We start from the raw sequence: 72,089 nt of genomic DNA on the forward strand, positions 1-72,089 counted from the left end.
TCGAATGCCTTGGAGTAGTCGATAAGAATTGATAGTGTAATTTCACTTTTATTCATAGCTTTGATTATATCATCACGTAGTTTTAAGAGTAGCGTTGTTGTGGTGTGCCCTTTCCGAAATCCAGATTGATTTGGACGGTAAAGTGAATTCCTTTCAATGAAATCGCATAATTGTGTTAAAATAACACGTTCGTAGACTTTCGATAAAACCGGTAGGATTGATATTGGTCTGTAGTCTTTTAATTTCGTTGGATGGTCAATTTTTGGGACTGGGCTGACTCGAGCAATCTTCCACTTATCTGGGAATAAATGCTTATCGATTGAATTGTTAATAATGTTAACAAGAGGAGATACAAGATACTCATTGACTGGCTTCAGGTATCGTACCGGTATATTGTCATACCCGCTTGAGCAATCATTTTTCAGTTTTTTAAGTATACTCAAGACCTCTTCATAATTCGTATGCTTGATTGTAAAAACATTCTCATCATTTTCGATGGATGGGTTACCCAGTAAATTATCATAATTTGCAGGTTTATTAGGTTTTTTTGTGAGGTTAGAAGCAAGATTACAATAGTAATTGTTCATGTCGGAAGGTTCGTGGTTTATTTTAGTGTTCTGCTTGGTTAGAATTCGGTCAATTGTTCTCCAGACTATCGATGGATTTTTCGAAGATAGAGCTTTCCGAAGAAATTCGTTTTTTAAGCTCTTTACAGTTTTTTTGTATGATTTAAGAATCTCTTTATAGCGTGCATGATGATCATTGTTAACGTTTTTGTTCGCACGTGCATCTTCGAGTAATTGACGTTCTTGAATAATTTTTGGATCTTTCATCCACGGTGCAACCGGTCTGGTTATCCGTACTCTTTTATTCTATTGTTATTGACGACACTATAATGAACAGGATAAATTTGTGACTAAATAACTAACAGTAATTCATTAAAAACAGTTAATCAAAATTGTAACTAGAAGTTAGCTGAAGCTATAAATGCCCCGAAACCGTCGGAGTTAAACATTTATTGCCAGCCATTATAATTTGATAAGTAACATTTAGTTACGACGATAAAAGCCTTTTAAAACAACATTATGTTCTAAAGTTGAAATTAGATGTAAAGTCCTTTTCTTGGCTGTCATCCTTAAAAGTCCGGCAGTAGGACGTGACAACTGAGGAGTATATTCTGACTCAACCTCAAGATTACTTTGGAATAATTAGGTTTGGAGAAGAACGTTTCACAATATACGCAATCAGGGTAAACTTTAGGTAGGATTTGTAGGACAAATTTTTCTGGAAAATAAACATTTCTTTTTTGTTGTTTTAAGACTGAGTGTAATAGAAGAGTGGAAAATTAGAAGGAATTTCAAGATCAAGTGAGGGTGTAGCCTTGAGGCGCTTTCAAAGACATAGCTGTCAACTCTCCCGCATTCCGCGGGAGACTCCCGCATTTCTCGACGCGCGTTTAAACCCTTTATCTAAATCGGAATATTACGGAATTATTTGAAAAGTCATTGTCTAAATTCGCCCGATTTTTCGATCCCGATTTCCCAATAATAATATCCTGATTTCCCGAATTAGAAAGAATCGAATATCGCATTTTTATTCCTAATTTCCCGATTCCCTGATTTTTTTCCTGACTGTTTTTTGAATCTGTTTCTACCGCATTCTAGACGCTTCAGGTTGACAGCTATGCACACTGCATATATTAAGTTATTTGATATAATAGAGGCCACTAGTGCGTCTACTCAAATCTATTGTAGTTTGTTGTTTCGGACGTTATTTAATGAGAGAATGATAGTCATAGGTGAAATTTTGCAGTGAATATTAGGCTTTAGCCAAAGTTCAGAGCACTTTAATTAAAAGAGTTGTTAGCTTTAAGTGAAAATAAAGGAGTTTTAAAAATGCCAAAATTAACAAGAAAGAAATGTTAAAGAAAACCATCCACCCGTTTGAATCTCATAAAGTTGATGCAAGCTTTCATAGCGAAAAGTTGTTTCATTTAAATCATCAATATAGATCCATTCGTTATTATCTAATACAGCACATGAAAAGTGGTTTCCTTTATGTCTAACAAGACCTCTCAAGGCATAGTTTTGATCATTTAAGACCAAATTCTTATCATATTTTATCTCATTATCACCTCCAAATTCTACAAGGTAGATTTTAGGAGTAACAAATGACACTAATGCTGTATCTCTAGAAATATTTTCACACCTGCACATTATTGATTTATCAATCGTAATTGGGCTTAAAAGGTTTTGCCATTTATTAAAGTCATCTAAAAGACGCAAGTTTAATTCTGAAACGTAATTTAAAAATGTACTACATTGACGTACCAATTCTTCACCACAGTTAGAGCATGATATCCCTCTAATCTGTAACGTGTCTCAAATAAATCTTTTTCCTGGACTGAAAGATTACAAACAGTCTGTCCTGAAAAAATTTGAGAAAACTCTGCATTGGCATCACGATTTTCAAAAGATGTACAGTTTGTAATTAAGAAATCCCAAACAGGTTGGCGAATGACAGATAAATTTTCCTCATTTTCTCTATCGTCTGTAATGTCTGAATTTAAAATGATACTGTAAGACCTCAAAGAATCTGTTAACAAATCAAAAAATAAGCTCTGTGTCTCAATTTTGGCAACATAAGAGCAAAACGTAGAATATGCTACTTCCAAAAACGAATCTACTGCACACGTATACACTGATTCTTGCCGTCTACATGAATTCATAAAATGTAGGTCTCTATTATACCTCTATTATTATTGTACATGTAATCATTCTGATCTATGTGTCCTTCTACTAAACCTTCGACTATATTTTTCTGAGAAATTCCTTCATAAGAAGGCTGATCAATATTTTCCTGAGAATTTCCTTCATAAGAAGGCTGAACATTTTTCAAAGCATTGTTACTATCAGAAATCTTTGACATTTTCAAGGATATTTTAAGATTATACCTCTGTTTTCTTGATTCTTGACTGTGAACTTGTCCAAATGATTCGGGATAGCTCGGAAACCTACCTTCTCTGTAGGGTGTACGTATATATAGCTAGTTTATTTTATTCGGACGCAGCAAAAGTAAAGTAAGTACGCACGCGTGAACATTTTTAGAACCTCGGCGGCCCGCCTGAGAAACGAAACAACATCAACATCATGAATATTTTTTTGGCGAGCAAGTCCGCTACGTGAAGCAACAAAAGCCCCTTCGGGGCAATAAAGAATCGACACTGTTGTCAAAATGGAAATTTTTAAGCATTAAATTTGGGTATTGTTTTATGTTTTTTTGCAATCCTAAAAATACTATCTCGTTTTACACCCCTGTGTCACATACCCGCTGGGACCCCAGCCCCACTGAGAAATTTGGCCGAAATTTTGTCCCCGGTAATAGAAATACACCAAAATTTCAGTACCACTGGGAAATTGACTCTGATTACATCCCCATTAAAAACACTGTACAAAATTGCACTTCAAAACCATCCCACTCGATTTTTTTAAGTTCGGAACTATAGAATCTTTATCCCCATTGGGATTACGTTGAAAAATTTATCCCCGCTGTAGGAAAAAGTTTTACCGATGCTGTGAGACAGGTGTGTTTTTAAAAAGGATCTAGATAAGGCGCGCAAAAAGGAGCTAATGGCATCAAAGTATCGATAATATTGATATGTTGGCATTTTTATGGATCTCTTAAGGTGGTAGTCTACCGCCAGATTTCAAAAGTCAAAAAATCACATTTTTTGCAATAACTCAAGAACTTCTTTACATTTCGTAATGAAATTTTCAGGAAATGTATATCAACTATTAACATTTCTAAAAATAAAAAAAAATTCTAAAAATAACCAAAGACGGGGGTAAAATCAGCCAGGGGGTAAAATACTTTATTTTGCTTGTGTCAGGTTTTCTGAATAGTCGGCTTGACCTATGAAGTTAGTTTTTTTTTTAAATGACTAATATTTAGAAAAGGTCTGGAATGAGTGAAAAAAGAAATTAAATTTTTTTTCCAGGGGGTAAGAAACTGAAAAAAACGCTTTTTTGAGATTAAAAATCAGGAAACCAATTTTAAAACTTTTTAATCCATTCATTCAATGCACAATCATGTAAGGAAACTTCCCTGAAAATTTTAAGTCTGTAGCTACTCTCAATCCTAAGATATTTCTGACAAGGTGTTTGCAAACCCCCGGAAACGCGTTTTTGAGAAAATCAAAGAAAAAGACAAAAATGGGTATCATTTTAAGCTGGAAAGCTCTTTTCAAAAAATTTCTTCACTGAATACTCATTAAACCAGTCAGGTTTCATAAGTTAAAGTAAAACATTTCACAAAAATTGATAAATTATCCAAAAATCAACAAAAACATGTTGCGCTAAAGTTACGTAAATATAGCAAACTTTGCGGTAATCTTGCGATAACATCAAATTTGGGTGAAAACAGCCACATAAGTGTGACAAAATGTTCATTGAAATTCCAGCATGACTCTCTGTAGACATGGAAACTTTTCTAGTGCATATTTTTATTCACATAGACTTGAATTGACAATGAGCTGGCTTGATCGAAGGCGGCGCCTTCGCTTCGGTTACCGCCTAGGCGGTTATGAATGGCTGGTGTCAGATGAGAATGAATGTCTCCAGAAGTTAGGTCCAGTTCATTATAATGCACATTTCTATCTCTGTTACATCATGTTGTGCTTGGAAATATCTCAGTTACATTTAAATCCACTACAAAACATTATGTGAGCCACCAAAAGCACACTGTCTATGCTCAAAACAAAATGCCGACAACTTAAATGTTTTTCGCAGAAATCCAGCAACACAACCAATGTAGAGCAACTTTATAGATTCTGTAGAGTCCATTCTTCATTTAAATAATTCATTTCAATCAAAGAGATTAAGTTTTGATCTAAAACTTGCCAAGAAATCTGCAGAATCATGCTTACAGCTTGCTTTTCAGCTGGTTTTGATGTGTTACACTACTGCAGCTACCATCTTTAATTTCAAGGATTACGTAATGCCACGGAAAATTATATTTTGACGCCCGAAAAGGGCGTAAAAAGAGCTTTCTTTTGGCGTATCACATTGCTATGTTTCGGCCGAGATTGAAGAAATAAGTCCTTAGCAACGGGATTTTTTCTGTTGCTAGGGCGATTTTTCAAGCACCCAACAGGATAAAAATGCTCACTGCGGCCTGAATGATAAAGATATAGCTCTGAAATTTTCAGGAGATGTTCAGAAAGACCTAAGGATCTCAAAACACCCAAAAACCAGAATTCGACAATTTTTTCGATGATTTTTTATTTTTGGGTAGACTACCACCTTAAATTTTAGCCAATCTTGTGCCCAAGGCCACTTGCATCACTTTTTTAACTTTACTGATGGACGTAATACAATTTATGGGCGCTATCAGAATCATAAAAAAGCGACCTATGAAGGGACTGGGTTGAGCCTTGAAATTTTGGGTGGTTTGTTTAAAGCCATTGACCTTTTATACATAGTTATAATGTATGTTGATTCAGCAGATAAGATTGAAGGCAATATGCCTTTCGGTAATTAGTTTTTTCAAAGTAAACAAAGGATTGCGAAAAGGATGAGCATTTTTATTTTTATTATAATAAGTGTCTACTTTATAAGAATTAAATCAATTTCAGAATTTTTGGCGTTTTCACTGTGATAACATGTGAGCGACTGTCTATCCCGCCCATGTCATCTCAAAAGTAAATTGAAACCAAGCTTTCTTCCTCCGACTTAAATTTTATCGATAAAACGAATTTAAAATCCACACATGCGTTATTTTGCTTACTTAGGGATATTTCGAAAAGAAGCTCTGCGGGGCATTTTTAGCGACAGCTACTTGGTAGTATATGTCAATAATGAAGTTCATTTTTAAGGAAATATTTAGTCGCAATTTTGCGATTCTTGTTCTTTTCCTCTTTCTGGCCAATCTTGCTCCACATCCGTGTCAATCCAATGTGAAAAAGCTTGTGTTGTGAATTAAAAGTGATGAGTAAAACCACTGACCTTTATATATCCCTGGACCAAGCTATATCCGCCATCTTTGATCGAAATTTTCTATTGGAATTGGTACCCGAGAAGAAGCCATTGCAATGTTAAAAACTAACGTTTAACGGCTCTACATCATCAAAAGTATTCGAACGAAAGTAGATCTAGCGCTCTCGATGCTTTGGCATCCACGCCGCCAGCATTTTCCACCATTAGACCACCCTGTTAATTTTGCTATGCGGAAACTCTATGGAATGTAGAAACCACTAAAATATTCATGGTGTGATCAAATTAAATAGAGCTATTGATGCGTTAAATAAACATGATCGTCTGATACTTTTTCTTTCTTTTTCTCTCTGTCTTTTAAACGCGTATGGCTTGAGCTCTTTTCACACTTGCCACTTTTGTCACATGAACTTTTCTGCTTTTCTGTTTTCGATGTTTTTATAAAAAAACGTGTACTTTATCCATCTAATTCGAGTCCGAATGATTCTTAGTATCTATGCTCTCTCTCTAATTCGAATGAAAGTTTCTGCGTTACAAAATAGTATACCAAGATTTAAAATGAAAGTCTCCGCAATACAGAATAGCATACAAGCACTTGGAAAGAGGGTTTCCGCATTACAGAATAGCGTACGAACACGACGCAAAATAGATTACATCCTTCTGATATCAATAAATTATACCTTGGTTAATGTATTACATCGAAAAAGGAGAATAAATATACGTGTAGATAGGCCTTTATATTTCGTGATCAATCGAGGCTTTAATTTACTTTTCAAAATAAAAGGAAGAAAAATCTTGTGTAAACATAATTGATCTTTTACTTTGGTTTCCCCATTCCATAGAGTTTCCGCGTAGCGTTATTAACACACCCTCTAGTGTGTGAAAACTAGAAGTGCGTGTTTTTGCTGGGAACGCCAAAATAACTCGAGAATCTACAGGAAAGAAAATAACTCGCGAAGATTTAAAAGAACGAAAATAAACCGAGTTAAAAAAACGAGGAATAACTCGAAAATTCAAAGGGAGGAAAAATACTCGAGTTAAATGAATTACCAGAAATAAATAACTCGAAATTTTAAAGTCAAGGAAAAAAACAGAGTTACAAAATTGAGAATGACGTCATAGAAGGTACAAAATGACGTCAATATTTCCGAAAATAACGTCATACTCATAACTCGTTTTTTTTGTAGCTCGGTTTTTTTGACTCGAGAAAAATAACTCGGGATTTCCGAGCCTCTTCGCTATATTATCATCAACTCATTTATTAAAACTCGGTATCTATTTTGCTGACCAGAACGGCTATCTTTCGAGGGGGACTTTTGCGTCTCTAAAATATTTTAAGAAGTGCACAGTGTCGTCACAAAAAAAACTCGGAAGTGCGAAGTGCGCAGTGTATATATCAAATCATATCAGAGGGGATGCGTGCAGCCTAGTCTGTCTCGTGAGCCTTCTGGGCCATGACCCTAGACAATTCTAGTTCACAAATTTTATAAGAACTGGAAGTGCGTACCCTGAGTATCAGAGGTCAAGTTTTCAAAGAGAAAATATTAACTCGAATTTATTTCGCGCTGTGATACTCACGGTATGAAGTGCGTGGTGAGCCTTAGGGGCCATCGTACTAAAGCTCTGAAGGTCGGGAAAATTGGCCCACTCCTTTAGAGCTTTAGCGTGGGCGGCCGCCAATACGCCATCAGAATATCAGATAAATCAAAGATTTTGCTTGGGCTGGGATTTACAAAATTTTTGCCCACAAAGAATCTCAGGTTTGTGCTAGAGTTCCATAACTTTATTCTAATCATTTAGGTTACTGTCTTCATCAGCTCTTATAAGTTATGTTTATGTTATGCCTTAGTCAAGGAGGAATTAAAGTTAATTCACCAATCTAGATATTAAGTTGGTGCAGTCAGCCTAGACAAATGTTAAATTTTCTTTCAGAAAAAAGACTATAACTGTATAATTTGTTTACCTTCATCCTTGCAGCTTCCCAACATCCAAGCTCTCAAACATCACAAGCCAAATGAAATTACTTTCGATTTCCCGTAGAAATTATGCGATGAAAAATCCGGGGGTCAATAAATGAAGACTTTCTTTTCCGGTTCCGCACAAGTTATCTTTCCTTATAACGAATTATTACTTTTCAATATAATTGTTAAATATAATTTTTGATTACAAAAATATTTTACATTGTATTTTAAGTTTGAAAAAGTCGATTCTACTTAGTTCTTTGTTTTCATGTCTAACCCCCGTCTCAAAAAAAGAAGTCCCAGAATCCCGAGATTTTGGCAGTAGGGCGTTCAAAACGAAGGTGTTTTTATTTTCCGCCCACTTACGAAATTTTCTTTAAAATACCGTAGGTCGGGGAAACTTCGGACAGATTTTCAAGTTTTTTCTTTATTTCTCCTGGAATATGAAAAAAAGATCAACCAAACTTACTGTACATAACATTTGTGTTATTGTCTTTCAGAAAACAAACGTTACAAGTAAATCAGCCAGGTCATTATGAAAGAAACACCATCTCAATTTCAGAAAGGTCAACTTCGTAAAATGTTAAACTTCGGAATGATTTGCCGTCACTCCAACGATCTACCATCATGACTGGATGCTGCGCCATTTCAAAACAAAAACATTGAATTTGAAGTGCTATTTGTTAAAAAATACCAAGAGACAAATTTGTGCGAGCCGAGAAATTAACGACATAAAGATACGGATTGCGCTTAATTGGTCAATTAATTTTCTGGGCGTGCGATGGAAGTGTGAATAATAAAACTCATCAACCAATCATTAGTTTTTGCACGTAATTTTTTGTGGACGCTAAACACATGATTAGAGGGTCTTCCTCAGAGTGAATTGGTGAAACAAACACGTTTTATAAGAACTTTTTCGATTAGACTGTCTCGTTTCCTTATGGTTACTATCATATCGTTATATTTCATTAGATATTTTCCTTATTTTTCGCAGGACTTTCGGATGCTAAGTTCTAAGTATTATTTTTTTCGGAAGCCCATAAACTTTTCCGACTTTCAAATAAAGTAACAACGGTCTTTTTAAAACACCCCTGTGTCGACTCCCGCTCGACTTGAAAAATTGGGCCGAGATTTCGTATCCGGTGGGGAAACATCTTTTCAATTTCAACCTCATTAGGAAATTGAAGCACTTCAAAACGACCCCAACAGATATTTTGATAAAAATTCCAACCCTATTTTTTATGTGTTGTTTTGAGTGAAGTTCCACCGGGGCTTTGTGAAACATGGGTGTTATAGAAATATAAGCAAGAGAGCTAAATGTTCATAGACCTTTTTTCAAAGAGGACGTCCTGTTGAATAATTATGTAGTCCAGCCATAAAAACAATGATAGAGCCATGCATAATTACTGTATCATGCATATTGTAATAATTATGTATGGTTTTATCATTGTTTTTCTGCTGGACTACATAATTATTCAACAGGGTGGCCTCTTTGAAAAAAGGTCTATTGTGAAAAAACTATTTCAAGTTTTATTTTTCGCAATATAAGAATTTAGTTTTGATTCCCGTATTACATTATACATTCCCGTATTACGTATACATGCACTTTAGTAGTTTCAATGAAATCAGGATCAAATCAGCAAAAAGCCATCGGCTGTGGACAAATGGGTGTTTTATACAAGTCAAGTGAAATTTAATGTTTGCTAAAATAGCGCTTTAAATAACTTAAGTTACTGTTGACTTTCATATTCAAATTGACTATACTAGGAGGCCACAACTTTTTTCTACACAGCCAGCGGAATAAATAAAACCCGGTCTTTGATGAGGTTTCCAATTTATCAAGAGATAAAGAATTGACTTTCTATTCAACAGTAGACTACAATTTTGATTTAGATAATTGTTCGACGATGGACCAGGTGGACGTGCGAGGAAGTTAGCGCGATCAAGATCGTGGTTAAAAGTAACCCAATATACTACACAAGGCTTGCCTATGTTTTAGTGGTGAAAGAAATCGGAACGAAACGCCGTACTCTAAATCACGAATTAAATACTAATTTAATGTTTTGTTACCAGTGGGACTACGGGCGGTTCACAAGTTCGTCGATGCAGGTTTTATAGATTAGATTAAAAAGAGATGAAAAGAAATAAATACAAAATACCTACCGAGTAAGTAAGAACTTCAATGGTAGACTAGAAACATAATACTGTATCTAATTCTGCTTCATTGCCGCTGTATAGTCATCTGGGGTAATTACGGGACGATTTTAACTTATTTGGGCATCACTCTGAAAGTATTAATCCTAGAGATCCGATATTTTGATATTTTATTTGTCAAAGTATGACCTTTACATAAGATGTATTACTTTTCCTTGAAATTTAGTAGATGTTCCTAAAATTTATTTTAAAGGTGTCCTGTAATTACCCCGCATTTTGGGGTAATTATGGGACACCCTCGGGGTAAATATGGGACAGGTATAAAATGTTATTGAAAAATCCAGATATCTTTCCAAAAGTTCATGATATTTGAGGTTTTGCATTCACTTGATGACTTCAAATCCAAGTGCTATCATTTAAAGGACTTTCAACAAAATTAGTGACAGTGTCCCGTTTTTACCCCAGCTTTTTTCCCATTTTGGGGTAATAACGGGACACTTTAAACAGTAATATTTGTATAGAGCAATCTAGACCAACTGAAGTAAATTTAGATGCAAACCTTTGCAGGTTTTGAAAGACTTAGAGTGTAGTTATGATTCCATTAAACTAGGAAATCAAGTTTGTACTTTTCTTATAAAAAATAAACACTTGAAACTCAAACTTTAGTGTCCCATAATTACCCCAAAATTGAGATTTGACTATGGGGTAAATATGGGACACACTTTTTAGAGATAAGGTGCTTTGTTTGACAATGAGACTATTATAATCTCAAACCATAGTATCTTGATGCCAGAATTCAGTCAAAATATAATCAAAGTGATTGCAGCTCTTCCTGACACTAAAGCTTGAAAAGTTCCTTCTAAAACTACGAAAATTGATTTTTATGGTGACATATGAAACTTTTGTTGAAACATCAAAAGTATATGTTAGAATAATCTAACTAGACATTTTTCTAGCAGCTAGAATGACTATCTCCAAAATCCTCCCCATCTGAAACCAAATTTATAACAATAACACCATCTTTAGGGGTGTCCCGTATTTACCCCTTAATTTTAACTGTCCCGTAATTACCCCAGATGACTATATATGTCTTACCTTACTTTAAATAAGACACCCTTATCTCACAGTGGCCCCGGTGGAATTTTTTCCAACAGAGGGGATAAAAATTCCCACTGATATTTTTGCCGAATTTTCCAGTGCGGCTGGATGATCTGTGACACAGAGGTGTAATAAGCACATACCATTTGACGGGTTTGAAATTTTTGAACTTATCGTCTTTTGATTTGAGTTAAAGGTTAAATGTTACGATAACGAAATTTAGTTTGTTAATACAGCCGACAATGTATAATGTATCGACTATATACACCCACATACGGACTTAAGACGATAGAGCAAGTATGTCGGAAGCATACGAAGGAGTGCAACGCTTGTTAAAAGACAATGAATTTACAATTACAAATATCTTCCTCTGATAAGCTCGACATGGTCTAAAACCGCCTATAACCCTCCAGTAACATAGTGATACAGAGGTTTCTTGAGTCAAAATGATTTGTAAGCCAGCTGTAAGAACCATCGGCTGTCATATCACCAAAGTGGCCCTTTTGCTAATGATATTTCGATTGTCAATTTGCAGTATTTTTTTCACCGGGGACACATTCATTAACATTAGTAAAAAAAGGAACAGGTAAACAGGTTCTATCACAACCATTCAATACAAAATGTTTAAGTGGAAACACCCCTGTCTTGACTACCGAGATGATAAAAATGTTTAACCTATTTCAGTGGTTTCTGCTCGCGAAAGTTTGTACGCCTAAAATACATACACTACGTGTCACACCAACATGGAAAGAGCATGACAAACGCCTCTTCAAGTGTACCGGAGGCTCTTTAATTAGTTACCATAATCTTAGATTTAAATCATTAGAATTTGCATCCAACATATTATGTGGATCAGATGGTGACTTACAAGCAAGCATTTTCCAAGAATTGTTTGACATATTCTAATGTTCTAAAGAAGAAAATCCACCATCATCGACTTCTAATAAAAAAAGGGTTTTCCCTTTACCTTACTTTATACTAATAAAGCACCAAATTATCTGCACGTTTATCATCAATATCAATGTCTGGCGTCAATGACGTCAGAACAAAGTTCTTATAATTGCTTCGAAATCACATTATGTTTCTCTTGGGATTCGTTTAGAGAAGATCTTTCTCGGCTGACGGTAAAGCTATTCTCGCAGTGACTTTCTCGGCGAATTTATGGAGCAACTTTGAAGAGCTATTGAAGATTGAGGAATGCATATTTTTTAGCCCAAATAACTTTTAACGTGACATTCAATGTCTCCTCTTTTCATCACGTAAATAAAATTATGAGGTCGCCGCTTTAGATATCCAACAAATCTCTTTACAATGGAAGATGTTAAAATATCGTGGTTTTCTTCAATTTCTTCTTCGTTTTTCTTTCGGCGTTCCGTCGCTTGATATGTATCGTCGAGTGTACTTCATTTCTGAACTGTGAAAGAAAAAAGTACGATAAAATGTTAAATCCTCGCGAAGTAATCACTTGTTAAAAATTTTAGTCCGAAGTTTCCTTCATTCCGAAGTTTCCCCGACCTACGGTAGGCATTTAAAATATCAAATTTAAAAATAATAGTATAAAACCTTATTTTCTACCGTATAGTCCTTCTTCTAAAACGAAAAAACAAAATACACTAGAAAAATAAAGAAATAACGAGTATTATCAAGCCACCCAAAATTAACTTTCATTCGTCGCGCGTCATTGGATTGTTATACGTCACGATCTATTGTCAACCATTGTCCAATCCCGTAAGCGATTGAAATGCCGTCAGTAATAATCTGAGAAAGAGAACAATAACATTATGACATCACACAAATAAATTACGCTGGGGAAGTCCGCGAAGACAACACGCGGTCTTAACTTTTTTCCCTCGTTAGTTTGGGGGGAAAACGAAAGTACTCTATATTTTACGTATGGGGAAGTGTAAGAAAGATTTACAAAATAGAAAAGTTTCGTTTTGGGGTAAAGAATCAGTATTGTGAATTTAAGCGAGTTTCTATTTTGCAATTTTTCTACAGTGCCAAATAAAGATTGTTCGATTGCCTCTAAGGATAAGTTCCGTAGGTATGAGGCTATCGAGACAAAATGTGACGAATTTGCGCAGAAACAAAATTTAACATTTGTCTAGGCTGGCAGTGGTGCAGTTTTTTGAAAGTTTCTTTGTTTTGGCTTACTTGTTTATCCAGGCGTACCCAATCGATGAAATCGATACGGGAAATCAATCGATATTGATCGATTTTAATCGATAATAATCGATAGTGATCGATAACTAATCGATAAACAATCAAAAAAAAAAATAAAAAAAATCGATAGCCAATCGATACTAAAGATAGGGTGGACAGGCCAAAATTTTCCCCTCAATTTTAAGAAACCAAACTAATTTTATTTGAAAGTCCTTACCTTTGTGATGAAAATGAGGGGTCATTTATCAAAATTGGCTAAGTAGTTCCAAAGTTATTCCATTTTCAAACCACAAAAAAACCACCTTTTCAAAGAATCTCCTAACACCACGCCAGCAAGAAATAATTTTCGGAAGCACCAAAATCGCGCCAAAAATGGCGGATGAAATCTAGTCTTCTGTGTGGCGGGGTGTGAGGAGTTTTGCTGGCGCGGTCTGAAAATCGGCCCGATGACTGTTAAACTTTGGCCTATCGCTAATGAGCTGGAAATGATAGCTAAAAAAAAATTTACCAATGAAAAGCTGAAACCCTTAGCTTTCCAACGATATATAGTAGTCCTGATAAAAATTTCAGGAAAGTGCCTAAAAATCAAAATTTCTTCTTTTTTCTCTATTTAAAGACGGCCCGTAGATTATCGAAAAGGCTACCACGTGACAAACTAAAGTACTATCTTTCCCGCGTTTTATAAAAAAAACTGCGATTCTATAACTAATCCAGCTCATTTAGCGATAGCCATTTGAAAAATGGTGGTCAAGGTAGACAGTGGTGCCACGAATTCCGAGTCGCCATTTTTTCACCTTGATGTCTAATAAATGGTATATCTTTTTATTGAAGGTAGGTAATGGGATGGGGTTTTTTTCTTTGTTTTCTCTGATAAATTCTGAGTATTTAAAAAAAAAGAATGAACAAGTTTGGAGTTGTTAAGGATAAGTTGGATGGATGGAATGTTCTAATTTTGATTTTCGACTTGTCCCACACAAAAAATCGCGACGAGTGCGCACCCTAACAAAGACTTTACGTTCTTATCGATTGGATTCGATTGTTATCGATTAATCACTGATTGCTTTCGATTGTTATCGATTAATATCGATTTCTTTATATTCGCTAAAAACGCAACCCTACCGTGGTTTTTCTAATTTAACGTGTGGCAATAAATAATTATTTTCAACGGTACGCGTGAAAAGCTAGAGAACAATTAATTACGATATTCAAGTGTTTTAAGTACGCGTTAAAGGCATGTGTAATATATATTACATATAGATCGTATAATGTATAAACTAAATACTTAAGTGCACTTTCGCTAATTCGCTAATTCTTTTATTTGAATCCTTCTTTAATTTGAATCAAATTTCAGTCGGAGAAGAGATATAAATACCGTAAAGAGATATCTTCGTAGAATGCTTTCGATAATTCGAATCTCTCCGTATTCGGACCAATCAGTCCGGACCGATGAGATTAGCACCCGTTTGAATAGACCTTTTTTTAAAGAGGCAGCCATGCTGAATAATTATTTACTCCAGCATAAAAATAATGATACAGCTATGCATAATTACTGTATCATGCATGTTTTAAAAATTATGCATGGCTGTATCATTGTTTTTATGCTGTACATAATTATTCAACATGGCTGCCTCTTTAAAAAAAGGTCTATGCAAATTGGCAAGAATCAACTTTTGTTATTTTGTTAGCTGCATAGATACTTTTTGATGGTTTAAATCGATTTAGATTTTAACGTTTTCACTACACTGTTTCTAATCCTGTAAATTTTGTTTAAAAGAAAACTTAAATGAACTCTAACCAAATAGTTGAAAATACTGAATATTCACTTTATTTTTCGAGTCCTCATTTTATCCCCTCTATTCTAATGTCCCACCACCCCGCTTCTTAATTTCGGAATTTATGTTTGTGACCCCTAAGGCCGATGGTTGTCGAATAATGCTGAGTGGGTGACCTTTATAATCCCCGTATTGTTTTTTTGAAAAAAAACTATGTCCAATCGGGAAAATCCCTCATTTTACTCTAGCCTTTATTTTAGCCTTAATTCACATTATCAGGGGCTTTCATCGAGTTTCAAGCCCGAAGGGCTAGAGGCGAATCTTTAACCCTTCTCAGGCAACATAAATTGAACCACTTATTATTTCCCATCCAAAACTCATCATTAAGAAGACGGATTATATCTAGTGGTTCCTTTGTTTTAGAGGACTACGCTTGTTGAAATCTAGCGATAGATTTTAGTTTTAATCCGGCGTTTGTATGAAAACCACGCGCGGGCGTTTTGGATGGGAAATAAGTGGTTTCATTTCCCATCCAAGATTCTCGACTCTCCCTTTGGGCTAGAACTCAATGAATACCCAGCCTTCTAATTTGTTGAAAAAATTGGTACCCCTTTTATACATTTGTATACCTCTTCGGGTAGCTTATTCTCACATTCCGGGATTCACTGAGGAAACAAGACGCTAATTATAACCTCGAATAAGGACAAAACGATGATTTTTGGCACTGCAAGCGATCATATAGTCTGTACACAAACCCGATTTCTATGGATAATTTCAAAATTCATTGTCGTACTACCTTAAGGGAAGAAATTTTCACGGAACAAATTTTCGCGGTTTTTCGGCAAATCCGCGAAATTAAATTCCGCGAAACACGACTATTTTCAGGATTTAAAAAAATCACCCGAAAATTGGTATTTTTAGGGCAAAATAGGCCATGAACAGAAAATTCTCTCAACCGCGAAATTAAATTCCCGCTAAACTTCAGAATTTTGAGCTGTGAACCGCAAAATTAAATTCCACGAAAATTTCTTCCCGCGAAAATTTCTTCTCTTAAAGTACGCTACGATATTATCGTGAGATACACTCTTGTACACAGAGTAGCGATCAGACATACAGAAAATTAGCGCAATCAATCGCAATCGATCTTAATCGATAACAATCGAATTCAATCGATGGATAATCAATAATAATCAAATTTAATCGATGAAAATCGATACCAATCGATAATAAAATTTTACGTTCCTATCGATTGGCCATCGATTAGTAATCGATCGATCATCGATTACGAACGACTTTTATCGATTGACATTGATTAAATCGACAATCGATGTTATCGATTGGGTACGCCTGGGTTTATCATCTGTAGTCAAAATTTCAAACTCATTATCAAAGCCAAGAAATTCAAAATTGTCAATTACCCTGACAAAAATCTTTCTAAACAAACGTTCTGAAATCATGGCGAAATGTCACCATATTCGTAAATTCGATCTTGAATTATTTGACAGTTAGTCACACTAGGCGGTCATCGAAAAAATGCTCTGTTCGCGTCGCAACGGGTGTTAAAAGTGCATGCGGGCGGACGGGCGGTCAAAAACATTCCCGGGTTTTTTTTAATCACACCAGTAACTCAGGGGCGGGTGGTAACGCGAGCAAAACAATTTTTCGATGGTCGTCAGAGCAATTGAGAAAAAAAGCTATACTTTAAAAGAACAAATTGCTTTTCCCAGATTTTTTTCTGCATCTCCGCACCGGAAAATCAGCGGAAAATTTGATGCGGGCGGGTGATGCGAATAGAACAATTTTTCGATGACCGCCCTAGGAAACCTAGCTTTCAGAAAAAACAACATCAGTCATCTACAGGATGTATTTGCACAACAAGGATGAGAGTTACCTGAATCAAGTTTGCAAGACAATTAATTAAAACTTGAAAGTTTGAAACAAAATAAAACGTGCAGCAGCCAAAATCAACCAACCAAAATTTGTCATTCAATTCCCAAGACAGCGCTTCTATTTTTAAGGCCTTGTTTATACGCTAAAGTAAAAATAATTCCGCACATGTAAATGGGTCATTGTTTGAGGTCTGGCAAAATTTCTGGGAAACAGCCTATCCGGTGGTGCGCGGATCTAGGTGGGTTCCGCCTCCCCCGTAGATCTTTTTCTTGGGAAGTTGATCTTCAAATTAGTTTTCAAGGTTGGCTTGGCTCGAATTTTTTTATCTATGGCTCAAATTTTAGGCAATTTCTCAAAGTTTTTGAAAATGTAAATTTCATTAAAAAGCGCCGGGTTATTTTTTCATGAATCCCTTTAAAAGTTTTGCGGCGCATTTTTTTGCTTGAGAGTCAAGTAAACAATATAGCGCTTTCGCAGCATTAATTTTTGATACACATTTTGGCGGGACGCTAGTGTGACTGTTTGACGGAAATATATTGACGTCATCATATAAAAAGAAGCTATTGAATTGTTTTTTCAAAATAGATAATGTAACGTCTATTTTTTATTTTTAGTTGCCTGAAGATTGTCACAAAGTGGCATGAAACTACCAGTAGCAGAATAAAAAAGTGCCTTTTCTTCCTGACAAACTCATTTGCAATAAAATGTCTAATAAAAAGCCCTTTTGTATGAAATTCCTTCTTTAGTTTTTCCTGATTTAAACCGGTCTTGGTAGGGTATTACAAGCAGTCTAGTAGCGATCATATTTTTGTTTTGAATCAGCCTTCAGACCTTCTAGAAAATCTGATTTCAAACAGTCCTGGCCACTTATAGACGCTAGTGGCCGCTTGTTAGCCGGTCTCGGCCGTTCTTAAGACCGGTTCTGGCCTCTAGTTAGTGTTCTTTAGCAAAGATTTCATAAAAAAATTATCAAAAAATATGTTGACTGCTCAATCGAGGCTGGTCTGGCCCGATTTTCAGGTAAAATCGCTTGGGGAGTCACATTTATAGAAGGATATTAATTTTTCCAATTTTAAGAGCTTAGACAGTGTGTGTTCTTGCAATTGTTTCACCTGATATGAATTTGGTAAAATTTTGGAGATTTGAGGTAATTTTGAACGGATGAGGAACCTAGGGTAAGGGATTGGGCTCATCTAAAAAGGCTGAGTGTAGCAAGCCCTTTGGAACTGTTCTAATTCCTGAATCCTCAAGAAGTTCTGGTTTATCACTTCACATTCATTTTTCATGATTTTTATGCAGGGTAAGCAAAAATGATGTCGCTTTTGGTACAACACCTAGTGAGATTTTCTCATCAAAAATATTTGGAAGTGTTGCTTATTTCAGTTTCAACTTTCCTGGCATTATTTACAAGAATCTGTGCTGTGGATGGCAAGTGGAATTTGCAATCAGAAAATGTAAGTTTGGTGAACAAACTCAGCAAAGTTAAAATTTATCCTTTACATCTTTGCGTTTTTTATTACAGTAAATCAAATTAACTACACTGTTCTGGTTATAAAATTTTATATATTTTGTTGTGTGAAAAAGTGACGATGTTTCAGTATTGAATGTAAGTTTCTTAAAATTATTGTAATATTTGTGAATGAAAAATAAAAAAGTTTTTCAGTGTGTCCATAGATATTAAAAATGATTACTGGAAATCTCTGTAAGTACTTTTGAATTCTTTTTAGAAATTGGTATGGCTTGTTGCTTATGATATAGTTGTTTTTAATGTATCAATAATGCATGCCTTCATTCAAGTATCATGTGTAGTACATAAAACATTGGCCAGTGGAAAACATATTATACTGTGTAAGTACAAAGCTGTTATTTTTCGTTCATAATTTCTCTTCAATTTTAGTCGTCATATTTTAATTTTTGGACCTACCTCCGGGTACCCTGGTGGAGGTTCTATAAATAACCCATGTCCGTTCGTTTGTCCGTTCGTTTGTCCGTCCGTCTGTCTGTTACCAGCTTTTCTCAGGATTGGCTCATTAGTTTTTTCTGATTTTTTGCACAATGATGCAAAATGGCAATGCCCAGAACGTGACGAAGCCCGATTTTTGAGAAAATATTTATTTGGGCAAATTTTCGGCCAAAAACTATCTAAAAATAGGGTTTTTTGGACTTTGTGCAAAATCCTGTTATTACTTTTTTCTGATTTTTTGTACAAAGATGGAGGGCAAGATTCTCTAAAGAATGGCTGAAGTGGTTTTTCCCGGAAAATTCTTATTCGCCTTAAAAAACGGATTTTCGTATTTTGGGGAAATTCCCTTTAACCAAATAAGAAAATATAGCTTTTCTCAAAGTTGACTCAATTTTTTTTTCTAATTTTTTGCACAATGATGCAAAATGGCAATGCCCAAAATGTGACAGAGCGAAATTTTTAAGGAAAATTTTTTTTTGGGCAAATTTGGGCCAAAAACTGCTTAAAAATAGGGTTTTTTGGGCCTGAATGGTATAAGGGATTTTCGTATTTGGGGAAATTCCTTTTTACCATTTTACATTATTCAACACACAAGCTTTATTTTTCCATTCTGAATTTTGTACAGTTATTGTCACTTTTTTCTTATTTTCATCTGATGTTAATCATTAGGTAGGTCCATTCAGCATGTTGCTTGTTTTAATTGTTGTTCTTATTAAGAATTATAGTGTTCTGAATTATCATCAGCAGTATAATATGCTAGAAGTTGAAGCATTAGTTGAAAATTGTAAGCAAAACAAAGACTAGTGCACACTTTGTTTGAATGGACTGTATACATAAAAATATAATAAAAATTCACTTATATAACAAACTTCTCGCTAACATTTTTATCAACAATGACAGCAATCAAAACATAATTATGTGCAGCATTTTAATGTTAGAATTGCGTATTTTTCTTCTCTTTCAGTAAACTTGCTCTTCTACTGTATTGCAAATTTAGTTTGCTTCTTTTGTATTGGGCTTGCTTTGTTTGAAGATAGCTCCTGTATGTTTAGGTAAGTAGGTCTAAGGTGCTCTAGTTTTTCAAAAATTTGAAACTCGCAATATATTCTCCAATCCTATCATAAGAACATTTTCATCTTACTTCAAGTGGATCATTGTTACTATTTCACCTCATATTTTATGTACTCTCAAAATATTATTTTCATTTAATCGCAAAAACCTTTTATAAAAACACAAAGCATGTATGTATCAGATTGTGGTATTTGGTTTCAGATTGTGCTAATAAAATAAGATAATGCTAATAAAAGTGGTGTCAATTATTCATGGCTGTATTGAATTTTGTGCTGCATAGTATTAATCAGGTTTTTTTAACTTTAGATTTGGATTATCTACAATGCTATTTGTATTTGATTGGGATCTGTGGGGAAAGTTCTCCCGTAATCTTCTTTTAGTTCTTTCCAAGGTATCTACAAATGAAATTATATTATCATTAAAATGCAGTTAATTTTATAATCAACACTGTTTTACTTGGCTTGAAGAAATATCTAGAAATATGGTAGATGGTAGGTTTACCACTTTTTTTTAGAAACTTAAACAAAAAGTCAGTTCTGAATTCCTTGTTTTAGGTTTCTACAAGTGAAGAGCTAATCAAGAAAGAATGTATTTTAGCAGAAGAAATTTTATTCAAATCTTTCACTAAAATGGTCATAATAACTGTCCCATACTGTTTAGGTAATATTTTTTACTGTTGATTATTTAATTGGTAATTATTTCGCAGGGACTTGATTCTCTTTCTTTTGACCTGGAAGTATGAACAAGGCATGATTCATTAGTTGAGAGACATGTCTCCAGACTGGAAGGTTAAGTCCTGCGATAATCAACCATCACCTGTCTTTAGATGTTTGATTGCATGATCTTGCAAAATCACCCCTCATTCAATCACTCTGCGCCTGACAGATTGTATGTGTTCAGAAGAACCAACCCTTATGATGATGAGCTTAGACCCTAAAAATGCATTGTTAACTAATAAACTATACAAAATGTTGTTCTCATATCAGTCCAATCAGAACTAATCTAAAAAAATTTCTTTTCTAATTATAGGAGTAGCAGAATTTTCAGTCTTGTGTCAAATCACATGCTTAGCAATATTGGTCAATAGCTTAACCTTCATCACTATGTTACCTGCAATTATCAATATGCAAATTCATGTAAGTAGCCTTTATACCGAATATATTTGTCATATATTTGAGTTTAAAGCCCAAAGGCTAGAGTATAATCTCTCCCAGGCAAGAAAAAGTGAAGCCACTTATTTCCCACCCAGAATGTGCCTAAAATGCACCGCAATCATGACTACATATTTATCTACAGCGGTTCCTTTGTTTTTGAGGACTGTATTTTTTAAACCAATCTGTTGTTTGTGTAAAAACCATGCGTGGGCGTTCTAGATAGGAAATAAGTGGCTTCATTTCCCATTTAGAGGTCCTTATTTAGAGTTTAGCCCTTCGGGCTTGGAAGTCAATGATATTTGTCCTTCTAGCCAGACAAAGTAACATTAATCTAGATTCGAAATTGAATTTTGTATTGCTTTCTTACTTCTATAAAAATGCTTTCTCTTGAGATGGACCACTCCCACTCCTCTCGCTGATACAAGTTTTATAGTTATATTCTCGATATTACCTTCAAACTAGTCTCTGATGCCATCCCACACCACCTAGAGCACGAGTCTAGGGAAATATAATTTTTCTCTGTCTTTAATGAAGTAGAAAAATTAATTAATTAATTTTAAAAGTAAACTCTTCTCCAATTTTAATTAATTTTGAGGATCAACCTCATTTTTATTTTTCCAGCTTTACGAGAAATATTCTTCAGTCAATGGAAGAGAAACCCAAATATATGCAGAAACATTTTTACGTGAAATTGATGAACTACAGTCTGCTAAAGGACAATTTTTAAGCCCACTGGTATGTTTCAGTTATATTAATATTATTATTTATTTTATCTTAAGGAAACAATTTGACATATATTATATAAGGGGTTGGAGAGTAGAAACTACAGTCAACAAAATATTGTATTACTTTATAACTCTTTTCTTTCAGTTTTTATCATCCATTAGCATCCATGTTTTCAATCTGGTGATGACTGTCGTTGACAGTGATATCCAAGAATTTGTCAAGAAAAATATCATTGCTGTTTTACCAGAGTATGGCTTTTCCTTTGTAGTTTTTAAACTCCGAGACCCTATACCAGCAATAACAGGAAAAAGGAAAAAATTCTTTAAAAACCATTCTTCTATTTTACACAATCTTTCCGTCCAGATTCTGTTTAGATTCTGTTTATTACCTGGTTGCAATATGATACATTACGTTTTAACAAAAACATGAAGCTTATGTCATTTCTAATCCCGGGTGTAATATGATTCATAATATCACTTATCTAATTTTATTTTAGCACTTCAAGTTTGATTCCAGAACAGGTAGGCAACATAATTAATTACAAAGAAAATCAGATTTTTTAAAAATCGAGACGAGACAGGACGCTTGGATTTTTAAAGCTTTTTAATTTCCCTGATGTATGACAGTATCTTATTGTCAATACTGTAAGCTGGTCTATACTAATAACGACAACCCCAATCTAATTTTTTGCACTTTATCATCGCCTGACTTTAAAAAAGTCATCAAAACTTTTAATAAAGTCATGATGAAATATTTAGCATACCAATAAAGATGTTTAAACGCCATTGAATTCAAGATGGCCTAATTGCTGTTAAATTTAAGATATTAGGGAGCCAAAAACATTGAGATTTGGATTCTTGAATTTAAAATTAATTTGAGAGTTTTTTGAAAAGGAAAAAAATCTATTTAACAATCATTGAGTTTTTCAAAAATATTTTCAGTGTCTTGTCCATTCGAGTTGTTCACTAATCGCTTCGTCTAACTCTTCTTCTTCGAAAACGTTTTCCTCGTCCTAGAGAAATAAGCAATGAGGGGAAGTCGTCAGACAGCTTGGTGAGTGGATTTCTAGTAAGGGGAGCTACAGTAGTTGCCATATTAAACACTTTGTCTTTATAAAATCTTGCTCCTTAGTTACAAAACAGGCGAACGTTTTCCTCAAAACTCAAGTGGTCAGAAGTTATGACCTAATTTAAGGAAAATGAGTTTCTCAGTATTTGTGTACACGTCAAATCAAATTGATGCATTAAAATTTGGCATAGTTAATGATAGTTTAAAGCCAAGTTACATTTGTGTTGTTACAATCAACTCCATGACAATCGCCACACGATGAAACACAAGGTAGGTTATACTTCTTACACGTGCAAATCTTCGTTCCACATGGGTTTTTGGTAGTTGTTTTGCACTTGCATCTGATTACCTTCAGGAGAAAATCCGGAGCAAAAGGTTGATCGGTCTTAACTGGAATAAGTACACCCGCCTTGTGTGTTTTCCATCCCCATTTACATACGTCGAAGACAAAGAAATCCTTTTCATCATCTTTAATGAGAGACCAGCACATTATTTGATAGTGTGCCCGCAATCCATGAAAGTAAGCGGCTCGTTCTGTTGGAGGCATGTTCGCCGGCTCAATCACTCCCTTGCACGCCATATCCACATATCTGTCATGTCTAAAAAGGACAGTAAGGATTTATTGAGGACGAGTCGTAAATTATAAGAAATGGAATAGAAAAATGAAGACTCATTTCAAAACAAACCTTATTTGAGATAATGTCGAATTCAGTTTGCCACCATATAGGATTTTGAAAGCTTTGCCGACTTCCTCTTGCGTGCTCCAAATATTACTCATTGTTCGCGATATCTCTCTTAGACGAGCCATTTTTCTCAACTTCGAAACCAACGATGATTTGCCTTTATTGAATATATTTGATGTTGTATCACATCCTGTCCACACTTGGAGGAACAGAAGGTGTTCTTTGATGTCAGCGATTACTGAAAATAAGAGTAGATTTTAAATTCTAGGTTTTCCTGGAGTCGATTTTTAATTGGTTTGATATATCTAAATTTGATATTACTTACATGGATTTGCTTGTTTAATGCTCCACGCTCTATTGTCTCGCTCTTGCACGAAGAATATGTCACCATGTTGTTCTGGTTTCCAATGGTGAAGAAGCATGACAATGATGTCAGTATCGTCTGCAATCACGTTTACGTTACCAGATTGCTTTGAAGCATGTTCCAAAGCTTTAGCAACGATAGAGCTATCAGCATCTCCGGTACAGTTGTGAACTTCTATGTTTCATTCCTTTAGAAGGCTAGTTACATATCTTATGAATTCAGCTTTGTTTTCGATGCAACTAAAGTAGCGTTCTTGTGTGTATGGTACAGGGTTTTCAGGAACGATTTGAACAAGTTTGCTTTGGGGTACAGCATTCCGCCGCAAATGCTCATGGCTTTTGGTGCTTTCGTTTTCGTAACCATCAAATACGACAATGGGATGTTTGTAATGATTTTTTACAAAGTTTACATACGATCTTCCAACATCTGAAAATTTGATTCCCTTTTTCCAACTCACGCGATGAAGAAGGGCACCACCATCGATAATTGAAGTTGCTTTCTTTTCGATCTTGTCCAATGATACTGAAGTACTGTCCGGTATAAGGGCTCTCCTGAGGGAAGGTTTATCTGGCTTTCTCATCATCCCTTCTTTGAATAACGACATAGGCTCGGTGGTTAGCTCATATTCAAAAAATGGCGCAATACTGTCTTCTCTCTCAGCTACAACAATCATTCTGGTGAACATCACAGTGGGGTCAATACCAGTAGTCTCATCTTTTGATTTGCTATCTTCTTCTATCAGTGATTGTAATGGCTTGATCATGCCCTTACGTTTGATAGAAGCTGTTGATATATTTGAGCCATCCAAGCCCTTCTGAATTTTGATACCGATTTCTTCAGCAATCTCGCAATTGACGCTATCTTTCTCAGCGATGGATACAAGCCCTGTTGAAAGTGACACCGGATTAGAACCTGGTACCATGAATGGATTTTTCGAGGAAAGCCAAGATACCAACTTCTCAATATCTGTGTGATCTCGATTCCTTCTTGTGACACCTAAAACATAGATGAAAACTATCAAATTAATTTTTCAATTTAGAAATTCAATTAAAAAGCACTTCCTCCACGAATTAAACCATTATATATTCTTCTTCTTTCTGTTCCATTTTCTCGTTATTGTTACTGTTACCGTTTTTTCACCCCCTTCCCCAAAGTTCTTGTTATTATTACCTGATTCAATATGTTGAGCACTTGATGTAGTTTGCGCTTTGCTAAGCTGCATCATAGCATCATGAATTGTTGCCATTTGATTAAGAGACAGCACCCATTGATGTCGTACACTTTCTGTCATCCCCCTCCCTCGTGTCAAACCACTACGTGATTTGATTGTGCGCATTAGAGTTTGCTCGATGGTGAGGTCTGTCCACAAGCCGGTGAAGTTTTTGTCAGTCTGGCGGTTCTTTGATGGATGAACTGTTTTTTGATGAAAAGTTAAGTGCGTTTTCTGCCCAAAACATTTAGCACATTCTTGACATTCAAATGCCTTAATACCTTGATGGACAGTTCTTTGATGGGAAGTTAAGTTCGTTTTCAGTCCAAAAGATTTACCACATTCCTGACATTTAAAGGCCGTTATACCATGATGGACAGTTCTTTGATGGGAAGTTAAGTTCGTTTTCTGTCCAAAAGTTTTACCACATTCTTGACATTCAAATGCCTTTATATCTTGATGGACTGTTCTTTGGTGTGTCACCAAACAACTCTTTGTAGCAAAAGATTTACCACATTCTCGACATTTAAAAAGCTTTATACCTTGATAAACAGTTCTTTGGTGAGAAGTTAATTTCTTTTTATCTGCGAAACATGCTGGTATAACCAAGGATGTGTCTCTGGAAGTTTTCTCATCTCCTGAACGTAAAGTCTGGCGCTCTTTGCATAATGGATGTGTCCAGTCGCAGCAAACAGATTCAGTATATTGGTGACGGCCAAAAGATGTAGTTGCCAATCAGAGGTTCGTTCGGCGAATATGAACATTTTGATAACATCCACATAATCCATGAAAGCGATCCAAAGCTTTGCTGTCCTTGATTCCTCTGTAAGCTTCGATTTTTCTTTTCTTATCATTTCAGTGAATTTGCGGTACTCTTCAGTGGACGTCAAACTTTCAAATTTGTCTTGAGAGTGTGTGCCATCCATAATGGTGTCGTGAAATTCTTGTAACGATTTCAGCTCAGGTAGCTCGGGATTTCTGTCGGAGACGTTTTCAATGATGAGTGTCATCAAGGCTGATTGGGTGGACATAAAAGCTCTCAAAGCCCTTGCGATTTCTTTTCCAGATATGAGTTGGGATACACTATTTTCGGCATACATCTCTTCCAATAGCAGTTCTAGACCTGAGCCTTTCATCATGGTCCCGATACTTCCCACAAAACTCATTAAAGTGTGGAAACCTCCAAGCCGACATACAATATCCAGTGATTCTTCCTTTATTATCCCCATGGCCTTTAACCAAAGCGGTTGATCGAAGGTAACACTTGGTGTTGTGATTCCAGCTTTCTTAGCTTCGTTGATGATAAACTGTAGCGTTGAGTAGATACATGTCGGACTTGATGGTGTCAGATCGATAATAGGTAGAAATGTAACGGTAGACTTGGATTTGGGATCGGGTGTAGTGCCAGTTGCTAATTGCATATAGCCGTTCCAATTAGGTCTTGTTTTTGAATGACTGAACCAACCACAATGCCATATGATGTCGTAATTGATTGAAGATGGAGTTGTAGATACAGATTGAAGTTCATTGTAAGGCTTCAATAATAGCTGATTCAGTCCGGTTTTCGGGTTATTGAAGTAATCAACAATTTCGACTCCTCTTTTCTCGGTTAACCTTTCGACTTTGAGGCGTTTTGTCAATCGTGGAACACGTCCGAAATATCCTTGAGGTGGTTTGTCACTGGTACAAATGATGCCCATACCGTGAAATGTACCTTTTCCTGATAGGGTGACAGTGTTATGGTCAGCATTATCTGCAATCCACTGAGCGAACAGTTGAGTCAGCGTTTCTGAGTTGATTAGAGACAACTGATCGGCATCTAGATTTGCGATGACTGATTGTTTGAATCTTGTAACTTCATCGGGTGTTATTGCTAATCCAAGTTTTGACAAATGATTAACAAGCCATTTCGAGCCAAATGTTTTGTCTAACTGAACACCAAGACCGAACAAGATAGGCGTAATGATAGTTCTTGGACGAGCTGCTTGGACGATGCACTGTGATAAACATTGCTGCTTAACTTTGGATCCGACAAGTTGGCCAATGAGTATTGAAAGCGACTCTGGAACCCACTTTCCACCTTTGATCTCGTCGATGATGTCCTCTGCATTAGGATAGTGCTCCTTGGACATCTAGATCTCGAATATCAGCTTTTATGATTTGCGCAGCTGCTCTTAAGACGCCTTCCTTTGTCATTAATGATTTAAGTCTTCGGAGGTGAAAATCAGCAAGGTTTCTGAACATTACTAAGTCACTTTGGCGACCTTTTCCTTTAACAAAGTAGAGGTGCCCTTCGTATTTGGCACTTAGTTTATCACGAAATCTACGAAGAGTGTATCCGTTCTCGTTGAATTCAAGGAGCTTTTCGTGAAGTTCTTGTATTGTGTAGCTTTCACAATCCATCATGTTTTCGAAGTGATGACAAAACATCTCGAACGCTTCAGACATTTCTATATTTTCAGGTCTGCCTTTTTTAAGCTTCGGGGCTTCGTGTAAGCAGAAATCCATCATACAATAGCAGTGGTATCTTGCCTCTTCTGCTGGCAAATCTATGCATGTTTGCAATCTTCCATTAACTTCTTCTCCCCAGTCGTCCTTCCGGTTTAATGCAGCCTCCAAAACAATTTTGCGCTTCTCGATTATCTCGACTTCCTTGTAATCATCATTTTTACTATCACATGGTTTGGCACATAAAAAGCAATCTTTCTTCCAATTGAAAACTCTATCCAACGAAGATCGTAGTCGTTTTGGAGGAAGGGTTTTGATTGGAATCGTTCTTTTGTCAGTTAGGCGTTTACGACACTTTTCATGCACGAAAATTTTGGACTCTTTAGCTGACAGATTTTTGATCTCTTGTAACAGCCCACTCTCTCCTTTCTTGCCGCATGCATATTGCATAGTCCGTAGTCCTTTCTCACCAACTGGATTGGTAGGGTCATCGCCTTTTGTGCCACAAATAACGCAGTTTTCTGGATCCATTGTTCTAAAAGGATTATAATTATGATTTATTAGAATTTTTAAATTTTAGCGTCCGGCGACGCATTTTTACGAAAAAATGCTGTTCTAGAAATTTTTCATGAACAGCAGGTCAAAACTTTTGAGATAGTGGGGTGGGACAGGGTTATAAGGCAATGAGACACGGGTACATACAACTAAGATCAGTAGATGAATTCTTGAGACAATGAGGCAGGGGTAATTTCTAAGACAGTAAGGCAAGGTACAAACAAAAGAACAGAATTTTGACAGCTATATTTATGTACTGGCGGTCTTGTCATGGATTTTCAAGCAAATGTGCAAATCGAACGATTATAAAACTAACCTTTAGTATGAAATCTGAGTACTCCTGCGTTCGTACAAGTTTCTTGGTTCATACCAGTAAAGTTACCAATCAATATTACTAAGTTTTATTATTGTTTACCACTAGAACATAAGCAAGAAAATTCATAAACATTTTAAATCAAAAAAATGCAAGTGACATAGAAACTCACACCGACCCGTATTTTAGATAAGAATGCAAGTCTCAAATATTATAGTACGTTCACTCTACTTTGGATAATCGTTAACGACTTTCAAGTAGAATTTGTTTTTCAAAGTAGTGTTTGTTAAAAAGACATTATCCAAAGTAGAGTGAACGCACTATACACGCAAATGCAATGATATTTTACGATCAATTAATTAACAATAATCAATGAAGTACATGCTGATCCCTTGGGGAATCCATTAAAAAGTTCAAACATTTTACTCGGGAAGCTAGAATACTTTATTAAGAGTTTGAATGACTCTTTTAAAGTAAGGCGATGATAAAGTGCAAAAAAATAGTCAAAAATAGGCAAAAATTGCTAATTTGAGCTATTTTGACCCAACCAAACCCCCTGAAAAATAAAATTTTGTCATTTTTTACATTTTCATCTTAATTACCATCATAAAACACAAAAGTCTAAAAGTCTGAAAATGACGATATTTTGAATTTCCTGTTATGACGTCATCACTAAAATGGCCTAAAAAAGGGTGTTCCACCAATGGGAATTTAGGGGAATTTTTTTTGTGGTTTAAGGATACTATAATGAAGGTATGTGCAAAATTTCAGCCGGATCAAATTTTTTTCCTACAAATAATGTCAGGCGACCACACTAAAAGAAGGTTGACGGAATTAAATGGGGTGTAACGATATTTTTTGAAAATCCACCATATACTGGGACATATCTTCAGAAACAAATATTCAGATGGGTATTTGATTCGCTTCACTTGAAGCAAAGCTGTCTATGAAAATCGTGGGAGCGAGAACAAGGTTCAAATTTCCACAAACAAGAAATTCAGTTACTAAAGCTGATTTAGACCATTACCCGGCAAACACATGACATAAATTTGAACAAAATACTTTTTACCATTTTTCAGGTGTACATGAGTGTGGTGATTTTCATGCTTGCATACAAATACTTATTACACGAAATGAAAAAGTCCATTCAGCACAAACCAAAATTCAACAACATGGCAAACTGCAATGTGCAAGTTCCACCCCCTACAACTCAACACCGAATCAAAGAGACAGAGGTTTGAAATTTATTCAAATAATTAATCTAAAAATCTTTAAACATGCTACTTTTGTTTTATTGATTTTGGTGTCTTCAGCCGCGGAACTTTGCCAAAGTTGCTAACAATCATAGGAATACTAACAATTTCTACTAACAATAAGAGCTTTCCCTAGGATTGTCTCCTTGCTTATTTTGCTTCGGTTTGAAAATGCAAGTGGATGATTAAAAAAATATCGAAAATCAAGGCCTCGTTGAGAATAGTGCTAATTTGAAAAGACAATAATTATAATTGAGGGTCCGGTTCGGGGGTCTTCATAAAATCTGAGTGCAAATAGATAGAGTCGATATTTTACGTGGATAGCCCAGACAGTCTTTCAATTGTTTTCACGTGGTCTACGGACAGCTGAACGGATCATTGGAAATAGGATTCGAACCTTTAGTTTGTACCACTGACGCCGTTGATCACTTAAAATATGAATGATTTTTTTCTAAGATTTAGTAAATCTGTCAAACGAAGAAATCTTACAGCTTTGTAAAGAGAAGAAACTTGCTTTGCATAGCTTGGAAGCCACGCTCAACGATCACAAGAGAGCTGTCGAAATAAGGTGCGTATATATTCAGGGATTTTTCTAAGCACTTTGAGCTGGGGTTTTTTTTGTAAACTTAGATTGAGTTTGTAATATGCCTGAAAGGGAATTTTCGGAACAAAGTTGTACCATAATGTCGACATCCCCCTTCTAATTTCGACACCCTTCTTTAGAGATATGAATGATTGGAAGGTCGGAATTGCTGGTGGAAACTATTTTTCTTTGCTTATCGATGAGAGGGTGGCCGGTATACGGACATAAAAAGTGCTTAGAAAAATCCCTGATATTTGGTTGTCAGTTTCTCATTGAAGATTTTCAAAAGACTCGATAAATTGCACAATGTAACGAAGTTATCTGACTTTTCAGATTTACGTAGCCGATTTGTCCATTCTGTCTGTGTATTTTGGAAGCAATTAAAGTCCATTAGAATTAGTCTGCATCCTCTTTTGCTACCGTGTGGAAACCATGTAGCGCACTTAATTAATCTAATCCCCTTGATTTTGGCTTCAAGAAGTTTGCAGTGGGAGGTCTGGTAACCCAGCCCTCGTTTTTGGGGAATGGCGGGTCCAACCGAAATATTTTTAGCTTTACGCGCAGGGGTAGTTGAACCCGACTTGGGATGTGGCAAAGGACGACTATCATAACTCTCCGATGGGAAATTGGCCTGCTCCTTTAGAGCTATAGCGTGGGCGACCACCGATCCACCATTGGAATATCAGATAGATTGATTTTTCACTTTGACTTTTCAGACGATCATTTGTGACAGCTGAGATTGGAAAAGAAGCGGACGCACTGGATGATCTACCGTACGAAAATTACAATTATGAAAAGGTCAGGATTACTAAGCTGCTAATTTACAGAACTTACTCTACTTGCACTATTTTAGCTTTTCTCGAGAATGTTAACATCGCTCTCTAGCCCTCATTCCCAAAAAATGCAGTATAAATCGACATCGAGCGCTTCCATAAAGCGAACCTGTTTTTCCCTTCCCCCTTTCAGACATTTTTGTCTCTATTATTTGAACGGAGATTATTGATGTTCAAGTTGTGAATGTTCAACACTCCGATGTCTCCAACTGACTTTAACCTTTATTTTGTCTCTGGTTCTTTTAGCCCCATCGCGTACGACCTTAAAAACTCCTGATCTTGAATACAAGTTTTTTTTATTTTTGAAGCCTTGGGATGTATTTTACTTTTTTAGTTTTACGCCTAAAAGTAAAAATGTTCTTAACATATTCTTATTTTCATCATTTTGTGAATGTGTTTGTGCAATTTTCTTATAAGAAATCGGGTGTTTTGGAGTTTGCAAAGCCTTAAAATGCTCTTAACTTGTTCTTAATATTGTAGCCATCGAAGCCTTTTGTTCTTATATAGTTTGTTCTTATAAAAAACGTTTTTTTTATAGTTTTATAGTTTGTTCTTATAATTAAAACGTGTATTGTCAAATCATTTTTCAGGTTTATGGTGTCTGTTGTGAAAATGTCATTGGTTACTGCACTATTCCTTTGGGCGTCGCGGGGCCTCTGTTGCTAGACAACAACAAATTCTATGTTCCCATGGCAACAACTGAAGGTTGTTTGGTTGCGAGTACTAACCGTGGTTGTTCAGCATTGAGGGTACGTTTCTTCGAATTTTATGCTTTCCATCCAAAATGATCATCTTTGACCTCTGGTGGTAATGATTCATAATCGTGTGGATAATTGTTTTTTTATAACCACTCTATTTTCATTGTTTTCGATAGTAGAAATCAAAAAAATTGCACTTGAAAGTAGAGTGCCATAGGAAGCAATTTAATATTGGGGGGGGGCATAAGTTCAGTGACACCGCGAGGGCCAACTATGGTTTTGCCCGAGGGGGGAAATCTTGAAATCTAGAGCTCTAAAAACTAAAATAATTCGAATAAAGGCAAAATTTAAAGGTAAAATATTCCATTTTATGAAAAAAAATCGCTTTCAAAACAATTATTGGGGGGGGGGCTAGCGAGGTAGCTAAGGCACTGATGAGTAGTAAACGATTATTTTTTAAAGTGAAAATGATTGGACCATACTTTACAATTGATTTATTCCGTTACAAATTCCTCTAGAAATTAACCATGGGAAGATTTTCCTCACTTTCCTCAGGCTAGATAGAACCGGATCGATATAATTCTTTAAGATTTTACCAATCATTAATGGCAATGTACATTGCTCTTCTCATTTTCTTCTCCCGGGGCATCTTCCAGGCGTCTGGTGGTGTATTCAGTTACTTGATCGGTGACGGAATGACTCGTGGTCCAGTCGTACGTATGGCGTCGGCTCGTGAAGCGTGTCTGGTACGTGAGTGGATTGAAGAACAAGATAATTTCGTCATTCTTTCAGAAGCATTCAATCAAAGTAGCAGGTTAGATTTTAAGGATCTATTTTGTTTTGATTTCGACACACTGGTCACATAGAATGCCACCCCCACCCCCCACCTGAGCTTAGAGGGGGGAGCTAAACCATTTTTGCTTATGATGAATTTTTCAAAAATACTGGGGGCTAGCTTGCTAGGGGGCCGAGTGTTGTGTAATAGAACTGGGGGCAGAGCTGATAGGTTGAAGATATTTTAAATTACGTTAAAAATCTATGCTTTGGGGAAGGTTTTATCCCTCTTCAAAAAAATGTTTAACTGCGGCACAATAAATTTATCGAGAACTTGCATGCAAAATTTCTTTGATATTTTGCTTTGTGAAGGTGGGGGCTATATGTTTCTAGAATTTAGCCGGGGGCTTTATGTTTCTAGAATTTAGCCGGGGGCTATTTTCCTTAGCCCCCCCCCCCTGAAAAATGCTGGGGCTGGACTCCTCTGCACACTATGGACCATTCTTACCATCAAGAATGTCGAAAACCAAATAGTTTAAGTACAAGCGGGTTGGACATTCAAGTCCTTATTAAAAGATATTTATAACAGTGAAGTTCAAAAAGAGGCTTTTCCTTCACAAAAATTGAGCAAAATCAAGTAAAATGCTAAGAATTTGAAACTGTGTTAGTAATTTTTTCAAAATTTCGTTTGAGACGAAAGACTTTGCTTTTACCACTAATAAAAAGACCGTCATTTTCGAAAGTCTTCTCTGTAAAACATTTTGTCGCCCTTTTTTATCACCATAGGTTCACTGAACTTCAAGAGATCTAGTGTGCGATGGCTGGCAAACTATTATTTCTTCGTTTCAAAGCTTCCACTGGTGACGCTATGGGAATGAATATGGTCTCAAAGGTAAGATGATATTTTTGCTCGTTATGTTCTTTTTTTAATTACCTTCTAAATTAGATCCCCTTAAAGCCAGATTGACATTATGTTTTCCGAGGTCTGAATCGCTGGTTCAAAAACGCTGAGCTTGCATAAAGATCGCAGTTATTCAACCAATCGTCAAAACAAAAGATAGCGCGTGACGTAACTTAATTGTTCGATTCAACACTGCAATGTCTTCACTTTAATAAACATTTTAATGACCAGAGAGTTTACAATGTTTTGACTGCAAAGTGCCGAATAAGAATTAGAATGAATCTTCTGCGTTTTTAATGGAGCTGTGGAATGTTTTGGCAGAATAAGCAAACAGACTCATGAATAGATATACTGGCTTTAAAATTTTTTAAGAAAAGTTCTACTTCCCAAAAATTTTACTCTTTGAACTACCAAATTAATCAACTCTGATTAATTTGATATTGCCATAAAAGGCAATTACCCTTATTTTGTGATCAATATTGTTTAGCTTATGACACGAAAAAGATTTTTATACACGTCTTCTTTATTGTAGGGTACTGAACACGCGCTGAAATATTTGAAGATTCAATTCCCAAGTATGGAAGTGGTCAGTCTCAGTGGCAATTATTGTACCGACAAAAAACCGAGTGCTATCAACTGGTAAATTATTTTTCTCATTATCCTCTCAGTCTATAAGATCCCCCCTTCTTTTGGCTATTTGTAAACATAACAGGCTCAAAGGTTATACCACGCCAAATACAAAATGTTATTCGACGCCTCTCTGTATATTTGATGTGCCATCCAGTCTATAAAAAAGTTGTATGTAAGTGGATTCCGGGCTAACCTTCGGGTAGGCAGTTAAGAAAAGGAAGGTATCGGGTTGCCCTCGACACCGAATTCACATACGTCTATAAAAGTTATATTCTTCTTCTTTTATGTTTTAGGATTGATGGTCGTGGTAAAGGTGTCATTTGTGAAGCTACCATCCCTGGTGAAATCGTCCGAAAGGTAGGTATTATGTAAGCAATTTCACTGATCAATATTATCGTCTTTGTTAGTCTATGTGTATACGTAACTCAAACATGCATGGGGAACACAAATTTGTTCGAGCTAAGGAAATTTCGAGTTGCGGTGTAAGGTTTATAAAGCAGAAGGGACATACAACTTTTGGTAAGTACTTCATGTCTTCTTGCATGAAAAATGTCTAATGAATGAATGCAATTTCAGAAGGATGGAAAAAAATATTTCCACCCTATATAAACAGTTTTCTCATGTTAACATTTTGATTTTAGTTGTACCATATAGAATAACAGATTGTTTCGTGCCGTTTCGGAATAGAATAACAGATTGTATGTTTATTCTTTTTCAGTTGTTGGGTTTGGACGAGATCCGTGGAATGCCCGGGAAAATTATTAGCCGGTGAACTATCTCTTCTCTCAGCACTAGCGTCGAATCACTTGTTGAAAAGTCACATGAAATTAAACAGACAATCCACTCCATCATCGACTGGTGATAAACCTACGACCACATGTCCTGTCCTGTGATTGATGGAAAGTAGTTTTAGGATTACAGTTTAGACTCTTTTTAATTGGAACCTATCTCATTAATGTGAGATGTGAGATAATTGATGTGAGATATGTGCGATATTTGATGTCATTGTTTCGGCGCGCTCGATAATACAGGGTGTCCGGAAAAAAGTATCGAGTCGTACCACTTCTATAGAAAGTTCTTGTGTGTGTTTCACTAGATTTTCAATGTTTATCAAAGCTTTTATCATGACACAGAGAGTCATATTAATTGTCCAGAGACCTTTTTTATGAATAACTTTTACAAAAAACAATTCTCAATAACTTTAACGTCATGAAATGTAATTCTTCTTAATCATAATACAGTAGTTCCATTTATATTACCGAGTTTATGTAATTGCACTTTTGAGGACGGTAGAGTGACTGAAGCGATTTGGAAAAACCCGCAATTCCGCCCCGCAAAATCGAGGGCAGTAAAAGTGCTGATTTACCGTCGTCCTCAGCGGGTCAGGATCTACTCAAATTAGAACCTTACCGTCTCCGTCGCTGAAAAACACACATACATAAACTCGCTATTATACTGAGACGGAACGACGGAAAAGTCGTCTGAGACAAAAAGTTTGTAAAATTTGATCTGTGGAGGAGATCCTATATATTGAAACATGAATGGAAAGTATACTCCTCCATAATGCTCGTCTCAGACAAATTAATCGTCTCAGTATAAATAGAACTATAACGACTGTTGTAAAAACAATTATTGTGTTGGTATATATTTTCTTACATTTTGTTAAACACACGCAACAACCTTCTACTCAGAATCATGTTCGAACTCGATACTTTTTTTCCGGACACCCTGTACAGTACTTATTTCTGACGTTATTCAGCCAAATGAGCTTCAACTAAATCTTCTGTTGTAAAAAATTGAGAGATGTACTATTCCAGAAATGATCTACACAAGAGAGGTTTCAAAGAGCAAATATTTCTAGATAGAGAGTTCCTACAATTATCAAAAAATTATGAAATTTATGAATGAGTGTATATTTTTTTTTTGGATTTACATACAATTTTATTTTTTATTTGGAAAATTTTTGAAAATATCATTTTTTTATTTATCTAAGCCATCATGTATGTTGGAAAGACTGGACTGGATGTGTCGCTAAACATCTTTGTGCTCGACTCAATGGCAATAGAAAAGTAATTGTCATGATTATGCTTGTGAGCTTGACCCTTGGAAAGACAAAATTGCTAAAAAAGTGACCCTTAGAGAGACATTTTCACAAAAATTTCGTCGATTATCAAAAGAATTCCCCAAAACATTCGGTTGAACTCATGTAATTCGAACTCCTATAATTCGAACAGATTCTGTGGTCCCCTCAGAATTTACCTCGAAACCCTTACAAGAAAACTCCTATAATTCGAACCCATGTAATTCGAAAAATCACGTAAATCGAACAGATTTTCCGGTCCCATCTAGAAATTTTGATCGTGTAATTCGAATTTTCGAATTTTCGATTTTTTTGAGTTTTTGAAGCTGACAAACTCGACATTTTGTCAATCCAACGTTTTGACGTTCGAATAATTGTTTGCCAATAGAATGTTTTCTTTTTTTATATTCGATTGGAGCTCGTCCACTGCTTTTGCCTTCTATTCTTCCATTTCTTATCAAGACAAGATGGGAAAAAGAAAACATAACGAGAAGTCACTTTAAAAAGGAAATATGAAGCTCTCCGTGATTTGGAGGATAGTATGTCCAATAAAGACGCAAAAGTAAAATTGGGAAAGACTTTTTTCATCGAATTAGGTCAAAAATACGAAAACTCATCTAGTTCGAAACTCGTGTAATTCGAACAAAATTCTCGGTCCCTTGAGAATTCGAATTACATAAGTTCAACTGCGCTGATTTTTGCAACCCTTAAGTTAAAGAGACTTTGAAAGGTTTAAAACCCGACCCTTACCGTCCGGACATACCCAGCATTCATTTTTTGCCTAAGACCATCTCCCCCCCCCTCTTCCGGGGTTAGCTTTTTGAACATTGTCTTCGTTCTTCCTTATGTTTAAATTTTCAATTCTTCTTTTTATTTGGTTTTTCATTACTTTGTCACGTGAAGGTGTTGAAATTCTACTCTTTTGTTTTTCTTTTTTGATCAGAGTGTAAAAAGAAGCCGATTTACTTTCCAATAAAAACATTGGCTATTTCAATCACTTTTTTATAAGAACCACCTAGTCAAACAGCCAAAGCTATTTGCATGAATATTCATGCTATTTATTGTAAGAATTTCTAGGAAACACTCCGGTTTTTGCACCATAGTAGTGGTGAATCTTAAACAATATTTCTGTAGTCTGCGCGCATCCCCAGAAATTGATTTTGATCTATGAAAACATTTCAGAGGGGACACGCGCAGCCTTTTCCGGCCTTTTCTGTAGCTAATTTACCGCTACTGGAAAAGAAACCGGGATAGAAAACATTACGTCATGACTATGTCCTACAACGTCAGCAGCAGTCTTAAGCTGCTAGACGAAAACCGTTTTTTTACCGCTTTCTCTGCATATACAGTATACTTTTCCTTTTACTTGTTTATGACGGTCAAAGGGTTAGGGGAACTAATTTCTGTCAGGGTCTCATCATTACACGACATGTGTATTCACAGTGACGATATTTGAAACTTGATAAAAAGGTTTCATTTTCATTACGTTTTATTTATTTAGATTTGAGTTGACCCAACGACAGCTGTGTTCAGCCTTCCTCAAAAACATCGCATCTCTGTGCAGATATTCTTGTTTATTTTTAATAATTTCCTATTAGAATTTCTTTAAATTATTTGCTCACGAACATAAAGTAATGAAGAACATAGTCCAATGTACAAACGGCTTGCAAATTGTTTGTTACTTTGGAGGTGCGTAGGTCTATTGCTCAAAGTGAATTTTGATATGTTGGAGATTTCCATTTTTGTGATTTCTAAACACCTTTTAGTTTTATTGTAAATGTTCATACATGATTGTAGTGAGCATATTTGATTTTTGGCGGTTGGAACTAGATTTAATTTACCGTAGAGTTTGATTGAGATTTTTGAAGAAAAAAACATGTCGCGTGGAAGTAAAGAAAACGCTTGGTTAAATCTGACATTCTAAAGGCGGTCAAATATTCTATAGTATAGTTTTTATCCTCATTTTGACTTGGTACTGCACCAGCGGGGGACTAGGAGCGCTCCGACCCATGCACCAAATGGAAGCGGTTCAATTGGACATAAAGTATCTCCAATCGGGGCTAACTCGACCCCAGCCCGTTAAGGCCAGGGCAAACCGATCCAACATTTCATCCAACATGCCTTTTTTCTGATGTTGGATGAAATGTTGGACCGGTTTGCGTCAATTCAAATTTTTGGGAAAAAATGAAAAATCAAAAAAAGAAGAAAAATATCGTGTAGGACGGTGTTGGATGAAGTTTGATCGCCATCAAACATTTCATCCAACATTTGCGGCGAGATCAAAGAAGCTCTCTCATTGAATTGTATAATTTTTCGTGTTGGATTGGTTTGGTGGTATTTTTTTCTTTATTTTTTGAATTTTCACTTTTTTTCCAAGTCATGTCGGATGAAATGTTGGATCGGTTTGCCCCGGCCTTGATTTTCGCTTCTTCCAACGCAAGTTTTTCTATCAAACATTTCATCCAACATTTGAAAATCATGTTGGATGAAATGTTGGACTGGTTTGCCCTGGCCCTTAGTTCGCTCTTGTTTATTCTGATAGTGCTGACTCGTGAACAATGTGTACTTTTTGATCATTTTAGGAAAATAATACCATAAAGCCCTGGAATGGCGATGGAGGAGAAGACCAACCGACAATATTTATTCCAAGCTTTATGCTACTTGATACCTATAATACTTCATATGATTGGTGTATACCTGCTCCACGCTACACGCTGGTTGCATAGCAACAAAATACAACGACTCTACTTACTGAATTTGAGTATCGTCGAGATTCGCGGTCTTTTGAAATTCATATACCCATTGGTGTTAATATGGACGGGAGATTCTCGCAATTGTGTCGCTTTTTATCTCTGGCTGATCCAGACGAGTGGTGGCTTCTTGTGGTATATTTTGGTCATGGTTCAGTTGACTGTTGATCGGTTTCTAGAAGTATATTTGAGTTTGAGATATCAGTTATATTGTACTGAGGAACGAATCAAAATTGTACTTTTTGTATCCGCAGCTATATCTGCCATTATTTCAATAATTATGTGTTTTTCTCTTGGCGTTGACGATTTTGACATTACACATTATATCCATTGAGTTTCAAGCCCGAAGGGCTAGAGGTCAATCTTTAACCTTTCTCAGGCAAGAAAAATTGAAGCCTTAAAATATGCGCCGTATTTTTGATGACGGATTGAATCTAGCAATTCCTTTGTTTTCGAGTGATATATTTTTCAAAATTAAGCGGTAAATTTTAGTTTCAACCTGTCATTTGTGTAAAAACCAGGCGGGTCGCTCAAGGCCGCGCAACTTTGGTAGGATTTGTTGGCTTCAAATCCTACCAAAGAGATTGACCTCTAGCCCTTCGGGCTTGAAACTCAATGATTATATCCTATCAATTTACTTTTGGCCTGCAACTGAGATCACTTTTCTGCTCGTAGCAAGTTTTACATATACTTACCTGTTCATAAAAATACGTACCAACCGTCGAAAAGTGAAGGAATTATTACATAATTTCCCACGTGAGCGAACGCCAACACAAGCGGAACTTAATCGTGGACGAAATTTGCAAAAAGTGAAAAAACATTTCTATTTGCCTTCATTACTGATCGCATCTTTCATCTTATTTTGGATAGTGCCAGACATGACTGAATTTCTTTTAATGTTATTTGATAAACCTGTACCTAGCTTAGGCTGCTGGCATCCACTAACGGATTCGTGCTCATATACTACCAGGGGTTTTGTAGAGGTCTGCGATTCAGACTATACCTAGCTTGGCTTCAATGTACGTTAATATCTCTTACTCACTTGCAATGACTGTTGACGCACTGATATACGTTTTTGCATCAGCCCCCGTGCGTAATCACTTGGTGAAACAATTATCGAAGACTTGTCGCGGGATGAGTAGGACGCGAATCGAGTTTTTTGCAAGTTAATGATTTTGGATTTTGTTTCACTTATAAAAGCACTTATAAAATCTTTTGTTCCTAGAAATATCTGTTTTAAAATAGACAATACATTTAAAAAGTCGCACAGTTTTAAAATATGCCATGTAAAAAGAAGCCGAGAAGGCAGATTTTATTAAATTCATTTCTTAACAGTTATGCCTAACCCCAAGAATGAGAAAAATGTTTCAAAAATAGGCAATTTTGGCGGGAAATTAATTTTATGTTTGGAGGGAACACCTTCACCAAATTGACAATTTCTTCCTACCAAAAATTAGTAGTTTCTGGGGGTTGTTTTGGAATGTAGTCTAAAGAGAGTCCTAGATTCTAATCTTGGAGTGGAAAGATAAATTCCTCTAACGTTTAAACCAAATAGAGACGAAACATTTTTAATCGATGACAATTTTATTCGGTTTACCAATATTCGTATGATCGATCGCGAAATCGATATCAGCGGAACGGATACTTTCCACTTCGTCACTGGCAGTCCCTTCTTTAATCTCAACAGAGTTCTCCATATCACTCGACGCCTCACCCGCCACTTCTTTCTCATCTGTATACTGTGGCGTTTCTAAGGTTTGAATTTTGGGCGGAGGCGTCATGAGGGTGAAAATTTGTTCAACTGTTCCTAATAATTTCATTCGTTCTTCGTATGATTTTAATTCTTCTTTCATTTTACGGTTGAATTTGATCATGTGTTTCAGGAATAAAGGTTCGCTTGATAGCATCGGCATGTACAAATCTAAAGTTTAATAGAGATAAGTTTTATAAAAAACGGGGTTATAGACCTGCACCTTATACCGTCGTTCGGCATAAGATTCCACTAACCTTTCCTGGCATTGAGATTAGAAAGGTTTTTTTTCTAAAGGTACGGAAAATCTTGTACTTAGGGAGCTGTCTAATTTCTGAAGCTCAATTTTCAACTGGTCCTGGTCTTTTCCGCTAGAAAGGTGGCAGTGGAATCTAACAAACGACGGTACCAAGCCCTCCGGGACTAACTTACGGGGCTAATAAAAAAAACATAGATACAGTACCTAATGGATTACGCGATTGTAAGTCTTCACTTTATATATTTCTACAACTGAAACATCTTTGAGTTAATAACTAATTAATATCATTTTGTTGTCTTACGATCATTGTCAAATTTCAAAATGTATAACAAGTGCTTTGAATAAAAACATTGAGCGAATTTACAAAACGCTTTAGGGCCAATACATATAAACTTACCAGTGAATAAATTTGCGACGGGTATCAGAGTTGCTGTGTGAATATGATTCGAGATGTTCCTGTCGAAAAAAAAAATGAAATCAAAGCTAAATTATTTCTTTATAGATCAGATGATTTCTCTATATCCCAAATCTACTGACAGTAAGCAAAATTCGTCAGATAATTTCTTCGCCAAACTTAAGATTATATCATTCAAAAATTGGGCTCTTCCAGAAAATTTTTGTACATGGGGGGTGGAGGATATATTGAATATTTTATCCGGGGGTCAACTGATGCTTATCCAGGGGTGAGATCTGTTGTCCGGGGGTCAAAATTCACACACAATATCCGGGGGGTAGATTTCCAAAAAATTTTATATCCTCCACCCCAACCCCCCCCCCCCTCATATTCAAATTTGTTCTGGAACAGCCCATTTAGTCCAGGGAAAGTGTGCTAAAAATGAATACAATTGTGCATTTTTTACTAGAAAGCATGAAATTTGATACAGTGGTACCTTAGGGGGTAAGAAACATTTAAAGCCTCTGACCCACTTCCGAAACACCTGTTTGTGTATTTTACAGACCAGAATGCCTCCCACCCAAGAAAAAAGATTTTGTTAAGAAAACATGTCATATGATATATCGTTGGAAAGGTTTTTTTACACTGATTCTAAAAATCACAACATCACAACATATATCTGAAAATGGACTGGGTCCGAGTTATGGGCTACGGAAGTAATTTACAGACCAGTCTGTATGCCCGAAAAAAACATTTATTTTTGTTCCAAAACATGTCATATCATATACCGTAGGAAAGGTTTTTTCATACTGATTCTAAAAATCATCATGATATGCATCTCAAAATGGACTGGGTCCGAGTTATGGGCCAGGAGCCATTCTGGTCTGTAAAATACTCCCATGACCTATAACTCGGACCCAGTCTATTTTGAGATGCATGTTGTGATGTTTTTTAGAATCAGTTCTTGCCTGGGAGGCATTCTGGTCTGTAAAATACAAAAACAGGTGTTCCGGAAGTGGGTCAGAGGCTTAAAATGTTTCTTACCCCCTAAAGTACCACTGTACCAAATTTCATGCTTTCTAGTCAAAAACGCACAATTGATGCACACTTTCCCTGGACTAATTGTAATTCTTACTAAACATTCCCTTCATCAATAGAAGAGTGATAGTTTACCTGCTAAGAAAGTTGATAAAGTCTATCAAAAAAGGTAGATCTTGATTTTTGAGGGCGATCTCAAGACCATGGCGGCGATCAAGTTCGGTCAGTAACGAGAGGACCACTTTGTCTTCACGTTTCATGCACACTTTCAAGGCTTCTTGGTATTCAAAGCGACGTAGATTGTCGTCCACGATCATTAAGCGTTTCTTGTAAAAGGTCTGGTACTCAACGATGACGCCATTCTAAATATGAAATGGTTAAAGTCTCTATTACTTAAAGGGCATAACCACATATATCATATTTTTTTACACACTAGATAGGCTAACTGCACACAGATTTCCCGTGGAAGTGCCCAGTTTTGAGGTTGACTAGTACGTCATGTTGTTTTCAAATTTTAGATTTTGGAACATTCGAATTTCAAAAGTTTAGAATCGCTCTGTTGATATTACATTTACTCGTTTTCAGAAAATACGATATTATCAAATTAATGATATGCACCACTAGAGAGTCTTCTGAGAACTTTTAAAAATGTCAGTGGTGCATATCATGAATACAGTAGTATAAATAATAGCGATGTGATTGCCGATCAGTCAAGGTTGTATGCACGATAGAGCAGAGTTCCCAGTTTAAATTTCCGTTCCTTCTATAACCCGCTCAGTTTATACGCTAGGAACCAAAATGGGCAGAGGCTTGAGAGTTCTGAACAAAGTACATAGATAAGTTAAAACAAGTGTGAGGGATGCCTATTCGGTATCAGGGGGGGGAATAGTTAAGTAGGTTGGTAAGTCTGTTCAAATGTCACGCATCATGTCGACTGTATCAAAATTATATTTTGTAGAAAAAAATTGATGTATACTTTTTTAGGTCTTGCTTTCGGTCTTCGTGGACGGAATCCAGTGTTATCTTCTGTCACAGGTTTGTGTATTTTCTTCACTTTATATTCACTGTTATCAGCGCGCAGGTGAGCGACGGGATCTACATGCGCAATTTTTTTTCCGTTTTTGAAGTGAAATGGCTCCATCCGACATCCCCAGAACTAAGTAAGAATCGTCACGCTGTGAAAAGAAAAAGATAATATCAATCACTTTATAGATGTCTGTTAGCCTGTACCATGGATGTTCACTTTTGTTTGATTAGAGAGCCTCACACTGGTGTTTCTTTTCAGCGAGGAAAGACCATGTAGAGAAGTTCGTAAAAGATTTATCATCCATTCGACTAAAGCACAAATAAGGGATCAGCCTGTGCGAGTTTCTTTGCGATTCTTTTAAACCGGTGGTCAAAGCAAAGTTTTTCTTCTGACACGGGAAAATTGACTCCATACAATAAATTAGCCCAGATTTTTCCATATTTTGCTGTATTCTACTAAATTCTAAGGCGAAAAAGGCTTTTTTATGCTTCGCAGAGACGGAGATGGAAGAACTGTGAACACTGTAATCGCAATAAAATATGAAACAAGCTGAAACAAGCGAGCTTACAGAAAGTGCCGTAGTGAGAATCGGTGATGGATAATTCAACGTTGCAACCACAGAGTAATCATGCACATTGTAAACCTTCACATTCCTTTTGTATGAAGAAGAAAAGAGGACGTTGTAAATGTAAAAAATTCTAATTAAGAAACAGAACAACAATAAGCTGGTCAGAATACAGACTTTAGTGACTGCTGAATAAAATCATTCTTTTCTTTTTTTTTACATTGGACAAGCCAATTCATACAAAAATCAGGAATATACTAAATAACAATCACCAAGCTCACGAAATGTCCCGAATAAAATCATTCCTTCAAATAGTCTTCTACAAGACACTTTTTTGCAAGCATGACGTTTATAATCATATTTAGGCTCAAATTCGGTAAAAAATAAGCATAATGCTAGGCTGAAATGCAAAAAAAACTTGTGCAGCTTTTCTAAAACGCCGACCTTTTTAAGGTTACTTTTAAAGCTGTTTGAGCTTTCTTAGACGGAAGATTTTCGCCTGCAGCGACAAATTACAAAGAACTAGTATTTTTTTGAGCCGAATCAATGTTCCGACTTAAAAATTCGAAATTTCCATGAACCCAAAGAAAATCAACAAAACAAAGTCTAAGCATAAGCATAAATTAAGGCTGAAAATGAGATTTTGCTAAGCATACTGCTGATTCTCGAACCGATTTTCCCTTATGCTTATAAAATAAAGAGTGTAGACTAAAAAGGCAAGTCGTACAAAGATTTGGAATTCCCCAAGAAAAATCGCCAAGCGTGCGAGATTATTGGTAATCATTAAAAAAATACTTTTTGGGGTAATTTATACCTCAGTTTAGCCTCGACATAGGGTAGAACCTCCAATGTAATCAAACCCACTTACCTATCCAAAGTGCCGGATAACAGTCTTCGTTCATCGCCATTGAAAGACAAAGTCGTGACTGTCTTCTGGTGATTGGAGAATTGATTTAACAATCGTCCAGCGACAAGACCCCATACTTTAATGTAATTATTGCCCGCCGAAATACAGATAGCACCAACACTATGGACGATGAGACTTTCAACTGGTGCACCATGATCCAAGGAGAGGACTTGGTGGTTTTCTGATGAGCGGAAATCCCACAGCTTCACTGTGTGATCGTATGAACCTGTTATTGGAAAATATATTAAGCGTAAATAACTACTTTAAGCGTACAAACTTTTGCAAGGTCAAAAATTTGCGAAATTTACGACATTTACTCTCGCGAATTCAAGGAAAAATTATTTTTCGCGAACATAAACTTTCGCGAATTGGGTGATCAAAAGTGACGTAAATACTACTAGCGAGCACCTCACTAAAAACCGGGATTTTTCATCTCGTTTCTTAGTGAGTTCCACTTTGACGATTTTCGAAAAATAGAAGCCTTTCGATTGTTTTGCTACTGCAGAAGCTTCGAAAATTAAAAGTGACGTCAAAAAATCGAATGTTTAGAGCCCGAAAACCCGGGCTCAAAACATTCGAAAAAGTCGCAAAGTGGAATAGACGTTAATTGCGTAAAAAAAAAACGCGGGTGACGTCTAGTATAGGCTAAAATACTCCTTGAATTTGATTAAAACTGGCATTCTATGAATTCAGTGACGCTTTTAAGGCATAAAATTGCAACAATTACTCATTTTGATTTTGATTTGGAAGCTTTATAGATTTTCAACTTTTTAGAGAATTTTTCGCGAACATAAACTTTCGCGAATCACCTTGTTAATAATATTCAAATGCATTTACATTCGCGAAAAACGCCAAAATTCGCGAAAATCGCGAGAGTTTCTGCTCGCGAAAGTTTGCACGCCTAAAGAACAATAAAAAAAGAGATGAGATTTCTCCGTGAAGACCAAAGGCTCGAAATCAATTGAAAATGATTTTAAAACGTTTCATCATTAACCTTTAGCAAAGTTTTTCATATATGCCTTATTGGTGAAAATTATCAATCCTAAGAAGATAATTTCTAGAAAGATGATATAAGTGTTGCGGTAATACCAACCTGTTAAAAACATTTCAGGATTTTTAGGATAATTGCATATTATGTAATCCTAAGAAAACAGAAGAAAAAAACGAATTTGGAAAGAAATTCGCTAACACAAGAGAACAAATATAATTTTACCAAAAAATAACGAAACAGTTCAAATAGTAAAGTGAAAAAAGTATTACAGTTGACGCTTTCTAATTCGATTTTCCGGGGAGGCTAGTTTTCCATCGAATAAAGGAGCGAGCGTATCGAATGGAAGAGCGTCGTCTATGAGTGTTTCTTGTCGACGGTGGCTTTCAATATTATTAACCTATGTCGACTGTATTCCAACGGAAAATAGCACGTAGAAAATAGCCAGCAGAAAACTATAGTGTTTTTAAATCGTATGATAACAATTTTATTTTAATAATTAAGATCATGTTCAGACGTTACGGTTCCATTCTGTTCCGAAACGAAACGGTTCCGAAACAAGTGTGAACGTCAAAATCCGAAACGTCAAAAAAGAAGATGTTGCAAAGCAAAACAGATCGAAACGGTTTCGCTCCACTTTTTTCATCGGAAACGTTCCGAAACCAATATGAACACACTCGATCCGTAACGAAAATCATACCGGAGCGAAGCGGAACAGTAACGTGTGAACATGGTCTAAAAGAATAGACATTCTCAAAATCATAGTTTAGACATAATTTGTTTGACTAACCGTAGCCCCTTTCAATGTATGTGTTTCCTTTTCAGTAGGGATATCCCACTGCCGCACTGTTTTGTCATCGGATGCAGAGAACACTCGAGTGTGTTCCGAACTGAAAGTGCAAACTCGCGTCGCACTGTCAAAGTAAGAAAAAAGAAACTGAAAATGAATTTTGTCGATCGAAATAAGTCAAAGCTTGCTCTCGGGTGCCTACCGTAAGTTGGTCTAATGTCGACATCCCTCTTCTAATTTCGAAATCCTTTTTTAGAGATCGGAATAACAGGAAGGGCGGAATAACAGGAAGGGCGGAATAATAGGAAGGGCGGAATCACTGATGGACTCCTCGACTGATTGCTGAGCAAAGAAAATTTGTTTCAATCAGCGATTCCGACCTTCCTATTATTCTCCAAAGAAGGGTGACAAAATTAGAAGAGGGACATTAGACCAACGCACGGTAATAAACACATTCCACCCCCCCCCCGTTTCGAGATTTTTCGATTTTTTCCAACTCCCTCCCTCGTTTATTTAGCACCTGAAAGTACCCAAAAGCTAAAGTGATTAGCATTTAGAATGCCTGGTCAATGAAATTCTAAACCAACGCATATAACACTTGATAGGGACAAATAAAAAATGTTTTAGTATTGATTTACCTAAACAATTCGCGAAACCCATTGGTTAATGTTATAACGTATTAGAAAAACTTACGCAGTGTGACCTCTCAAGTTTCTTAAAATGGCTCTTGATTTTGTATCCAACACCTGTAAAGACGAAACAACACTATTTATGTCAAATCCTATGGAGTTTGAATAAATTTAAAAGTATTTTGAAATATAATCTTTGAAATATAACTTTATTGAATTTGCTCTACAAAGAGTATTGAGCACTCTTTTAATGGTTGTTCAACAAACACATTATATCTCTAAAAGTAGTAAAAGACACTAAAGTACTCTTCTATCGTTTTACAAAATGATTATTTCCTGTGAACCACAGTGATATTGGACCATGCATGGATTTAATATAGAGACCTTCTATATTAAATCCATGGACCATGGAAGGAGGAACGCAAAGGAGCTGAGGAATTTCAAATTTTGCACCACGCCTGATTACACATCAAAACAAATAATTCTGAGACCATAAGCTTAAGCTCGACAATAGGAAGAGACAGTAGACAGTAGTAGCCCTTCCTATTTTGAAAAATATTTTGCTGCCTCTTTCCATTTCTTTCTCCTGCTAGACTCTGCTAGACTTTTAAAATAGGTCCCCATTTCAAAAGCCTATTAAAGCATGCTTACATGTCAAAATTCGCACGATGAAATCAAGACGCAAATTATGATACAAACCTGTATGTGGCCAGATTCACCGCCTGCCACCATTAATTTCCCATCATCACGGTATCTTGCTCCAAACACATTATCTTTTGAACGTGTCGAAGTCCGTTTAATTTCGTTTGTCATTCCATTGAATATTTGAATCTATATTATAAAAAATTTGAGAATTTAGATAAGGCTATTTTAACTATAGTAGGAAAACAACGCTTAAAATTGGGATAGTCTCTTTGACTAAGATTTAGAATCTGTTCGCTTGAAGGATACCTTGATCCCATTCACTTTTGCTCCCAGCCAAGTATACAAAAATAGACCTTTTTTGCGAACCTTTTATTTTTGCACACATTTTCTGGTATAAAAATGATCAGTTTTTGCGTCCAGCTTATGAGAAGGAAAAGAAATAGTTAGATCTTAAAAATGATAAAAAACTGCTGATTCTAAGAGTATTTTATTGAAAGAGGGGATTTTTTGTAAATTTTTCACCGGTTCCCTGACAGTGGATTACACTCTTTTCTTTTTATAAGCATAGGAGATAATCGGCTCGAGGCTCAGTATGCTTAGCAAAATCTCATTTTCAGCCTTAATTTATGCTTACTTATTGGCCCAGCCGCGCAGCGCAAGTGGGCCTTTAAAAAGCAACTGACCGAAAAGATTTTGGCTTTGTCGGGGCCTGTGCGCGCAATAAATTAACAAGTCCAGTAGTCCAGGCTAAACCAGCGGCCGATTTAGAATTTTTGCCTCGCCTACCCGCACGATGTTTGACTACTCTTATATTGGATTGAATTGGTAGTAAAGTCAAATTTCATTCTCTTTATGGCAAAGTATTTTTTAAGGTTTTCAAGATGGATGGAGTCAGGTCAGGGAGCAAGTGGGAGCATTTGGATGTTGGAGTTTTATATTTCAAGCTTGACAGAGACTTTTTTCAAGTAAACTTATGTTTTAAGTCATTTAAGGATACTAAAATGCAGCTCATGTGTAAATTTGAATAAGTTTGGAATGTTTTTCATGATGCTACCCGTGAAGATGGTCAATTTTGGATTTATCGCTCTAAACGGTCGGTGGCTGGATTTTTCAAACCTGACAGAGAATTTTTCCACGTAAACTTATGTTGTAAGTTATCAAAGGATACTAAAATGCAGCTCATGTGTAAATTTGAATAAGTTTGGAATGTTTTTCATGATGCTACCCGTGGAAATGGTCAATTTTGGATCTATCGCTCTAAACGGTCGGTGGTTGGAATTTTCAAACCTGACAGAGAATTTTTTCAAGTTAACTTATGCTGTAACTCATTAAAGGATACTAAAATGCAGCTCATGTGTAAATTTGAATAAGTTTGGAATGTTTTTCATGATGCTACGCGTTAAATCGATATTTCTGAACTTTGGCGGTCAACATTTGACATTTGAAGTTTGTGATATTATTTAAACCTGTTTAAACCGATTTTTTCTTTCATACTAGTAACAAAAACATAAAGTAAATCTATTATATACATATATTGCGTATCATTTATCATTACTGACCTTCCAGCGCAGCTGGTTTTTTTTTTTTTTTCATTCAGCCAATTTTCGAACTTTTTTAACTTTTTGAATGTTCTGTATTTCAATCTCTGCCGAAAATGTGTGCATTAGGATTCTAAGATTCGATGTTTTCTTTCAAACCCTAAAATTGCAAAAATACGATTCCGCAAACATTGGTTCTCTTAAGGTATATACCCAATACAAACGACATTTGGTTATTGTCACGTCAGCTGGGCCTTCATGCCGCTTCGGCTTCTTGTATACTTAGACTTCGGTTTGTAGATTTTCTTTGGGGTTCATGGAAATTTTGAAATTTTAAGTCGGAACATTGATTCGGCTCAAAATATTACAGTTTTTTTGTGTAATCTGGCACCGCAGGCAAAAATCTTTAGCCTAAGAAAGTTAAAACAGCTTTAAAAGTAGCCTTAAAAAGGTAAGCGTTTTAGAAAAGCTGCACAAATTCTTTTGCATTTCAGCTTGGATGTATGCTTAGTATTATGCTTATTTTTTTTACCGAGTTTGAGCCTAAGTATTTATGCTTATAAATGTTATGCTTACAAAAATAAAGAGAGTATTTCACAACAAAACAGACCTTACCTTAGCAGATGATGTGACCAAAGCATCATAAGGTTCCACTGGTGAAATATCCACATAATTGATGGCTGAAAACTCCTTCACGACTGTGGGAAACTAAAATTTAACGGAAAAATATATAAATAATTAATAATTATACAAAATACAAAATGTTGGAAGTTTGATTTCTTAGGTTTTCACATTTTGATATGATGAACAACCCTTATGGGACTATGCTTGATAGCAGGGACTATTATTTTGTACGTTTTTAAATACTACAAAAAATATTCCTTCAATTATAAAGATTTAATGTTCAATTTTAATTTAAATCATGTCTTTGCATGTCTTTTTATGCAAGCTTGGGGCAATACCTTTTTGACATTAATAATTATCCGTCAATATTTTACGGTATATTGTCCTCGTAAACAGCTAGTATAGGTAGGGTAATGAAATGAGCCAAGCTGAAGCCATACAATGGATATAAAATTAAAATAAAAAGTATACCTCGAAATCATTCCAATAAGTCTGTTCAATTGAATCTTTTTGAATTTCAGGTCTTGGGAAATCTTTCACCAATAATCTTTTAAAGCTTGTAGCCATTTTGCTTTTTATTCAGTTTTACTATTATTATTTCCTGTATGTAATGGAGAGAAACTTGCATAGCCATCAATTGCCTGACCAACCAAAGCAGCAAAATTTCAAAACAAATGTTTCCACACGCAGCTCTACTCTACCATTTTAGAATCTCATACTTGCAAGTATTTTTAGTAAGTTACTTGCCGACAGAATTGCTGGTTAAATAAAACAGCACAGTTGGATAATATAAAACCATGCAAGATCCTAAATTTGTTGTAAAGTGATTTTACAGTAAGTAAAAATACAGTCCAGATATTAACAATCCCATGTTTCGACCAACCGTCCAAAGTTTTAGAGCAGTTGACGGTACTTTTTTCAAAATTTTGACAAATTATGTGGAATTCCCAAGGGTTCAAACAAAAATAAATTGAGCAGAATTTCCGAAGCACTTTGAAAAATTGACTGGATTTCTGAGTGTTTTTTTTCATCTGAAAATCCCTGTCGTCTTCGATTTGTGAAACGTTTTTAGGTCTCATATAGATAGGGAGGTCACTTGTTGGGATTTTTGGCGCAGAACAAGGAAGAATTCACCAAAATGAACTTCAATGCATTAGTACTTACCTTTAAATCATTCAAATCTTTTCAAACTCTATCCTATTGTATGATCTGCATCATATCGAATGGTGCCAAAATATTTCTTGGGAAGCTTTATATTCAATATGGTCAAATTGATACCTCTAAAACAGTTCTTTGTAGTATTTTCCTACTGAAAGTTTCTGTCTTGTATCTAATTGAGCACAATAAGAATTTTTGCTACATATCTGTACATATAATGAAGTCTACAAAGGTCATATCTAACGACCCTTGTCAATAGTTTGGTTCAAAAGGGTCATTTTGTCAATAAATTTTCAAGACATGTCAATAGCACTTTGTTGGAATAGAGGTGGCTGAGAATCCATTGTAAAGATCTATTCCAGCTAGGGTTTTGCTTACTTAAAGTATTTCAACTTTTTAGATTGATCGACTCTTATAAATAAAATGACATGAATGATTAAGTTATTGTGTGAAGGAAATATTTTTCTCTTCTACAGAGAAGTGTGTCATAGTCTATAAACTTTATAGAAAAGCACGGGAAAGAGCCATAAACAAAATAAAAGAGAGAGCAGGAGAGAGAATATTATAGAATAAGTCGATAAATGAAAAAGTTGTAACTTTTTTACCACCAAAGTTTTAGATTTTGCTAATTTTAACATGATAAGGCTGGACTTAAAAAATTGTTGGTTTGCCGTCACCCGACCGACCCTACCTCGAAACCTGCCGACCCAAAAAATTTTATTGCCATTTTAAAGAAGATTTTTTTTCCTTCAAAAACTTCAAACAATAAAAAATCAAAACTCGTATCTTGTTTGTCTCAAGCATAAGAATCGTAAATTCCCTGCTATCGTTCTTCTGTTTTTTATTCAAAATTACCTAAATGTAAACAAACTGTTAACCCTTCCATGGACGAAAATTTCATAATCGCCAAAATAAAAAAAAATTCTGACCGACCGACCCACCTCCAAAATCTACAGTCGGGTGACGGCAAACCAACAACTTTTTAAGCCCAACCTAAAGGTAATCTCCAGTCGTTTTGAGCTATTTTACAGTAAGTAGTTGGTAAAAGTATTACTGTAACTTGGTCTAATATCGACACCCCTCCTTTAATTCCGACACCCTTTTTATCAGCTGAAATCTATAGAAAGGCTGAAACTGTTTTTCTTTGCTTAGTGGTCAGAGAGGAATAATCCTTTTTCAATCAGTGTGATTCAAGCTTTGGACCCCTGAAACAGTAAAGGTGTACAAAATTTGATTTCTAACTTCTGGAAACATTGATACTTTCTGATAGACAAATAGAGGGAAGCAATCTGTGGTTTTCATTAGCTAGCATCAGGGAGACAAATCAGGGTTTAAATATACCATTTTCTAGTTCACAGTCGCCTGAGTTTGGATGTTTTTCTCAAGAAGTTTCCTCAAAAACCTGACCTGCTCTAACAAACTTTAAATTCTCAAGTGAGTTACAGCATGTCCAAAGAAAAAGTGAACCAGTTCCACTCACTTTCAAAATGTCAAACATAGCTGGAAAGAAGCGCCTTGTGATGTAGATCAACGTGATAGGTGTATGAAAAATTTAAGTTAAGGCTATAAGAAGTAACAGCCCAAAAAACTGTATTATGACGTCATAAACATTACATAACATTACGTCATAAAACTAAAAATTTTAATATCTCGTGAACTAAAAGTCATATAAACGTCGAATTTTGACCACAATTAGATATTGATGTAAAAAAATTTTTAAGTTAAAAATATTTTGAAAAAAATGATGACGTCATTTTTTATAGCCAAAAATCGAAAATGGCTTAAAAATGCTGACGTCATCATTTTTCAGGGAGATTTTGAAAATTTTACTTCTAGAGAATTACGATATATTTGTTCTGTCAAAATTTCATATTGATATCATTAATAGTTTATGAGTTATTTAAATTTTAAGTTCCGTGACGTAATGTTACGTAATGTTTATGACGTCATAATACAGGTTTTTGGGCTATAACTTCTTATAGCCTCAAGTTAAATTTTTCATACACCTATCACGTTGATCTACATCACAAGGCGCTTCTTTCCAGCTATGTTTGACATTTTGAAAGTGAGTGGAACTGGTTCACTTTTACCTTGGACATGCCGTATACTACTCAATCATTTCTTAGTCCTTTTAAATAGACAATACACAACATTTTGATGCTTTTCACTAAAGTTATGGCTAATTAGTTACAGTGATTTAGCGTAATTTTGTCAGCTTTTACTTCTCAAAACGGTCACTACTGCGGGTTTTTAAGTAACGTAGTTAAAAGGAAAGTAAAATGGCAGAAAGAAAGAGAAGTCACCTCAAAGCATGACCTTCTAAAGGACATCAAGTTCTACTTTCATCGAAGATGATTTGGCTTTCTTCGTCAGGCAGGCCGTACCCCCCCCCCTTAAACTGTAAAATATTACTTTTATTTATACGCCTTCTAGCAATTATTTATCAAGAACCAGACTCCAGATAATAATTGTACTTAAAACACTGCTACACTACTAACCCAATCACCATTCCTCACGGACATCTCCATTCCTCACTATTCCTCTTCTATTCCTCGCCATTCCTCAGCGTTCCTCGAACGTTCCTCAGGAATGGATATTTCAAAACTTTGTTTTAGCATTCCTCATCTATTCCTCGAACGTTCCTGAGGAATGGAGATTTATGACGTTATTTTTAAGCGTTCCTCACTCGTTCCTCGAACGTTCCTCAGGAATGGACATTCATGTAAAGTGTTCATCACTTTTACCTATTTTATTATGCCCTATACAATTTTTGGTTAATTCTTTTGCAATTATTCAAATTATGGAATTAGACACGTGAAAGATTTTTGAAACGTCAAAATAAATTATCGTATTTGCAGCCGAAAAAGATTGTCTTTTATTTCAAAGAATTATACATTTATACAATTATACATTGGAATCTCCACGTCTCGATAACGCATTGGCAAATTCGTTCAAGGTGAGGAAAATATTGAGTTAAAAAAAGTTATTGAACGGTTTAGGTAGAAAACTTGTCCCATTTAATTCAAATTTTTCCAATTAATCCTTCAGTTTACTGCCCGTTTTGTGACCTTGTCATGTAATCTTTTCTCCTCCGCTCTGGTATACAATTAAAAACAAGCGATACTTTTATAGACCTACCTGGTTATGCATTTAACACATATATAATTGATATCTACGTGAGCGTGACCATTAAACGATTGTTCAGAACACAAATAGAGACGATCTATTAAAATTTGTCGTTTGTTTCTTATAAAAAAACGTTTAGAAGCCAAAATTTCATGCTCAAACACAAATACACTCCTGTGCCACAGACACGCTGAGACCTCATCCCTACTGGAAAATTTTGCAAAAATTTGTCCCTGGTGGGAAAATACCCTGGAATTTCATCCCCACTCGAGATTCAATGTTTAAGAATTGCACTCCTAAACCATCCCCACTGGATTTTTGTTTCATCTTGGAACAATAAAATTTCTATCCCCACTGAGGAAAAAGTTCCACCGGGGCTTTGAACCATCTATCTTATCAAAAAATTGAGTAATTTGGCTAAGAGCATTGATTTATGCTTATTAATAGTGATTCTTATAGATAAAGATGCGTTTTGAGCCGAAAAATCTTTTTTGCAAAAATCTGCTTCAGCCGTCTTTTACCTACGATAATATCCTACTTTCACGAGTGCAAAAAAATCAGAAAAAACTAATGATCCAATCGGGCTCTGTCACATTCGAGGGTTTATAGTCATGCACCTTTGTGCCAAAATCAGAAACATTGAATGAGCCAATCTTGAGAAAAGTTGGTAACAAACGGACGCACCAACATGGGTTAATTTATAGGACCTCCACCGGGTTAGGTCCAAAAAACATGTAGGGATTTCCAATGAACTTAAAACAAAGGTTGAAAAAGGCCCTAGTTGTTTGTGAGCTTCCGTTACTAATGTGTTCTAAAGGACAAAAGTATTTCTCTAGCCCTCTCTCTTTCTCTGGAGGCAGAGCCTAAAAATTTAAGCGACATAAAAGTTTTTGATATTGAATATCTTATCCATGAAAATGTATATTAACAGCTCCGAAAATGTCTTTTCCTGAGGAACAAACGAGGAACACTTTTAAATAACGTCATGAAAGCCCATTCTTCAGGAACGTGTGAGGAAGATGAGGAACGATAAAGAGAAGAAGAAATATCTTTATTCCTAAGGAACGTTCGAGGCAGTTCGAGGAACGAGTGAGGAACGCTTAAAAATAACGTCATGAAACTCCATTCCTGAGGAACGTTCGAGGAACGAGTGAGGAACGCTTAAAAATAACATCAGAAATGTCCATTCCTGAGGAACGAGTGAGGAACGCTTTGAAATAACGTCATGAAAGTCCATTCCCGAGGAACGAGTGAGGAACACCTAAAAATTACGTCAGAAATGTCCATTCCTGAGGAACGTTCGAGGAACGAGTGAGGAACGCTTAAAAATAACGTCATAAATCTCCATTCCTCAGGAACGTTCGAGGAATAGATGAGAAATGCTGAAACAAAGTTTTGAAATATCCATTCCTGAGGAACGTTCGAGGAACGCTGAGGAATGGCGAGGAATAGAAGAGGAATAGTGAGGAATGGAGATGTCCGTGAGGAATGGGGATCGGGTTAGTAGTGCTAGTAGGGACCTTTTTTGGAGGTCCCTGAGAAGCAATACCAGAAATTTCAGAGCAAAAGCTAACAAAGTTACACTAAGTCACTGTAACAATGCAGCCATTAATTTCAGTTAAAAACATCAAAATGTTTTGCAACTGTTATCAAAAGGACTAAGAAATGATCATCCTAAAAATTTAGGTTTTTCAGGAAACTTCTCAAAAAAAACATCCAAATTCAGGCGACTGCAAACTAGAAATATATAAATTTTCCCCTGATTTACCACCTGTATCCCTGATGACAGACAATGAAAACCACAAATTGCTTTCCTCTATTGGCTACCAAAAATATCAATGTTTCCAGTAGTTAGAAATCAAACTTTGTACACCTTAAAACTGTTCTATGGGTCAAATGGGCCCAAAAATCAATAAAAACGATAGAAATCGTCTAAAATTAGCAATTTTACCCCCTGGTTTCTCCAAATGCAACCTGTATGTGAAAGTTTCAAGTCAGCATTGTAATTCTAATTGTAATTATAATTGCCAATCAAACCAATCGAATTAATTGATTTTTTGTAACACCACCATGAAATTCCCTTCCCGCCAAAAGAAGTTAGCGGAAGAATGTTTGCTTAAATTCCTGGGAAAAGCAATCGAAACTAATCGAACGTCAATTGAAACACCAATTGAACGGTAATCGGATCCAATCAAAAAAAAAATGTGAAATTCGATTGGCGTTCGATCAATTCGGCTAATCGAAAATCAATTATTCGATTGGCTTCGATTCAGTTCGATTGATTCGGTAATCAAATTTTTCGATTGACATCCCCTGGTGTACATTACACAAATATCAAGTTAGAACTTTTTTCGAAGATGTTTTAGGAGAGATAAGCAGTGAAAATTGCTCAATAAAAATGGGCATTTTTACCCCCTGAAGCGCCGAAAATGATACTAAATTAAATGCAGTTGACAAGAATATTTTATGGTGTATCGCATCAAATTTTACCATAAGACAAAGTTTGTGCCTCATTAAAAGTTGTTTTGGTAGGTCCCAGTGTGGCTGAAAGCCACATGAATATGGTTCATCCTATTAAAAGGAAGTTCATTCTATGGTGGCCTATCTTGAAGTGAAGGTGGTTGAACAAAATGTTTTTGGCATATTGATCCAGACCCGATCAATTGAACTTGTTGAACCAATCGAACAATCGAACTAATCGAACTTCATCAAACTATTAAAGTTTGATTAAAAAAATTAATCGAACTCTAAGATTTTTTAAAAGATTGTGAGTGTTCGATTGAGTTCGATCAATGGGTTTCAGTTCGATCAGTTAGATAAACCAATTTTGTTCGATAAAGTTTGTGCTGCTCCGCCACCGTATATTCAGGTATATTAGGCAGTTCGTAAAAAATGCCTTGGTTCCCGTCATTCTAACCATCAAAAAGTGGGTCACTCGGTCGGTTGGGCGAAAAATATTTTCTGTTTGAACGAAACAGTCCAAGAGGGCGGAATTTTCCTTAGATAAGGGTGGTAAGTGAACGTTTGATCGCCCTAAGCCTCTTTTTCACTACACAAAAGCTCCGCTGGTTTGTTTTGATGCTTCCATATGGTCCGCAATGAAAAATCGGACTTGAAAATCAGGAAAAAACGGAATTAACGGGTTTCGAATTGTTTTTTTTGGCGAGATTAGCGTTTGCTCTTTCTCTCAAAAAAGAAAACATGGAGGGTGATGGTGGAGTTTCAGCTGTCAGGAAAAATGTTTTCCGACTCTCCGACTCTAATTTTTCAGTAGAAATCACGGTCGGTCGGGTGATGGGAACCAAACAATTTTTTACGAACGGCCTTAGCTTCTTTTCAAAGCCAAATTCGGAATGTGAATCAGGAAATTACAGTGAGGATATTATCGCGATTCTCAGATTTACGGAAAACACCAGCTTTTTGCTGATTTTTGCCTCGATTGCCCAAAACCCGTAACCTTTTTAGCTTGAGGGAAGAAAGAAATTAGAGTTTTTGGGTTTGCCAAAAAAACGCGTAGTCAAAATTGTTTCATCTTCGCAGGATCCATTCCCAACCTCAAAATACATCTTTTTGTCTAGGGGTTTTTTTGGCAAGTTCTTCCTTCGAAGAATATCGATCACTTTCGTTTTCCCCTGAAGACCGCGAGAGAAAAAATATTAGGGCCCGCGCTCTCTAGGCAGGTGGCCTAGACTCACTTTCGTTTTGTATAATTTTATAATGACGTATAAGGTAGCGTAACTCATGCAAAAATAATAATAATATTTTTGTTTTTATTTTCAGGTATGCCTCCAAATATTGACGTCATCGTGTATGGATTTAGCATGAACAATAGGACCGACAGACTTGATAAAAGGAACAAACAATAAGACGACCCGAGAACCTTACGATGAGGGCGTTTTGTCTCCGCCTGATATCACGCCCACAGAAAACGTTGTTTAAAAAGCGGGGTAAAAATAGTATATAAGTAATAGCTCTTGTAAGTGTTTATTTTGCGAAATATATAACCATTTTCTAATATGGTCTACAAATTAGCATTTTGAGAATTTTGATGATGAAAACTTAAATATATAATGAAGGAAAAAACAAACCATTTCAATTTCTTTATACGTTTCACCCCCAGAGAAATTATGTATTACCTATTACGTAACTTTATATTTCCCGACTCGCTAACTCCCAGAGGAATTCCGATTGTAAACCCAATTGGTTAATTTCAGAACATCTTCATAATGGCAGATAATTTAGAAGTGTCTAGTGGAAAGATCGTTTGAATTTTTTGATGTCAGTATTAATTTTGTTGCTTGATGGCTTGTTGCATCTGGCAAGAAAAAAGTAAACAGGTATAGCTTTTTCTAATCAAGGATCTGAAGGCTTCGAGCCACACTGAATTACTTCTGATAACAGATTACAAACTTTTCCTGTATCCCCTTTTAGTGCCAGCTCAGGTGAGTTAAGGCAAGTCCCAAACATATTTTGCGTGACGCGCACCGCTTCCCATTATTCCTTAACTTTCGTATATAGCTCAAAAGAAGCGTATCAAGGAGAGGATTTCGGAAAGTGCTGGGCCGAAAATTTAAATTAAGAGCATGAGTCTGGTAATGTCACCCAAATAGGTGAAAAAATTTGGAAAAAATAAAGTTTTGAATTTCACTTTTGTTCCTGGATAATTTTTTTATTAATGACTTCAATTTTCAGAAAACATAAGTATCAGGGCTTAATCAAACTGGCTTGGTCCATAAATTTAACCTAGAGTAGTTATAATCAGACAAATTTGGCAAAAAAGTCTTTGTAGTTTACACTTAATTTGAGATAAAATATGCATTATCTAATACTTGTCTTAGATTTCAGTTCATGGCTAATATATTAAGCTGCATTGAAAAGCAATTTTTACCCTCCAGTATGGCACATTTTTCAAATTCTGACACTTTTTTCAAAATAAAATCTAAAATACTAAAAAATATTCCCATAAAGTTTGACTTCATGAAAAGAAAACTGGCTATGGTCAGGTAATTTCATTCTAGATTTGAAGGACTCATCACAAGGCTTCCAAAAAACCAAAAGTTTGCTATATTTCAGTTAGCCAATAAAAATTAGAAAATGAAACCTTGTTGGTTGCGGACATAACTTTTTGTTAAATTTGATTTAAAATCAGCAATAAACATTAAATTGAGTTATTATTTGGCTTTTAATACTTTGCTGTACTTGAACCAAAACTTAATCATTGAAATTTGTTGTCTTGAAAAAGGTCTTTGTAACTATGATTTCCTGAAAATTGAAGATTTATTTGTAAAAGAGAATCCAATCATATATAATTTTTTGTTAAAATCTAATCTTAAAAGTTAAGATTTGAGCTTGACATCAACTGTTGTACATTTTCATAATCATTAAATATGATTTTTCCTTGAGAGTCACTAAACTTTTTCAATAGAAAGGGTTAAATGTATAATAATGCTGTGTTGCGGACATAACTTTTTCTTCTTAGGGTAGAACCCTAGAACATTATACATCATTAATTAAAGATTTTGGAGTGTCTTTTTCTATTGCCAAAATTTAAGGAATATTATAGAGACTAAATCAATATAAAATCAAAAGATTTGGTTTGGTTTGATTTCAGTTATTACATGTTTTTCTTTGAAAAGAACAAAAGAAGACTTATCAATGATATTAGAACTTTCTCATGTTTCTAATAGAAGAACGACCCTCTAGAGGACACAAAAAATTAAAAAAAACAAGGAAATGCATGGTTTTTACAAATGTAACTCTTTAGTATTGTCAAAGTGTTAGCATAACTGCTTAAGGGGGTCAAAAATCTGATAAAATACTTTAAATAGTTATGTCCGCAACATACAATTTGCTACAGAATATGACTCTGTTTTGAACAATTGGAGCAATTCTAACCAGTCTGTAAGTGAATGTGTAGTAGATTATGTTGTGTGAACACTACACAATGAATTTAATATGCAAATTAATGCATGATTTATCCTTTATTCAAGCTCGCAGGCACAGAACCATCATTTTCAAAGAAACAAAAAGGTTATTTTTCTGTTAAAATTTTAATTTTGGACCTCAACTTGGCATCAGAGTATTTGTTTTCTATTTCTAATAGCTTAAGCACTACTTCCATATAATAAAACATCATGCCAGCTTGCAAATACACTTTATCAGCAACATTTTAGATGAAATAGTTATGTCCGCAACATGAAATACATATGATATGAGGTGAAAAAACTGAAATCTTGCAATGGAAAATTATCAGACTTTTTTCTGGTTTTAACCAACTTATAATGACCTCAAATGCAATAATTTGTCAAAGAAACCTAAAAATGGTGTTTGGGGGCTGAGAAAACTTCATGATTTGTTGCGGACATAACTTTTTGTTGCGGACATAACTAATTTTTGGAGAAACTATTTTGTTTCACCGTCTCCCAACAAATAGCCTTTGGGACTTCAAATTTGTATAAAATGACCCCAAATATGACCCTTGATATAGAAAAATGATTCAGCTGAGTAAGAATAACTCCTTTGAAAATTTAAAGGATAAAATAATGTGCGGACATAACTCAAAATTGTGAACGGAAATCATACCCTGTTCACTTCAAAATGGAATATTTTTCAATGAAGGACAACTGGTATTTTAGTGTTACTTGGTTTGGTTCTCTAATGGATGGGAAGGGTTAAAAATCAAATAACTATAGATATTAACACTTTCACTTCTCTAGCAAATCAATTGTGTGCGGACATAACTTTGTGAACGGAAAAAGTTATGTCCGCAACTTTTTGCATTTATTCTGGGAAAAACTTCATTTTGAAAAATCTTTTTGTAGATTTTGTTTTTCATATCCCTTGGCTGTAATAAAAAGAAAATTTAAGTATGATCAGACATGATTGGCCTAGATTATTAAATAATGAACTTAGACAATTTGCTAAAAACCTCATTTTCCGTTCACATTTTGATGTAAAAAGCTGTCCTGAAAAAAATTGTGTACTTTGTAAAGTGAAAAAATGACTGTTTAAGCTTGCCAGTATCAAGACTGATAAAAAACATCAGCTGGTATCATTATTGCATGCACCTAGATTTTTCACTGGAGCCTTAAAGTTGAAAAGTTGACAAAACCGAAAATGGGTGACATTAGCAGACTCATGCTCTTAAGCCAATCTCAAGATATCGACCAAAAACTGATTTTGACGTTAGGAAATACGTCGAAAAAACACGTCATAAGTAAGATTCAAATGACGTCAATATTGAAAACAGCGATAACTTCAAGTCTATTAATGCAATCAACACCAAATTTTGACTTGAGACGTAGATTAACGATTCTAAAATAATTGTTAAAAAATTTTCAAAAATTTACAGATGACGTCATTTACTGTCGGTAAAAACTAAAATACGTCAAATAATGATGACGTCATCAAAAAATTTCAAATTTCAAATTTTTTTCATGCATTATTTCAAAATCAACAATCAACGTCTCCAGTCAAAATTTGGTTTTAATTGTAGTAATGGAATCGAAGTTATCGCTGTTTTAAAAAACTACGTCATTTAACTTGTCTTTTTGACGTGTTTTTTCGACATATTTCCTAACGTCAAAATCAGTTTTTGGCCGATATCTTTAGATTGGCTTAATTTAAATTTTTGACCCAGCACTTTCCGAAATCCTCTCCTTGATACGCTTCTTTTGAGCTATATACGAAAGTTAAGGAACAATGGGAAGCGGTGCGCGTCACGCAAAATATGTTTGGGACTTGCCTTAACTCACCTGAGAGAGTCGGTTTGTTGGGGTGTAGTATTCCGTCACTCGGCCGCACGCGAAATCGCAACAGAGGGGCTACAGACTTTATTCCGGATAGACAAATATCCGGGTACAATAAACGTCAAGCTGTTAAGTCCGGGAACTGTTGAAATGGCAATCGCATGCCAGGACAAAGTTTTGCAAGCGAGGGAAGATATATGAGGATTTAATATCATCGAACTAATCTAACTTTTTACTTGACAGGACTCTGCCGACGCACCGGACTGTCCGGTGTATTTGCTCGGTGGCAAAAAGTATCCTTTCGCTACACCGGATGCAATAAGTCCGGTGTCAGTCCGGTGTTGCATATAGGGAATTTTGGACACCGGATATTTATGAAACAAAAAATTAAGAAACACCTGACGCACCGGACTGGTCATGTCCGGTGTTTTGATTGTCCGGTGGGAAAAAAATCCTTCTCCTACACCGAACATCCGACTTCCTTAAGTCCGTTGTAGAAATAGACCTTTTTTCAAAGAGGCCACCCTGTTGAATAATTATTAGTCCAGCAGAAAACCAATGATAAAACCATGCATAATTGTTACAATATGCATGATACAGTAATTATGCATGGCTCTATCTTATCAGTTTTTATGGCTGGACTACATAATTATTCAACAGGGCGTCCTCTTTGAAAAAAGGTCTATTGTCCGGTGGTAGAAAAAATTCTCATTTTACACCGGACTTTCGCGTGTCCGGTGTTCATTGAGTCCGGTGCGTCGGCAGACGACCCACGGCATGGCCCGAACATGTTCGGGCCTGTTTGGACCATGCTCGGGCCACAAAAAAGTATTATTGAATCGGCCCGAACATTTTGTTCAGACCATGTTCGGGCCATGTAGTCTAGCTATCATGTCTTTAAAGGAACATCATAGGAATAGTAGAATTTAATTTTATTTACCTTTCCTGGTTTATCATCATCCATTGTTAAATATTCTCATTAGACAAATTCAAAGTTCCAAATACCAGTTTGATTCACAAAGTTGTATAACAGTACAAAAAACGATCCAGAAAAATTCTGCTTCGAATAGGAGAAGACCACGAGAAAAGGGAACGGGATAAAGAATAAAAAGAAGACCATATTATGTAAGATTCAAATCATTCTTTTTAATAATTTTCCTAACTTAATTGGAAAATAGATGATTTCGCTACCTTAATTCAAAAAGGGCCTAAGTCCTGTGAGCCTTAATTCAAAAGAAAAAAATTCAAAATTCCTTGATTCTGAAACCATTTTTGATGGTAAAGCTTTGAAGTAAATGTTTTCTGAAAGCCATAGCTATAAGTTGTTTTTCCAATGAAAAGGCATTCGTTTGAAAGGAATGTATTTTTGTATGTAACAGGTGCAACTTAGTAAATCTTGCAGAGTGGACTTAGGCCTTTTTTGAATTAAACATGAATTTTGAAAAACGTGTGAGGGTTAATTTCTGCCTTTTAGAGTTCAAAACCTGCACATATGACACTCCAAAATAAAACCACTTACACCTAGATTCAAGATAAAGAGAAAAGACAATCTCAGTAAAATAAAGAAAAACTCAATTAAACTTTTTAGGATGCATGGACTTAGGCCCATTTGCAATTCAATTGGACTTAGGCCTCTTCAAAACTTAACAAACTTATTTTGGTGGACTTAGGCCTTTTTATTGTAAAAAAGTTGATGGACTTAGGCCCTTAATTGTAAAAAGATGATGGACTTAGGCCTATTTTGAATTAAACATCACTTTTATCAGAGCTTCAGTATGAAGTTTTGAACCTTTTTAACTTTAAAAACTACTTGTTATGTACATCAAAAGAGAGCAAATGAGCCAGAGATTGAGAAAAACTAAAGATCTCAAATTTCATAAAAATGGACTTAGGCCCCTTTTGAACTGGGGGGTACCTGGACTTAGGCCCCTTTTGAATTAAGGTAGCGATTTAAACTTTTATATTTGAACAATATATATTTGAATAAAGATGAAGATTTTTAAATTTGTTTGCTAAAATAAGGAATTTAAAATATAAATATTGGGTCCTGAAATTACACGCGCGATTGTAGCAAGTTTTTGAAAATCTGGCCCGAACCTGCCCGAACATGGTCTGAAACTGCGCGGGCCATTTTTAAAAAGTATTAATCAAGAGGCCCGAACATGTTCGGGCCATGCCGTGGGTCGTGTCGGCAGGGTCCTTACTTGACCAACTAATCGAACTGCTATTGCTTCAACAATTGTGAGTGTTCGATTAGGTTCAATTATTAATTTTTTTAATCGAACTTCTCCAGGGCCCGGTTGTTCAAAAGTCGATTAGATTAAGTCCCGATTACCGCTAATCGCGATTAGATTTCGATTAGTTAATCCCGGCGATTAACTTCCGTTGTTCGAACGTCAGATTAACTAATTGTGAACTTTTTGCCTATGTTTTCAAAGATCTTAATCCTGACGTCACATTTCGAACGTTTCCAAAACATTTGAAAAGCTTTTTTCGTTCGAATTTATCACTTCAATGCAGCGACTTCACCTTTTTTGTAGAAAAAAGCTTCTTAATCCTCGTTAATCCTGGGTCAGAGCAGGATTAAAATTTGGCCAATTTAATCGGGATTTAATCCAGATTTAAGCCTAATTTTTTTCGAACAACTGACGGTTCTGCGTTAATCGGCACTAATCGAGATTTAATCGAAAATTAAGCTAATCGGCCGCTAATCCACTTTTGAACAACCGGGCCCAGGGGATTAAGGCGGGGTCAAAATGCTTGCAACGTTACAAATCATTTTTAGAAGCTCATTTTGGGCTCAAACGAAGCGTGTAACTAAGTAGAATAAGATTCAGTCTAGGCAGATGTTTTTTTATTTTGAAATTTTGCGTAATTCGCAAAAATCCTCAATTTTGCGCTATTTTGATGACGTCATAAAAATTGAAATCCTAATAACTTTTGATAGCATTATCAAAATAATTTCAAATTTTGACCAAAGATGCATATTATTAATGTTTTTAGAATTACAAAATTTTTTTATGAAATTTGACGACGTCATCACTTTTTGGCCAAAAAACTGTCCCTAAAAAATGCTGACGTCATTAGGATTTTGAAATCTTTTTGAAATCTTTTGAAAATTTGCATTGAAATGCCCAGACGATCTCAATCGAACGGAATCGACGATCGAACCAGTCGAACCAAATCGAATGCAATCGACCGATTGAAATTCGATTGTCGAACGCAATCGTTTGATTGCGTTCGATCGTCGATTCATTGACCCCCGAATTGTTCATCGCATAATTTCTACAGGAAATCGAAAGTATTCCATTCGGCTTGTGCGATGTTTGAGAGCTTGGATGTTGGGAAGCTGCAAGAATAAAGCCAGACGATCTCAAGCGAACGGAATCGACGATCGAACCAGTCGAACAACAATCGAACCAATCGAATATTACCCAGAATTTTGACGTTCGATTGAGATTCGATTGCGTTCGACAATCGAATTTCAATCGGTCGATTGCGTTTGATTTGGTTCGATCGTCGATTCCGTTCGATTGAGATCGTCTGGAAATGCATCTTTGGTGAAAATTTGAAATTATTTTGACGATTCTATCAAAAGTTATTGGAATTTAAATTTTTATGACGTCATCAAAATAGCGCAAAATTTATTATTTTTGCGAATTACGCAAAATTTCTAAATAAAAAAACATCTGCCTAGCCTGAATCTTATTGGGCCATTCCAGAAAATTTTTGTTACCCCCCGTCGGACGACGTGCATTTTTTAATTTTTTCTAGCCTCGGAAATAATTTTTCTTCTCCAGTGGTGGTCGGAAATTCCGATAAAAATCCATGTACTTTTGCAAAATGCATCGGAAATTCCACTCTTTTTTGCCTTTTTTAATTAAATTGCCTTGGAAATTCATACATTTTCTTCTCTCGCCTTGGAAATTCCGAATTTTGGGGAAAACTTTTGCCCTTGGAAATCCTGTGTCGTCCGCCCCCTGTTTTACAGACAAATTCTGGAATGGCCCATTCTACTTAGTTTTATACGCTTCGTTTGAGCCAAAAATGAGCTTATGAAAATGATTTGTAACGTTGCAAGAATTTTGACCTCCACGAACCCGCCTTATTCCCCTGGAGTTTAATCGTTCGATGGAGTTCGATTAGTTCGATTGTTCGATTGGTTCGACAAGTTCGATTGATCAGGTCTGGATTGATGGTAACTGACAGACTGAATGCCACCTTCACCTTTTCCAACATCCAAAAGAAAATGTCAGGATAAAAAGTAGACTTTGATTTAATTCACTTTCTTTTATGTAAGAACAAAAGAAAGGCTGCTTATTCTAAAAAATTTTGATGCATATTTTTCAAAATAAAACCAAAAACAAATACCTGAGAAATTTTGCGAGATTTCCTGAGAAAAAAGTTTAGGACCACGCTTGTTTCTATTCTCACTATATCCAAGCTCAAAATTTAAGAAAAAACTAAATTTACCTCAACATACAAAGTTCTTAAATTATAGAGCTTGGTCTCCCTAGAGAATGAAAGTTAAAACCCATGTCTCCTAGCCAACCCAGGGCAGCAAAACAGAAATTAATAAAAAGCAGTCTTACAAGATCTAAAACTATTTAAAACATCCAAAGATTACACCAAAGTCCATAAAAAAGTTTGCATGCATTATCATGACCAACCATGTTTTCTTGGAAAATGAACTTGCCTCTGTTTTCTTCTTTTTCATGTTTTCGTGTAACAGAAAGCCCTATCTTCACTAGCAGCTGGAGGACTATCCTATTTTTGCTTTAGAATTGCTCAACACCGTGTAGATTGGCCCTTACGGTTTTAGCGAAGTGAGCGCAAGCAAGCGTACTGCATTCTCTTAAAGAGAATGCAAATCGCTCTAGGGAGACCAGGCTGTAAATCAGAACATAAAATATCTAAAACTAGACTGTGAAATAATTTTGAGCCTGGATATCCAGGCTATTCTCACTATTGCTGCTACCATCTTGAAATTCGAATGTTTTGAAAAGGATGATCTTAATTGTCATGGCGATCGCTCAATTCGATGATTGAGTCGATATTTAAAAAAATCTCCTTTTGTGATACTAAGTAGAGATATTTACTTAGGTAAGAACCGGCACTGACCTCCGAAAAGCAATCGCATCACTCATCAGAAAAGTTAGACTAGTAAACTAGCCGTTGAAAACAGACTCTATCTAAAAATTCAAGCTCAAAAGAAAAAGCATCGAAAAAGTTGTTTAATTTTTCAACTTTTTTTAGATTTTTGAGAAACCATCCAACTTTTTTGACTAAATGTTATTTCATAGTAACATTGAACTTAGGAACATAGAAATAAAAGAACAATTGTTAAAACGCAATTAAAAGAAAGAAAAATAAACGCAAACACGTACGCACCTGACATACAGAAATCTGTATGTCTGAGCTTATGATTTTAGCTGAAGAAAAAAAAGGCGTGGAAGAAGCTTCAAGTCTGTAATTCTCCTTTTGCACGTACATTTTTATTATTATTATTATTGTATAGTTCTTATAGCTAGAGCAATTACAGACTTGTTTACAAGTCTACAGAAAAGTATGCTCCGTCGAGATTGAAGACACATCACTGGCGCCACTTTTAGCTTCACGACTCGTACCCCTCAACAAAAACCCAGGACTCCGACCGATAGGAGTGGGAGAAGTGTTACGAAGAATTATGGGAAAAGTCGTCATGGCGGCTTTTTCAGAAGATGTGGTGTATCAGGGTATCAGGGGGGATCGGGTTCAATAATCCGAAATGATAAGCCGTCGTCGAACATAGAGGTCGTCGTCGCCGCGCATAGAGGCCGTGGTCGGACATAGGGACATAGAGGTCGTCGTCGAACATAGAATTCGCCGGGGCGTGAATTCAGCCAAATTGCACCTAAATTCATTCGCCAAAATTTCTTCTCTTAAGGTATCTTTATTTAAGAACGTCAAAAACTTTTGTTAAAGCCTTTAGATGTTCTCAACCTTTCAAAGTTTTTTACGTTTAAACTTTATTTTTAGCAAGTGTATACCTTTTCTTATGTTAGTTACTGATATGTCACAAGAAGAAATTGTTTTACTGTTTTAGACATCAAATTTTTGTCCAATTCATCATCATTTGCATGTGTATTTTACAAACTGGTCCTAATTTGCTTAGCCTTAGATTTTACGTCTCAGGACTGAAAATTACTTTTGAAAATTAAAACTTATTAAAAGGTACAATAGTTTCGGAAAATTTTACAAACTGGTCCGTTTAGTACTAAATATCACCTAGAACCGTTTTTCGGTATATTTTGCCTTAATTTAAATTTAAACTGAATTTCCAGGATGCTTTCCTATTTCAACAAATAGGAAATAGGTGGCTGAACTAAAATTTTGTAAATCAACTTATTGGTAAGCCCAGGAAAAACAGCGGATTGATCTAGAAAAATACTTGCGGTACACATTTTTTATAAGCAACCGGGTTGCTAAGGGCTCAGGCCTCAAAATGGCCAAAAAAAATTAAGCAATTTGCTTAGCAATCCTGACGCCTCAAATCCAAATTAGCAATTTTTTTTCCTCAGCAATAAAAAAAACTCGGGCACAATTTTAGAAGAGAGCCTTGCAAACATTCGAAAGATGCCTTTACTGTTTAATGAAAAATTGTCGAAAAATTCAAAATTGTGCTTTTCAACTATTTTAAGTTTGAAAATCTTTTGCCCTCCTGGATTTCGAAAAATCCTTAGCGAATTAAATGGAATTGCTTTTTAAAAAATTTGTAGACTAGGAGCTATTGACGCAAACGCCATTTTGACCAAAATTTCAAAATAACAAAAAAACTTTTTAGAGTTGAAAACGAAGTAGCCAAGCAAGCTCGACGCTCGCTTGCTTCTTACTTCGCGCTCGATGGCAATTTCAAAACATCGAGTAAGAAGCATTAGCGAGCGTCGAGCTTGCTTGGCTAAAAACGAAGCGAAGAACCAACAGAAATGCCTACATGACTTATATTGAAAAAAAATCATCACCCCATTCATTGATCATTGATTAATTTCCAAAGCATCTGAAATCTTCCAGACGACTTTAGAGTCTGGCTGGGCAGAATAAAAATCAGAATGGCCACTTATCTGCGTCATCCAGTCTATCAAAAAGCTCTAAGTGACCTCCAGGCTAATGATCCCGTTGTTCGACGGCGACTTCTATGTCCGGCCAAGACCTCTATGTTCGACGACGACCTCTATGTCCGGCCAAGACCTCTATGTTCGACGACGACCTCTATGTCCGGCCAAGACCTCTATGTCCGGCCAAGACCTCTATGTTCGACGACGACCTCTATGTCCGGCCAAGACCTCTATGTCCGGCCAAGACCTCTATGTCCGGCCAAGACCTCTATGTCCGGCCAAGACCTTTATGTTCGACGACGACCTCTATGTCCGGCCAAGACCTCTATGTTCGACGACGACCTCTATGTCCGGCCAAGACCTCTATGTCCGGCTAAGACCTCTATGTCCGGCCAAGACCTCTATGTCCGGCCAAGACCTCTATGTCCGGCCAAGACCTCTATGTTATCGAAGAAGACGACGTTCTGCCGTGACTTTGCTATACACAAATACGATAAGGTGTTATTTTGAAGACTGTGTTGTCAAATTTCCAGACCAGAACTTATAAAATAAAGACCGAAAAAAATTGGGCTGAGACCTCTATGAACGACGACGACTTCTATGTCCGACCACGACCTCTATGTCCGGCGACGACCTCTATGTCCGACCACGGCCTCTATGCGCGGCGACGACGACCTCGCTATGTTCGACGACGGCTTATCATTTCGGATTATTGAACCCGATCCCCCCTGATAGTGGTGCGTGGATCATCTGACGCGCAAATGTGTGGTCGAAGTTCGGGAAGCGAGGCAGCATCCATGCAATGAGACGAATGTATTCAAACGACTCAACTGAAGCAGTCATCCTCGTGGACGCAGCCAATGCCTTCAACAACATTAATAGAGAAGCATTAATCCACAGCATAAAGTATGCTTGCCCCGAAATCGCAACATACGTTTCGAATTGCTACGCGAATCCTGCAAGACTTTTCGTCATTGGTGGTCTTGAAATATCATCTCAAGAAGGCACAACTCAAGGCGACCCGCTTGGTATGGCTATCTACGCTTTGGGTGTAACGCCGATGTTGAACATCCTTCTGTTTCGTATTAACAATCAGCACAATCGAATGGTTGCCTTCGCTGACGATATCACAGCAGCTGGAACTTTGGAAGCGTTAAAGCAATGGTGGGATCACCTCCTCGAAATCGGTCCGTCGTATGGCTACTTTCCTCAACCGACCAAGTCATGGCTGATCGTCAAATCTGATCAACTTGACCAAGCACGTCAAACCTTTGCTGGAACTCAGATCAAAATCACATCAGAAGGCGAACGACATCTTGGTGCAGTGATTGGCACTGATGAAAATAAAAGTCAGTACATCAACAAGAAGATCGACGACTGGACGCAAGAAATCAACCTCCTAGCTGAAATTGCAGCAACGTATCCTCAAGCTGCTTACTCAGCCTACGTTAGCAGCTACCAACACAAGCTGACATACTTCCTTCGCACCATCCCATCAATCAGCGACGAACTGAAGAGAGTTGATGAAGCAGTTCGACACAGACTCATCCCATCCTTGACTGGTGGACGAATCATCAATGATCATGAACGAGTCATGTTATCCTTGCCACCACGTCTCGGTGGCATGGGACTGAAGATCTTCTCCGAAGAATCAACTAACGACCATCACGATTCGATGAGTGCAACTGTTGTACTACAAAACCTGATACTGCAATCAGAAGCAGATGCACCAGACTCGAAAAGCAAGTCTCGTCTGCACAACGAACGTCAACAACGAAATCAGGTGAAGCTACGAGCTTTCCTGGACGAATCCGATGACGAAACCAAACGGATGAAGGAGACACTAAACCAAAAAGGTGTATCAAATTGGTTGACGGTCATCCCAACAAACGAACGAGGATTTGAGCTAACGAAGCAAGAATTATGGGACGCCATCAGAATCCGTTACAACTGGCCACTTGATCGAATGCCATCAATTTGCGCGTGCGGGTCCTCGTTTGACCTAGCACACGCGCTCTCGTGCAAGAAAGGTGGATTTGTGTCATTGAGGCACAATGATGTTAGAGACATTACGTCTAAACTTCTGGAGGAAGTTTGTCATGAAGTAAGAACAGAGCCCATTCTCAATGAACTCAATATGAAGACCTGCCGAGGCAGGCAAATGTGTCACGCGAAGCAAGACTGGACATAAGCGCTCTCAGTTTTTGGACTGCTGGCCAAAGAGCATTTTTTGACATGAGGGTTTTCAACCCGTTCGCTCGAAGGTACAGCAAAACAGAAATTGAGAACTGTTTATTGTCTAATGAGAAAGAAAAGAAGAAACAATATTGCAATCGTGTTCTTCAAGCTGAGAATGGGACATTTCACCGTTAGTTTTTGCAGCAAACGGGGCTATGGGACGAGAGTGTACAATGTTTTACAAACGTCTCGCAGAAATGATTTCGGATAAGAGACATGATACACTCTCAAAAGTCACGAGTAACATAAGAACTGTTATATGCTTCTCACTTTTAAGATCGACGGTGAGATGCATTCGTGGATCAAGAGGTAGAGTGCGACTCCCTCAAGATGAAATTTAAATAATAATAGTAAGCTACTAATAACTCAATTAGTATAGTAAGATAAAATTATAAATAGAACAAAACCTCAGGTAAGTTATGGCATGTCTCAAAAACCTGAAAATTACCATAATTTTTGAAGGCCATTAGCCGGCAGAAAATGAGG

At 36.1% G+C, this 72,089-nt stretch overlaps 3 protein-coding genes across 4 annotated transcripts; 2 read left to right on the top strand and 1 right to left on the bottom strand.

Moving 5' to 3' along the window:
• The first annotated feature begins 18,302 nt into the window (after nucleotides 1–18,302).
• On the top strand, nucleotides 18,303–35,403 carry LOC136803414 (3-hydroxy-3-methylglutaryl-coenzyme A reductase-like). Its single transcript, XM_067060132.1, has 18 exons — nucleotides 18,303–18,482; nucleotides 18,756–18,876; nucleotides 19,956–20,043; nucleotides 20,369–20,453; nucleotides 20,617–20,722; nucleotides 21,092–21,198; nucleotides 21,838–21,951; nucleotides 22,087–22,190; nucleotides 22,439–22,463; nucleotides 29,663–29,818; nucleotides 30,292–30,404; nucleotides 31,136–31,217; nucleotides 31,843–32,001; nucleotides 32,607–32,764; nucleotides 33,511–33,616; nucleotides 34,158–34,264; nucleotides 34,549–34,612; nucleotides 34,974–35,403. The coding sequence occupies exons 1-15, from the start codon at nucleotides 18,339–18,341 to the stop codon at nucleotides 33,533–33,535; spliced, it is 1,587 nt and encodes a 528-aa protein (XP_066916233.1). The 5' UTR covers nucleotides 18,303–18,338; the 3' UTR covers nucleotides 33,536–33,616; nucleotides 34,158–34,264; nucleotides 34,549–34,612; nucleotides 34,974–35,403.
• A 5,247-nt stretch (nucleotides 35,404–40,650) lies between these two features.
• On the bottom strand, nucleotides 40,651–50,836 carry LOC136803415 (U3 small nucleolar RNA-associated protein 15 homolog). Of its 2 annotated transcripts, XM_067060134.1 has the most exons (11): nucleotides 50,231–50,257; nucleotides 48,132–48,263; nucleotides 47,497–47,549; nucleotides 46,804–46,927; nucleotides 46,119–46,167; nucleotides 44,987–45,251; nucleotides 44,122–44,206; nucleotides 43,503–43,701; nucleotides 42,662–42,888; nucleotides 41,492–41,550; nucleotides 40,651–41,006 (listed from the first exon to the last, which is right to left on the bottom strand). In XM_067060134.1, the coding sequence occupies exons 8-11, from the start codon at nucleotides 43,665–43,667 to the stop codon at nucleotides 40,654–40,656; spliced, it is 804 nt and encodes a 267-aa protein (XP_066916235.1). In that variant the 5' UTR covers nucleotides 43,668–43,701; nucleotides 44,122–44,206; nucleotides 44,987–45,251; nucleotides 46,119–46,167; nucleotides 46,804–46,927; nucleotides 47,497–47,549; nucleotides 48,132–48,263; nucleotides 50,231–50,257; the 3' UTR covers nucleotides 40,651–40,653. The 2 variants fall into 2 exon arrangements, with proteins under 2 accessions (XP_066916235.1, XP_066916234.1); XM_067060133.1 differs by lacking the exons at nucleotides 40,651–41,006; nucleotides 41,492–41,550; nucleotides 42,662–42,888 and adding an exon at nucleotides 50,711–50,836 and having other exon boundaries at nucleotides 43,509–43,701; nucleotides 50,231–50,323.
• Nucleotides 50,837–70,176: 19,340 nt separating this feature from the next.
• LOC136803547 (uncharacterized) lies at nucleotides 70,177–71,556 on the top strand. The gene has a single exon (XM_067060287.1). The coding sequence runs from the start codon at nucleotides 70,177–70,179 to the stop codon at nucleotides 71,554–71,556; it is 1,380 nt and encodes a 459-aa protein (XP_066916388.1).
• Nucleotides 71,557–72,089: the final 533 nt, after the last annotated feature.

This window comes from Clytia hemisphaerica, unplaced genomic scaffold, assembly GCF_902728285.1.
Source record: "Clytia hemisphaerica strain Z4C2 unplaced genomic scaffold, Clytia hemisphaerica genome assembly, whole genome shotgun sequence".
NCBI classification, from domain to species: domain Eukaryota; kingdom Metazoa; phylum Cnidaria; class Hydrozoa; order Leptothecata; family Clytiidae; genus Clytia; species Clytia hemisphaerica.

Coding starts and splice junctions, on each gene's coding strand:
- LOC136803415 (XM_067060133.1), bottom strand. CDS start 50,806: ATGGCTACAAGCTTTAAAAGATTATTGGTGAAAGATTTCCCAAGACCT. Junction 50,324..50,710: donor CTTATTGGAATGATTTCGAG/GTATACTTTTTA, acceptor GTTAAATTTTAG/TTTCCCACAGTCGTGAAGGA. Junction 43,702..44,121: donor TTCTCACTACGGCACTTTCT/GTAAGCTCGCTT, acceptor TTCTTTTCACAG/CGTGACGATTCTTACTTAGT.
- LOC136803547 (XM_067060287.1), top strand. CDS start 70,177: ATGTATTCAAACGACTCAACTGAAGCAGTCATCCTCGTGGACGCAGCC.
- LOC136803414 (XM_067060132.1), top strand. CDS start 18,339: ATGATGTCGCTTTTGGTACAACACCTAGTGAGATTTTCTCATCAAAAA. Junction 20,723..21,091: donor AACTGTCCCATACTGTTTAG/GTAATATTTTTT, acceptor TTCTAATTATAG/GAGTAGCAGAATTTTCAGTC. Junction 22,191..22,438: donor ATCATTGCTGTTTTACCAGA/GTATGGCTTTTC, acceptor ATTTTATTTTAG/CACTTCAAGTTTGATTCCAG.